Source organism: Pelecanus crispus, chromosome 20, assembly GCF_030463565.1.
Source record: "Pelecanus crispus isolate bPelCri1 chromosome 20, bPelCri1.pri, whole genome shotgun sequence".
Lineage (NCBI taxonomy): Eukaryota > Metazoa > Chordata > Aves > Pelecaniformes > Pelecanidae > Pelecanus > Pelecanus crispus.
The window spans coordinates 1,574,371-1,641,135 of NC_134662.1; the positions used below are offsets into that span (position 1 = coordinate 1,574,371).

Here is a 66,765-nt window from a genome sequence, read left to right on the forward strand (position 1 = left end):
GAATGCATAGCTCAGACACACGGACGCACGCCCCACCACGGCCCCACGGACCCCCCCGGCGCGGGGACGCGGAGGGGGACACAGAGGCACGCGTGGGGACGCGTGGGGCCGGTGCACGCCGGGGGGCGAGGAAGGCGATGCAGAGAGGTGACAACCGGTGCCCCGGCCCGCCGGCGGCAGCCCGGGTCCCGCCGGGGCTGTGGTGGAGTGGCCCCACGCCACGTCCCCGCAGGAATCGGGGTGCCACCGCCGCCGCGACCGTCTCCGGCTGAGCCCACGCACCCTCCGTGGCCCCAAGCCCCCTCCTCCTGGCACCCGCTCGTGCCAAGCCGAGCCAGCCACCGTGCAACCGCGCCACCGCGTCACCTTGTCACCGCGTCACCACGTCACCGCAGCACCGCGTCACCGCAGCACGGCGTCGCCCATCCTCGAGGCGCTTTCACGGGCACGGAGCATCGCATCGCCCCGACGGCAAGCGCGGCCGCATCTGTTGGGAACCGGCGGCAGGAGGCCTCCCCCCACCCCGCCGCGCCCCACCCCGGCCCTGGAGCCCCCCGAGAGTCTGCGTGGGGCCGGGGGGGTGGCGGGGGGGGTTGATCTTTTCTACTCACATAGAGGCAAGAACGAAAGAGTCAAGAGCCGTTTGCATATCTGACCCTCTGGCAAGCGGCCGGCAGGGCCCTGGCGCCGCAGCCCCGCGGCCGCTCTGGGAGGCATTGCTGGCACGAGTTGTGTCAGGTCTCGGCGTGGCGCCGGCCGACGGGGCAAATAATAGTGTTTTTTTTTTTCTTTTTTTTTCCTGTTTCTTTGTTTTCTGGAGCATCGCTGCTGTGGGGGGGAAGGTCCTCCTGGGATGGGTTGTTGTTTTGTTTGTTTGGTTTTTTTTTTTCCTTTTTAAAAAAGTTTGACCCTTTTCCTTCTTCTTGTCCCTCGCTCTTTCCTTCGGGTGTGGGTTTTGCTTGTCGTCGTCATCGTCGTCGTCGTGAGTCCACGCTCTCCGTCGTCACCGCAAGGCTGGGCCTGGTGCTCGGGGACGGGGATGTTCCTCTGGGGGTGCCTAAAGCAGAGGAGAAGGGAGGCGAAGGGGCGGCACGGCGGCGGTTATCCCAGGTACCAGGACTGCCGGGAGAGAAGAGAGAGGCTGGCGTTAGTGCTCTGCGCCGCGGAGCCGCTCCGTCCCCTCGGCGTCCCCCCCCCCCCCCCGAGACAGCTGTCCCCACGCTGCCACCCTGCTTGGCTGGCCTTGCTGCCCCGCACGGGCTGGCGTCCCCACTCCTGCACCGAGTTTGTCAGTCCTCTGCGGCGGGGCCACCCGTGCCCCCCTTGGTGGCCGGCCCCTCTGCACCTCCATGGCGAAAGCGACGCTCCCCAGGGAACAGCCCCGCTTGGGCACGGAGAGGGGGGCGGCAGGGCTGGGGACCCCGCAGCGTGGCCCCCTGCCACCCTCCCATTGTCTCCCCCACCCCAGCCCCAAGTTCAAGTTCGTCCCTGATTACCTCATGTCTGGTTTCTGTTGGCAACGAGACAACTCGGGGCCGCCGCTTCCCTTAACCCTTCCTGGCCCCACCACACATGACCTGAGAGCAGCAGGTCTCAGCTACCCCAACCAGGAACGCGGGACACCGCTTCGTCTCCCCGTGCCTCAGTTTCCCCACGCAGAGCATCCTCGAGCCCTGGGGAGGCTCCTGGAGCGTGACCGGACACACATGCACGGGGGGCGTGCAGGGACCCCAGCACCCTGCTCCCCCGCGGCTCTCCTGGTGCTGCCCCACGTCTCCTCTTCGGGGACCCAAAGGCCTCGGGGTGCCCACCCCACGGCGCCCTGCCCGCCTCTGGGATTGGGAAACCGAGGCAGGGTGGGGGGCTGTGGTCAGAGTCCGGCCCCCATTGTTTGCCCCTTGCTACGGCACAGCACCCTTGGGCGTCCCAGCTCACTGTCCCCAAGCGTTTGCACCCTGGCGCAGCACAGCACCCTGGGGTGCCCTACGGCACAGCTCGTGGTCCCTGAGTGCCTGCACCCTGGCACAGCACAGCACCTCCGGGTGCCCCACGGCACGGCTCGACACCCGCGTCCTCGCCCCCAGCAGGTGCAGCACCCCGGGGTGCCCCCGGGACGGCGCCATCCACACACCCGTCCCGCTGCCCTGGCACTGGCCTCGCGCGCCGGGCAGGGCTGCCGCCTCCCGAAGCCGCCCCTGCTGGGACTGCTGAGGCCGGCCAGCTCGTATCACAAGTGAGGCAAGGTGCTGGCACCCCTGCCCTGGCCCCGCGGCACTGCCCACGGTGCTGGCGCCAGCTCACGAACTACCGGTTAAAAAATACCCAGGACTAATGAAAAGCCCCCGGAAAGGCGCACGCCACATCCCGCTGCAGCTGGAGCGGCCGGCGGGCGCAGTCGGCAAGAGCAGGGTGCCCGTGCCCACCTGGAGAGGGGGCACACGGACTCGGTGCCCCTCATTTGGGGATGCTTTGGGCTCCTGGGCAGCCCGGCTGTGTCGTGGTGCCAAGTGGGGCACAGCCGGAGCCTGGCGAGAGGAGGGCAAGGTGCCAGGCGTGGGCACGGCAGCGACCTCCCTCTGCCCTGGGGGACCCTTCGCGGCACCAAGCCACCAGCAGCGCCCGAGGCCCCGGCACCGGGTGGCGATGCCCACGGTGGGGATGCCGTGGCGGCAATGCCTGCAGCAGCGATGCCAAGGCAGCAATGCCCGCAGCGGCAATACCCACAGTGGCAAGGCCAGGGCAGCGATGCCACGGTGCCGATGCCTGCGGTGGCTATGCCCGTGGCAGTGATGCCCATGGCAGCGGTGCCGCAGCGGCAATGCCCATTGCGGCAATACCACGGCAGCAATGCCATGGTGGGGACGCCCACGTCAGCAACGCCACGGCAGCGACACCCACGACGGCGATGCCTGCGACGGCCATGCCCACGGCAGCGATGCCCACGGCGATGCCACGGCGGCGGTGCCCGGGGCGAGGGCAGGAGGGTCCCCCCAGCAGCATCCCCGCTCTCACCTGTGCCTGATAGATACTCCCAGGATCCCTTGGTCCTAATCCCACGAAGGAACGGTTCGCAGGGGGCGTGCCTGGTGCAGAGTAGGCTGGGGAACAAACGAGAGCTCGTTAACGGGGCTGCCGGTGGCACCGCCATCGTCCCCCCCGGGGCCAAGCCCGGCCCGCTCCCTGGTGCTGCCGGGATGGGTGTCCCGGGCACCCGGAGCTGGCGGCCGGGTGACGTCCTTGGCTGCGCCCCGGCAGCAAGGCGAGCGGAGGCCGGGGATGCTGCGCCCGGGGCCGTGCCACCCGTGCCTGTGCCGTGCTGGAGGGGCGGCTCTGGGGCGACGGCAGGCTGGGGGGCGAGACGCCCCCGGGGTGCGGGCGCAGACGGGTGCTCCCCTGCCGTGCCGGCGCTGCGGCCTCCCGAGCAGAGCTGCTGGGGGGCAAGCGCGACGGGAGCCACCAGCTCCGCTCGGCCACGTCCCCCCCAGCTTTCACCTCCACCCCCAGCTGGGGGTCCAGCAGTGGGACCCCCGGCCCCGCTGAGCTCCTGGGCTCAGCCCCGTCGGAGGCAGGGTGCTGCCGGGGGGGCACGGGGGGCTCAGAGCCAGCTGGCCTCTGCGCCCCTTGCCCTCGGGGACAACCAGTGTCCCCACGCGCATCCTTCCCCGAGCCCCGGGGGGGACTGGCACTGCCCGGTCCCTCCCCATGGCCGTGGCCCCGTCACTGGCCGGGCCACGCCATCCCGAGCTCTTCCCTCCAGATCGGCCAGGCTTTGATTCCTTCATGCCACATGACCTTGACACCCGCCGGCTGGCTTGCGGTACCCAGCAGCGGCCAGTCCCCCGGGGACGGTGCCCCCGGGCAGGGCTCAACCCTGAGGGGACGCGGCAGCCTCGCGGGGTACCGGGAGGTGTCCCACGCAGCGGGACAGGGACAGGAGCAACCCCCTCGCAGAGCGCGGCGATGGCACAGCGTCCCACCGCTGCGGCACGCGCCCCGATGCTAGCCAGGGGTGACACCAGCGTCTCCCCTCTGCGGCCCTGGGCCCAGTGCCCCAAAATCCTCCTGGCCGAGGCGCTAAAGCCCCCTGAGGTGGAGCAGAGGGGGATGAGCATGTCAACCACCGCTGCTACCGACGGCCCCCCAGGCGCCTCCCGCCAAGGGCTCCGGGCGGCTTGTACGCAGTCCTTGCACCCACGTTGCTTCACAGCCCCTGATCAGATCGGGGTCCCCAGCGCTGGGGACCCCCATGGCAGTGAGAGGACGGCAGCCCCGTGCAGCGCAGCCAGGCATGCTGCCCCCAGCCCCAGCGCCACCAGCCATGCTGGCTGGTCCCCGCGTCACCGGCAGCACCGCCGCCGCCAGCTCGTGGGGAAACTGAGGCACGGAGAGACGACAGTCTGCTCCGCAAGCCCTGCCCGTGCCAGGGGGGTTTGGGCAGGACACTGGCTTGGGGGAGCCCCATCGTGGCTCCGCTCCCGCTCCCCCGGCCATCTCAGAGGGACACGGGGCTCGGGCCGGTCCCTGGGACCGGCACGGGACCCCCCGGCTTGGGGGACGCAACAGCCGCCTGCCCAAACCCTGCCCGCTCCGACCTGCCTGAGACCCAGCAAACTCATTGCGTGCCGGCTGCCGCCCTCTCCCCGGCTGCGGGGAGGCCACCTCCACCAACATCCCCCCAGCAGCACCGAGACGGGGGGGACCTTGGGGGGGCTGCGAGAGGAGGGGGCCGGCCGGGCCGGGGAGAGGGGTGGGCGCCGCGGGGTGCTTACTGGGTGATGTCGGTGAGGTCGTCCCTCCCTCGGTAGTTGTCGTGGTGGATTTGGTGTCAGGAGAGACGGCCAAGCGGGGCATGCCGGGGGGAGGTGGCGGCGCCAGCATCTGCGTGGGCAGGTAGTGGCTGGGCACTTTCACTTGACCACTTCCATTTAACTGGGGACACAACACAGACAGAAAAACAAACAGCACAAGCCATTAGGAAGCACGCGCAGCACCGGCAAAGCTGGCCCGGTGAGCCCCCGGTGCCGCCCGGCATGGGTGCGGAGCATCCCTCACCGCTGACACGAGTTTGTTGGGTCTCAGAGCAGCCCTGAACGGTCGGCGCTGGCAAGAGCGAAATCACGGCGGTGCAGGGGGTTCGGGGTGGGCTGGGGGGGGGGGGCCGTGCCCCATGGCGGCGCATGCCAGAGCCGGGGCGCCGTGCCCCCCTCTCTGCGGCGGCGGGAGGCCTTTGAAGCTGCTTATCTGCGGGGAGGGGGCACCCCGCAGCGCTGGCTCGGCACCAGCCTTCAAAGGCTCCTGCACCAGCTCCCCACGCCCGACCCGGCGGGGGGCTGCTCCAAATCTGGCCTCCACCAGCCCGGCACTGAGCCGCTGCACCGGGGAAGAGGGGCTGTACCCCTCACCCTGGCATCAGGCCTTGCCGGCAGCAGGCGGGTGCTGAGCAGGTCTCAGAAGGGGCTCCCCTGAGACCCTCTGCATCTGGGGGGCAGAGTGGGGGTGCAGGGCACAGGAGCAGCAACGTGGCCACCCCCGGCCCCTGGCTTTGGGCACGAAGGGAGCCTGGCTGGGTGGGTGCATGGGGTGCTGGGTGCACCGGGTGATGGCTGTGCAGGGTGTTGCGTGCACTGGGTGCACTGTGTGCTGTGTGTGCAGGGTGCTGGGAGCACGGGTTGCGAGGTGGGGGTGCATGGGGTGCGGGGTGCATGGGGTGTTGGGTGCACGGGGTGCTGGGTGTGCAGGGTGCTGCGTGTGCAGGGTGCTGGGCACATGGAGCAATGGGTGCACTGTGTGCCGTGTGTGCAGGGTGCTGGGTGCACAGGGTGTTGGGTGCGTAGGGTGCGCAGGGTGCTGGGTGCGTGGGGTGCTGGGGCGAGGAAAGGCACGCAGCAGCATGATGTGGCCCTGCTACCCGCGCGGGGACGCTGGGGGACACGGCGCAGTGACGGGTCACCAGCCGGCCGCGTGGGCGGACGGGGCACGCAGAGCCCATCGCTCTCCCAGGCACGCTGGCTCTTCGGCGGCGGTCACAGATCCCCTGCCGGACACCCCGCTCCCACCAGACACCCCCAGCCCTGGCCGACGGCTCAGCCCCAGCACCCATCGCCCCGTCTCCCCTACACGGCGGCACCCCGTGCTGAGCCAGGGGACGGCACCTCCATCGCCAGAGAAATGAGGTGCCAACACCGACCAGGCGCAGCGGCGCTCCCGAACCGACGCAAGGCACCAGCCGGAGCCGCTCAGCCCCAGCTGCAGCGGTAGGAAGGCCCCACAGGGCTGGGCGCCGGTGCCCGGGTGCCACCGGAGCACCCCGACCCCCCGCATGCGGCGGCAGTGGTGGCGGTGACGGCGGTGGCGGCAGACGATCCAGGGGACGCTCCTCCGGCAGCCCGGCCGGCAGCAGTCCCCGGCGCCACACGGTGAGGTCGGTGATGGGATGCAGGGATGGGGCCGGATCCTTACCGGTCCGGGCTGCTGGTTGGACGGGTCACAGGCCAGCGAGACAAGATCTTTCAGCGGGTCCTGCGGGTTGAGATGAGGCGGATACCGAATGGCCGTGTGGGGGAAGTAGGTGGAGGCCGTCTGGGGGAGGATGGAGGTGGTGGGGAAATGCAGCGCAGACGACGGGTGCGGGCTTCGAGCGATACCTGCGGGCGAGAGCAGAAGGGGGGGACCCACCGGCGTCACTGCGAGCTAGCCGCTGCCCTGGCCCCCTGCCCGCTCGCCCGCTCGTTCCGTGCCTCGGTTTCCCTGCCAGGACACTCACCGCTGTGCACCGCGATGACGGGACGGTGGTGCTGCGTGAAGCTGCTCAGCCGGGGCGAGGAGTCCTGGGGCGACGGGCTGTTGAAGGGGGACTTGTCCATCTCCGTCTTCTTCACGGTGGGGGAGATGCCTGGGGAAAGCGGCGCGCACCGTCACACCCCTGCACCCACCACGGGACCCCAAAGGCCCGGCGCTGCTGCCAGCCCGGCACAGGGTTGGGGTGCTCGTTCCTGGGGCGACGGGGGGACAGGCTGGGCACGGGAAGGGTGCGTGGGCGTGAGTGTGCGCGCGTGCGTGCACACGTCTGTGCGTCTGCAGGAGGATGTGCACGCGTGCGGGCATCTCTAGGGGTGTACCACAGGTGTGCACACGCACAGACGTGCGTGCACCAGCATATGTGTGCACATGAGCGTGCACGCACCTGCGCACGTGCATGGACGTGCATGTGTCCACGTGCATGTGTGTGTACCAGCACAACTGTGTGCGCCTGTGTGAGCGTGTGTACATGCACACGTGTGTGCAAGCGTGTGTTCACGCACGGGCATCGGCCAGAGCGTGCGCGTGTGCCTGCGCACAACTGTGCACGCGAGCACGCGCGTGTGTGCGCGTGCCCACCCCGGGTGCAGAAGTGGCCGCCCCCGCGGCTGCCCCTGTGACCCTGCAGCCCCCACCGGGCACCCACCTCCCCGGCACCCCGGGGCTGGGGGCCGCATCCTGCCAGCACAGGGAGCTCCCGGGGAGGCAGAAGGGGGCCGGGCCGGGGCGGTGACCCCGCAGGGACCGTCAGCCCCGGCCCCCAGGACCCCCACGCAGCGCTGGACGCCCAGCTCCCCGAGGGCCACCCCAGGGCGCAGGGCCAAGCGGGAGGGGGTGGTGGGCACGTTAATCCCCTGCCACCATGGCTTTAGCTCTGGCCATTGGGCCCGGTAATGGGTTTAGCCCCTTCTCAGCGCGGGTTAGGAGGATTTCACAGAACATCCCGTACGGGATTGCCATAACCCCCCCGCCGCCACGGCTGAGCCCCCCCCCGGGTCCCCCTCGCCCCCTCCGCGGATCAGGGCACCAGCAGGGGACAGGGATGCCCCTGCACCGCTCCCTCCGGCCACGCACGCCCGCGTGCAACACTTCAGGGAGGGGGTTACGTCTCCCCGGGACCCTCCTGCCTCCCACCCGCCCCCCGCGGCACCAGCCCCATGGGGCTGGCGGTGGGGCAGGATGGGGCACGGCCTCCGGCACATATGGGGCAGCGTCCTGGGCCAGGACTTGCTTTCCCCAAGCCTCCTTCCAACAGGATCGGTGCCTCCAGCCCCCCAGCCGGGCACCCCAGGCCGTGGCAGGGCTGGGGGGCCGGGCCGGATCCTGCCCTGCCATTGGGGGCGCGGGGAGGCAGGATAAGAGCCAAGCGAAGGCACCCCGGGGCGTGGGAGCTGCCATGCCAGCCCCGCAGCATCGCTTTAATTAGCCCAGCCCCCCCCTTTTCTTAATGAACAGCTAATTGGGGCTGTCTAGACAGGAAAGGGAAAAAAACCGCCAAGCAAGAAAGCAAGCTGTCCGTAGCGCCAGTGGCCGCCGTGGGGCTGGGAGAGGCTGGCGTGGGGCTGGGGCACTGGGCTGGCCCTATAGAGAGCACCTGTAGAGAGAGCCCGTGCCTAAACGGGTCCTGTAGCAACAGGGTGGCACCTATGGAGAGCCTGTGCCTACATCGGGGGGGCCTCCAGCAGCACCACGGCACCTATAGAGAGCCTGTGTTTAAAGGGGGCTGCTATAGCAACACCACGGCAACCACAGAGAGCCTGTGCCCAAGCAGGGGGGTCCTATAGCAACACCGTGGCACCTATAGAGAGCCGGTGCCTTGATCAGGCTCCATAGCAACACCACAGCCCTGCAGAGAAGCAAGTGCCTTGCCGGGGGGCCCTATAGCAACCCCAACAGCACCTATAGCCAGCTTGTGCTTTGGCCTGAGGGCCCTATAGCAACCCCACGGCACCTGTAGCCAGCTCGTGCTTTGGCCTGAGGGCCCTATAGCAACCCCACGGCACCTATAGCCAGCTCGTGCTTTGGCCTGAGGGCCCTATAGCAACCCCACGGCACCTATAGCCAGCTCGTGCTTTGGCCTGAGGGCCCTATAGCAACCCCACGGCACCTATAGCCAGCTCGTGCTTTGGCCTGAGGGCCCTATAGCAACCCCACGGCACGCACGGAGTGCCTGGGCTTTCACGGGGAGCTCCAACAGCGGTGCCTGTGGAGAACCGGTGCGCTGGCCGGGGGCCCTATAGCAGCAGGAAGGCACCCATAGGGAGGCCCCTATAGGGAGGCACCTACCCCCTTCCATGTCTTCTGTCCAGTTGCGGCTGCTGCTGGTGGGGGAGTTGGAGGAGGTGTAGTACTCGCCCCCCCGGGCTGGTGTCGATGTCGTCCTCCATGGACCCCGACTTGTGCCGTTTGCTCCTGGGGGGCAGGGAACGGATCAGTGCCAGCCCGGGGCAGGATCCGGCCTGCCCCCCGCCTGCCCCACGGCGAGATGGCCAGCAGCCCGTGGCCATGCTCGGGCTGGCCCCGGCATCGCCCCAGCATCGCCCCGGCATCGCCCCAGCATCGCCCCAGCAGCACCTACCCGCTGGAGGAGGTGCTGGGCAGCGTCCTCCTCATGCCGGTGCTGGAGGGGTTCAGGTCGTAGGCCAGGTGGCCCTGCAGCTCCCCCAGGGAGAAGTTTGGCCCCGTGCCCGTCACCACCGGTGCTGCGGGGAGAGAGGGGGATCAGGGGGGGCCTGGCGTTGCCCCCCGCCCGGCCGGGAGGGGAGCCCCAGCCCGCAGCTGGGACGGGGGAGCTGTCGGGGCACTGCTGTGCCCGGGCAGCCGGGGGAGCGGTGGCACCATGGTGGCACTCACTTCGGGACACCTGGATGAGCTCGGTGACGCTGAACACCCCCGAGGTGACGAAGCTTTCCTGGAAGTCTGTCGAATCTGTGCGCAAGAGAGGAGGGATTGCTGCCGGGGGTGGGCAGGACCACCCCTCCTGCCCCGCACTGTCTTGTGGCAATGCTCGAGGGCACCCCAACGTCCTCAAATCCCCCGCCACACCCCCCCAGCCGGCTTTGCTCCACTTCCCTCCCCCAGCGAGGGACCACCCTGACTGCTCCCCTCTGCCAAGGACACCCCAGGGCTGCTCTGTGCCTCAGTTTCCCTGCGGCTGAGAGCACCGGCAGGGCTGGGGGCTGCACCTCCACCATGGGACCCCCATGGCAGCTGCTGTCCCCAAGGACCACAGCCCCGGCGGGGCTCTGCTGGCCGAGGCTGAGGCCATGCCCAGCTCATTACAGGTGCCAGGCAGTGGCTGGCTGGGACTGGGGGGCACTGGAGCAGCTGGCAGTAGCCGCTGGCACGGAGGGCACGACCGCCTGTCGAGGGGCTGCCTCTGCCACCCTGGGGACGGGCTCAGGTGTCCCCTGACCCCCTGCCTGAGCCCTGCCTGCCCCACTCACCCAGCGTGATGGGTTTGCTGTCCTCCTGGTCCGAGCCAATGCCTGTCCGGGGGCTGCTGCTCTGCTCTGCATCTGTAAGAGGAAAAAGCCACCGGGGTGAGCCACCCCTCGCCGGTACAAGCCGGGGATGCCTGCCAGCCAAGTGCCCCGGCAGCTGCCCTCGCCGCTCTGCGGGGGGCGGAAACTGAGGCACGGTCTGGCCCGCGGCTCCCGCAGCACAGCAGGACCGTGACGGAGCCTGCACAAACCCAGCCACCGCGCATCCCTCCCTGCATCCCCCCCGCCGGCGACAGGAACGGGGACACCCCCATGCTGGCATGCAGGATACGGGCACGGCTCCCCGCAGGAGGGAAATCCATGGCGCTCGAGCCGCCCCGAGGCAGGGTGACAGCCGCCTGGCCCCGCTCCTGCCTCGCTGCCTCCTCTCCTCCCTCCAGCTGCTGCCATGACCCATCCCTGCCCCATCACCGTGGCCGGGCATCGCCCTCGCCGCCCCGTGGCACCTCGTCCTGCCTCCCCCAAGCTCCCCGGAGGGCAGCAGGGCCCCGGGGCAGCACCCGCTCCGACCCCCGAAGCCCCCGCCATCCCCGCTCCATCTTAGCTAAAAATAACCCAGCTCAGACACTGAGCTCAGCGGCACCCGCACACCCCGGCGCAGGCCACGCGCCCCTCACCTGCCTGCTCCCAAAGCCCTTCCAAAACCTTTGCCACACATTTCCCTCCCTTCCTCGTCCTTCCTCCCGCTCCTCCATCCTCCTCCTCCCACCCCTTGGCTGTCGGCATTTCTCTTTTGCAGCTTTGGCTGATGCCGGGAAAGGGCCGCGACAATCCAAACACCACCATCAAAACAGAGCGGCCGCCGCTGCCAGCCCGCCTGCCGCGGCTTGGGGTTTTTTCCCTTTCTTTCCTTTTTTTCTCCCCCTTTTTCTCCCCCCCCCGCCCCGTGCTCCCCCCAGTCCCCCGTGCACGTGCGGCTCCTGGGGCGGTTGTTTTTGGCTGGCCAGGCCGAGCCATGAGGGCAGCGGGACCGCGCTGCCCCCCGCCCCGACACCCCCGGGCGCCGCCCGAGCCACCCCCCGGGCCGCTTGACGTCGATGCCGAACGCAGCCATTTTGTCTCCCTCCCCAGTTGCCAGCGTTCCTCCCCACCCTTTACCCGCACCGGCCTGGCAGCCCTTCCACGCCGGCGGCCCCGTGGCATCCCGCCCCAACGCCGCATCCCGCCGCCAGCCAGCCCCGTGCCTGCGCGCTTGCCCGCCTGCTTGCCCGCACACTTGGCTTCCTCCAGGCAGCCATTTTAAGGAGCAGAAATTCCCCCGGCGACGGGCGCAGGGTTTCCCCCCCACCCCGCCCCTTCTCTCCATTTTTCTTTTTTTTCCCTTTTTTCCCCCCATTTGGAAAGCCGCCGTGTGCCCAAGCACGCGGGAGCGGGTGGCGGGAGCGAGCGGGACGCAAGCGAGCCGGGGAAGGGGGCAAGCGGCAGCAGGGACCCCCCGTGCACCCGCGGGCACCGCGCGGCCGGACACGGCCCCTCCTCGCCTCTTAAAACAACAAATCTCGCAGCGGCTCTGGAAGTGGTTAGCGGTGGAGCCCGGCCAAGGCACCAGGCAGCGTCTCGCGGTTGCAGCCCCGAGGCCGGCCCGGCTCCCCGCGCCCCCCCCGCCGCTGCCTTGGGGCTCCCGGCCCCCCGCTCGCCCCTGGGACGGCACCCGGCCGCCCGCTCCCAGGGGTGCTCGGCTGCTCGGAAGCCCCCCGGGCTCTGCCCTCACCCGGCGGCCCCCGAGGTGCCCCGCACGGCCCTCGGCTCGGCCCACGGGACCTCCCGCAATTGCTCGCCCCGAGATACCCTGCACCGACCCTGCTCCCCCCGAGATGCCCCGCACGGACCTCAGCTCACCCCAGGATACCCCACATGGCCCCAGGATACCCCAAATGGCCCCTGCTCGCCCCGAGATGCCCCACACGGACCCCACACGGACCTCAGCTCACCCCAGGATACCCCACATGGCCCCAGGATACCCCAAATGGCCCCTGCTCGCCCCGAGATGCCCCACACGGACCCCACACGGACCTCAGCTCACCCCAGGATACCCCACATGGCCCCAGGATACCCCAAATGGCCCCTGCTCGCCCCGAGATGCCCCACACGGACCCCACACGGACCTCAGCTCACCCCAGGATACCCCACATGGCCCCAGGATACCCCAAATGGCCCCTGCTCGCCCCGAGATGCCCCACACGGACCCCACACGGACCTCAGCTCACCCCAGGATACCCCACATGGCCCCAGGATACCCCACATGGCCCCTGCTCGCCCCAAGATGCCCCACACGAATCCCACACGGACCTCGGCTCACCCCCAGATGCTCCATGCGGACTTTCGCTCGCCCAGGACTCCTGGCACAGCTCCCCACAAAGCCGCTCCAGCCTGGCCCCTGTTCCCCCCAGGGCACCCGGCAGGGCCACTCGCTCACCCTGTGCACCCCCCGCCCCCCTGGGTGCCCCCCGTGTCCCTGTGCCTCCCCCCCCCCGGGCCAGCATCACCCTGATCCAGCACCGCCGACGCCACCCCACGCACCCCTGTTCCCGGGGGGCACACCGGGGGCCTCCCCCCAACCCGAGCACCCCAGTCCCAGCCACGGCACCCCAAGGAGCATCGGAAACGTTCCCGAGCTCCAAGGTTTGGCAGCAGGACTGTCCCCTCCCGGCACCCTCGTGTCCCCGCTGATGGAGGCATGTGGGTGCAAGGATGGGGGCCGTGGGCTCGGTACCCCCCCAGCTGCTGGCGATCATTGCGGCTGGGCCGGGCGAGCTCGTCAGCAGATTTCTGGCCGCCTCCTCCGGCGCGGCGCGGCCGGGCCAAACTCTGCTCTCACCGCCATGTGACGGCTGCCTGCGGCTGGCCGGCGCGCGCTAAAATGGCGAAGGGATCGCTGGGCTCTCGCTGCGGCCTCGCTCCCCCCAAGGGACGTTTTGGGGGGGACCAAATCCAGCACCCAACAAGTGGCTCGGCAGCACCGAGAAGGCGAAAGAAGCCTGGGGAGCCCCCCACGCCCCCCGGCCTCGCTGATGGGGGAGATCCCGCACCCTCCGCACCCCCTGGGGCCGGGATGGGGGATGGAGGCGGGGGGGTCCCTGCTGCCACATTGCGGGGAGCCCAGGGGGGAGGGGTTCAGTGCCAGGGTCCCCCCCAGTGTGGAGGGGGAGAGCGCTCAGTGCCCAAACAGGTTGATCCAATCGCTTTTAAAAATAGCAAAGTGTGTGCCCGGGGGGAGCAAGGGCTGCCCGGGCTCCCGGCCGCGCTGGCAGCCTGGACTGATGCCACCCATTGAATTATGGATCCCCGGCACCCCGGCCCCGCTGGCTGGCAGAGTGCCGCCGGCCCCACGGCGACTCCCTGCCCACCACCTCGGCGCGTGGGAACGACCCCGGGGGAGCAGGGCCAGCCCGGGGGGGGGGGTGTCCCTGCAGGCCAGGTGCCCCCCCGGGGCTGGCACAGCTGCGGGAGAGCCCTGGCTCTGTGCCTGAGCACTGATGGTAACAGGGCACGGCGTTACCGGCAGCGGCGCGGGGCGCAGGCGCAGAGGCTGGAGGATGCTTGGGGCCGGTGGAGCTGCTGGCGCTGGTATGGGCGGCCCACGCCCCCCCGGCGAGGGCAGCAGCTTCCGTCCTCCCCCCCCAGCTCTGCTAGTGACAGGGCAGGAGATGGGAGAGGGCTCAGCGCCGCTACCTGCAGGCTCTGCCCCGTGCCTCAGTTTCCCCTGGGGCCGGCTTGGGGCTATGTCCCCTAGGGAATTGTCCCCATGCCTCTCCCTCAGTGGCGGCGCAGCCCCGGCACTTACCCACGAGCAACCCATGGCTCCCCCAGTGCCTCTGGCCGGCCCTCCCCCCCAGCGTGCATCATTAGGGCCCAGAGTGAACAGCCTGGTCAGGATGGGGGACACCTGGAGACCTGAGGGAGCCTGAGCGCTGTGGGGCAGCGGCCCCACTGCAAGGGCTAGGGGTGGGCGAGGCTGGGGGGGTGGTGATTTGGGGGCCCCTCCCTGCCAGACCCCCCACACCCCCACCCCACAGTGGCCCCACTGGTCTGAGCGGCGCTGCCCGTCCCGCTGCCGGGCGGGCTGGGGTGGCCCTTACGTAAAACCCGGAACAGACCCGCTTGTGTAACCTCCTTTATATAATACCCCGAGAAACGCCGTGTGTGCCGGGTAAATCCCGGCTCAGCCGGGCCGGCTGGTGCGCCGGGGGCACTGGACCCCTCCGCCATGCCCTTTATAACGCCCTGCTCCCCCTCCACCCCCCCCCGCCATGCCCAGAGGCCTGCGGTGTCACGAGGGGGTGAGATGAGTTCGCCGGGTCTCAGCCTGCCCTCTGCCAGCCCGCAACTGCTGCGGGGGCAGCAGCTTCTCCTCCCCCAGCCGAGCAAAAACCCCAGGGAGGTCCTGGCTGGAGGCATCCCCCGAGGTGGGGGGGGGACGGACGCGCCCCGCTGCCACGTTCGCCGGCTGCAGCCAGCTGGCCCGGGCGGGAGGCTGGGGAGGCGCGAGCACGTTGGCCGGCGCCTGCGAGCGAGCGGGTTTGTCCTCGGCCGACCCCGGCCGGCACGGGGAGATGGCAGCGGCTGGGGGGAACCCCCCCAGGCAGGCGGCGCGGCCGCCCCCTCGCTCGGCCCTGCCAGGCCTGGGCCGCATCCAGGGCTGCCGGCACCCGCAGAGGCGAGCGGGGACAGATGGCAGCGGACAAAGGGACGGAAGAGAGTGGGATGGACAAAGGGACGGCTGAGCCCCCCGCCCCCCCTGGACCCCTCCTGCGGGATGCTGGCACCCAGCCCCCACGCCCCGGGCTGGGGGGCACCTGGGGGTGCAGCTGCTGGGAGGGGATGGAAGAGAGGAGAGAGGGACAGGAGAGAGAAAGGAGAGAAAGGGAGGGAGGGAGGAAGAAAAACCAAAACGGAAGGAAGAAATGAAAGTGCAGAGAAAGGGAAAGGGAGTGGAGAGAAAGGGAAAGGGAGAGAAGAGAAAAAGAAAGAGAAAAAGAAAGAGAAAGAAAAAGAAAAAGAAAAAGAAAGATAAAAAGAAAGAAAAAGAAAAAGAAAAAGAAAAAGAAAAAGAAAAAGAAAAAGAAAAAGAAAAAGAAAAAGAAAAAGAAAAAGAAAAAGAAAAAGAAAAAGAAAAAGAAAGAGAAAAAGAAAGAGAAAAAGAAAGAGAAAAAGAAAAAAGGAAAAGAGAAAGAACAAAATAAAATAAAAGTAAGGAAAGAGGGAGAGAGCTCACAGGGAAGAGGGAGGGAGGGAAGGGAAAACGGAATGCAGAGGAAGACAGGAGGGCGGAAGGGCAGGAGGAAGGAGACGGGAGACGGGGGGACCCCCCAGCTCTGCAGGTGCAGCCAGAGGGTCCCAGGCCCGGCCCCCGTCTGCCCTGCTGGACCCACTAACCCTGCCCGCCCTGCCCAGGGGCCCGGCCCTGGGCACCTCACTGCCCCACCGACCCCAGCCCCACGGCACGGCACAGCACAGCCCCACGGCACGGCACAGCCCCACGGCACGGCGTGGTCCTACAGCATTACACGGCCCCACGGCACAGAGCCAGCCGCGGCTGTGGCACAGCCAGCCCCCCCGCAATGTCCCACGGGCCCGCCCCACGGCCCCCTCGCCCCCCGCCTCACCCCCACGCTGACCGCAGACATCGCTCCCACTGCACCGGGGGAATCTCCCGCCCCGGGGCCCAGGCCTGAGGCCGCACAGGCTGGGGCCGGCAGGCTCAGGCTCCCCCCAGGGCTGGCCGAGACCCCAGCGCGGGGGCCGGCACAGCGGGGGACCCCAGGCCCCAGCTGTCAGTGCCAGCCTGGCTCGGGGGTGCAGCGGCACAGCGGGGGGGTGGCGGCGTCTGTTCCCCCCTTCCGTGCCCGCGGCCGCCGGCGGGAGGGAGCGCCGTGGGCATCTGCCGCCCCAGCTGTCCCTCGCCAGCGCGGCACGGAGCCGGGCGCCCGGCCAGGATGGCAACTGCGACCCCGGGGAGGGCACGGCGCTTGCCAGCACGGGGGGACGGCGGGTGGCGAAGGCGGGGGGCGGCAGGTGCTTGCGAGACGGAGCTCGCTCATCTTTTATTCATCGGGCACCGAACGGCACGGGGAACCGCTCTGGCCCCTTGCACCCCCAGCCCGGCACCACGGGCCACGGCCCCCCGTGCCAGGTCCCTGGCAGGCACCGCTCACCCCAGCCGAGGCCGCGGGGCTGAGCATGGGGCAACTCACTTCACTGGTGACGTGGGGCCGGGGCTGCCCCCTGCCAGCTGGGCGCTGCGGGGAAGCCGGCTGGCTCCGGCACGCCGCCGGCTCGGCGCACTGCGGGAGAGCCGGGGAAGCCCTGACCTCCCCAAGGTCGCCAGCACATCGATCCAGAGAGCTCCAGCGTGCCGAAACCGTCCCGGCTGCTGCCGCCGCTGGGCTCGCGGAGGGGCTGGGCACGGCGACAGCGGGTGCCCCAGGCGGTGACGCCGCAGGGGACAGGGATGGCTGGGGTCACCGCACGCTGGTGAGCCCCTTGCCACCCCGCGTCTGCGGCGCGCAGCTCCTGGGGACAGGAACGCAGCCCCCGTCGATCCTCCGATGTCTCATACCCTTGTGCCCCTTTGTGCCCCTTCCCGGGGGGTCTCTCCTCCCGGACCCGCGGGGGCTCTGCCTATCTCGCTCCCCTCAACCCTGGCCTCCCCGGCTGTTTGCCTGGGAGTGGGGAGATACCTGGAGCGGGAGGAGGGTTTGCACGTGTTTATCTGCGTGCTGGGGGGGTTCTCCGGCCCGCCTTCCCACCGGCGCCCAGCTCTGCGAACGGCAGAGCCCAAATATTGTGCACCCCATCAATCTCCGCACGACCCTGCTGATAAATATTTGCGTGGGGGCTGGCGGAGCGGCGCTGCCCGGGGAAATGCCTGCTCCGCCATCTGGAAGGACCACGCAGACATTTGGCACGGCCGGGCTGGCACGGCCGGCAGGCGCGCTCGGGACGAGAGCCCTGGCACGGGCTCCCCGGCAGATTGGTGCCATCTGCCTTGCGCTGCAGCCAGCGGCGAGGCTGGTGAGGGGAGATAAGGGGCTGCCAGGCGGTGGGAGACGCAGATGCTGGCACGGCGTGGAGGTCCCTGCCTCCCCCGGGGTGCTGTCCGCCGCCGGCGGCACGGCCGGCTGCACGCAGCAGCATGCCAGGGGTGCCAGGAGCAGGATGCCACCCTGGGGCCCGCCGCCTGCTTGCCCTGGGCACCCATCTGCTCCCGACCCGCACGGCCCTGGGAACGACACAGCCGGGCTCAGCTGCCAGGCACTGCCAGGGGAAGCTCACCGCGGGGCAGAGCCTTGGCCCCCGCCCCGCTGAGCCCGTCATCTGCGGGGTCCCCGCCAGCCCCACGGCACCGCAAAGGGTGCGAGGGTGCAGCACTGACCCTGTCCCACCCCCCTGGCTCCTGGAGCCTGGCCGGGATGGGGATGGGGTCCAGGGATGGGACGTGCTGGGATGGGGACACAGGGATGGGGGTGCCGGGATGGGGGGTCCAGGGATGCGGGATCCAGGGCTGGTGCATAGGGATGGGGATGCAGGGATGGGGGGTGCTGGGATGGGGGTCCAGGGACGCGGGATGCAGGGCTGGTGCATAGGGATGGGGACACAGGGATGGAGGTGCTGGGATGGGGGTCCAGGGACGCAGGATGCAGGGCTGGTGCATAGGGATGGGGATACAGGGATGGGTGGTGCAGGGATGGGTGGTGCTGGGATGCAGGATGCAGGGCTGGTGCATAGGGATGGGGATGCAGGGATGGGGGGTGCCGGGATGGGGGTCCAGGGACGCGGGATGCAGGGCTGGTGCATAGGGATGGGGATGCAGGGCTGGTGCATAGGGATGGGGATGCAGGGACGGGGGGTGCCGGGATGGGGGTCCAGGGATGCGGGATCCAGGGCTGGGTGCATAGGGATGGGGATGGAGGGATGCGGGATGCAGGGCTGGGTGCATAGGGATGGGGATGCAGGGATGGGGGGCGCCAGGATGGGGGTCCAGGGATGCGGGATGCAGGGCTGGGTGCATAGGGATGGGGATGCAGGGATGGAGGCACAAGGGTGAGGGCGCAGGGAGGGGGGGCCCACAGAGGTGGGGAGCACTGAGGTGAGGGTGCAGGGAGGGGGGCACTGGCCCCCCCAGACTGGCTGCTGCCGTCGGGAGCTGCTGGGAGGAATCTCTCTGTAATGCTTCGAAGGTCCTGGCACCATCGACTGGGGAGATTGATTACCATTTTACTGCAATGCTTTTGACTTTCACCAGCGACCTCCGAGCTCCCCCCCCCCAGCTGCCCCCCCGCTGCACACCCAGCTCTGGGCTGCAGCGCCATCCCCTCCCCCACTGCGGTGTGCACAGCCTAGCCCTGCACCCAGCCCCGCTCACATCCAGCACCCAGCCCCACACCCAGCCCCGCTCACATCCAGCACCCATCCTGCACCCAGCCCTGCTCTCAGTCCCCCAACCAACCCTGCACCCATCCTGCACCCAGTCCTGCTCCCAGCACTGCACCCAGCCCTGCTCCCAGTCCACCAACCAACCCTGCACCCAGTCCTGCTCCCAGCAGTGCACCCATCCTGCACCCATCCAGCAGCCCCCCTGCCCACAGAGGTACCGGGGGCCACCAGTGCAGGGCAGGGTGCGCTGGCGGCCAGTGCGGTGCTGCTGAGCAGGTCCAGGTGTCCAGCGCTCCCCTGCACCCCACAGCAGCCCCCCCAGAGCCAGCGGGGCTGGGACGGGGCCTCCCCCCAGCCCACCATCGCTCGTGCCTCAGTTTCCCCATGTGCACCCGGGGGCACGGAAAGCTGGGCGGCTCTTCCAGGCGGAGGGATGGGGTCAAGAAAGAGCCGAGAGGCAGAGTTGGCCCTTGGCATCGGTCCGGAGGGGGGGACACTGGGAGCCCAACCCAGGTCGGCTGCCCCCGACCCTGGGTGGGGAGAGCAGGGCTGGGGGCTCCTCCACCACCTCCCCTCCCCGGCGTTGCCAGAGCAGCGGCTGGGAAATTGTGCTGACACCAGCAAAACGGGCCGGGCGTAGGCGGGCAAGCCGAGAGCCCACGTGTTCTGGCCTGATAATGGGGGACCGCGGGGGCTGCGGGGAGCCAGAGCTGCCCGGCTGGGGGGCCCCGTGCGGGCGAGATCCCCCCCAGCCTCTTCCCGCTCCCCCCCCCCGGCCCCTTCGGGGCTGGGGGTGCTGCGGGGGGGCTGGCTGCAGGGCGAGAGGGGCAAAGGGGGAAAGCGTGCGGGAGCGAGCGTGCGGGAGCGAGCGAGGCCACGGGGATGCCCAGCGCACCCCGAGCGGTGCCGCGGCCTGGCCAGCGCAGGGTCCCACGGGCGTGGTGGCTGCCCCCGTGTCCCTCCTCGCCTCAGTTTCCCCGCCGATGCCGCAGGCCGGATAACCCCTCGCTAGCCGCAGCCCCACAGACAGCGCCCGCTGCGGGCTGGGGCTGGGCAACGCCGAGCATCCGCCCCACCGCAGCACCCCGCAGCACCCCGGGGGTCCCACTCCCGGCGCGGCTGGTGCTGCTGGCCCGTCTTGGTCCCCCTTAACCGGGGCACAGAGCGACCTTAACAGGGAAAGTGAGAGGCTGCCAGGCCTTATCGGAGAGTATTTACAGCCGCTGTGTTCCCAATTAGACAGTCAGGTGACTGCGGCTGCTGGGGACCCAGACGCTGGGGTCAAGGTCGCTGGTTGGGGGGGGGGGGGGGTGGCAGAGGGGCAGCCACCTCCCCAGGGACACCCGCCGGCTGCGGCGCGGCCAGGGAACCTGCCAGCACGGGCACCCCAGTGCGGCACGCCAAGCGATGCGGGAGACCCCATCGCAGCTGCTGCAGGGGTCCTGGTCCCTGCTGTCAGCACGGCCACCGTAGGGCTCCCAGTCCAGCATGGGGGGGCTCCCAGTCCAGCCCAGTACAGGGTACCCCCCAGCCCAGCGTGACACTATACCTCCAGCCAAGCCAGCGCAGGGTGCCCCCAGTCCAGCCCAGTATGCGGCACACGCAGCCCAGCCAGCACGGGGTGCCCCCAGCACGGCACAGAGCACCCCAGTTAAGCCCAGTACCCCATCCCAGTTCAGCCCAGCACGAGTCTCAGCCCAGCACACGACACCGCCCTGCCCTGCCCAGCAGCCACTGCCCCATCCTGCACAGGGCACCCACGCGCCCACCCCGGCCAGCACCGGGGGCCCCCCCATCGCCAGCACAGCACCCACTGTTCCCAGTGCACTGCTGGGACACGGCGGCACCAGGCCCTGTCGGGCCTCATCCTGCCTCTGAGCAGGAGAGCCACGCGCATGGGCACGGGTGCGCGGCGCTGGCACCACGCGTGCGCACATGCCAGGAGATGCGGCTGTGCAGGCAGGTCCCGGCTGCGCACGTGCGCACCCCCGCTGCTGACCGCCCGTGCCCCCCACCCGCCCAGGGTCCCACCTGGGCGCTGAGGCAGGATCTGGCCCTGGCTGTTCACTGCAAGAGGCTGTGCCCTGCTTTTCCCCAAAGCCACGAGGGCTCGGTGGTCCCCCCCCACCGCCCTGCCCGGGACATGCAGCTCCCTGGGGAGCTGGGGGTCGCATGCCCGCTGTGCCTCAGTTTCCCCAGTGAGACGCAGCGTATCCCACCGCTGGCTGGGCAGGGGCAGAACCACCTGCGCCTGCCCGTGCCCACCATGATCCACGGTGCTGGCACCCCCTTTGCTGGGTCTGCTGGCACCGCAGTGCCCTCCGCGGTGTCGCTGCTCGTCCCCGGGCCCTGGCCAGTGCCGGGCAAGGAGGCACCAGCCCCACGCTCCCCCCCGCCGCGGTGTCGATGGGGATGGGCTCACAGGGCCGGGGGGCACATCTGGGGGGCATCACCCAGCGCTGTGGGTGTGTGCAGGGGGTTGCTGCCAGGAGGCGACCGATGTCCTGGTCCCTGCACGCCCGGGCAACCTGGCCTGGTCGGGGGGGCTGCGAGCCCCTCGACCGCCCCTTGGGGCTGCACGTCGCAGACCCCCCTGGCTCTGCATCACCCCTGTGAAACTGAGCCCTGCCCTCGCCCGCGGGGATCACGCAGCATCTCCTCAGGCTCCTCACCCACCTGGGGGTGCTGGGGGATGTTGGGGTCCGCGGGGGACCCCAGCTGCTGGGTGGGTGTCTGTGCCAGCACGGCACCAGCCGGGGACAGCAAACCTGTCCAGTTAAAGTACGATCTGACCCGAGCTACTACTACGAGCTTCCCCTTCCCGACATGCGGGGAGGTGGTGCGAGTCGGCAGCAAGGACGATGGCTTAGGGACCCAATCCTCTGAGCCTGGAAACCACCGTCTGCCCTGCCCACCATGCCTCAGTTTCCCCCTTTCGATCGTCAAGGCTTTGAGAGCGGGTCTGACCCTCCCTGCTGTAGTGAAACCAGCCCAGTGCTCCCAGCGGGTCTGTGGGACCCCCCGGGCAGGGAAAGGGCAGGGGAGCAGCATCCCCTCGGCGCACAGCAGAGCTGCTGCGGTTTGCCCCCACTGGTGTTATCGCTGCCCCCTCCCCAGCCGGCCTTGGCCGCTCCTGTCCCTGCCTCGGTCACCTGCCCGGCGAGGGGCTGGCACTGCAGCCCACGGCAAACTGGTGCAGCTGGACCATGGCAAACTGGCACGGCTGGAATGCTCCCAGCTCCAGCCCTCAGGGGATGTGCCAGGAACAGGCTATCCCTCCCCTGCCCACGCCACCCACCGGCTCCTCACCGGGCTGCCTGTGCCAAGACCCTCCTCTGGGTATGCCCAGAGCCCGGAGCACCCCAGGGACCGCTCGCCTCCTCCCCTCCCTGGCACACAGCTCCCGGGGCAGCCAGGACCCGTCCAGCTGGAGGAGAGGTGCAGCGTGGGCAGGGTGGGGGGCACCCCCTCGGGCAGCAGTTTGGAGGGAGGGGAGCACTGGGCTCCGCTTTGCAAGGTCTGTGACGGGAAACGTGTCCCCGAGCCGGAGCTGGGGATGGGACGGACATTGGGGGGGACAGGAAAGCTGGAACAACCCCGCCCAGGGAGCCGGCTCCGGTGGGGCCGCATCCTGGCTCTGCCCCACGGCGGACAAGCACCCACCTCTCTCGCGGACGAAGTAAGCCAGGTAGAGGTCGAGCTCCTTGACGGAGACGCTGATGTGGTGGGGCTGGACGCAGAGGATGGGGTTGGTGCACTGGCCCGACTTGACCAGGCGCTCGCCGTCGGTGCTCTCCAGCGGGATCCCTTTGAAGAGGATGACCATGACCAGGTCCAGCCGCCACACCTTGTCTGCCTGCCGCAGGCAGTCGATGCGGCGCATCTTCCCCTTCTGGTCGGGGTTGGAGAGGACGCAGCACGAGGGTTTCTTGCCCGTGATGGAGAGCACGAAGTCCTCGCGGCACTCAGGCCGGATGTCCTTGCGCAGCTTGGCCAGGAGGCGCGAGGCCCATTTCTGCTTCACCTCCGGCTTCTCGCTCAGCAGCTCGTCCTTCACTGCCCTCTCCTCATCCTTCGTCATCCTCTTCTCGTGCTTCTTGAAGTACTTGCGCTTGCGGGCCTGCAGGTTGAACCAGGTGTAGGCGAAGGCCCGGACGTGGGGGAGCAGCGCCTCGATGAAGGGGTGGAATTCATCCTGCGGGAGCAGAGGGAGAGGTGGTCACTCCCGGCCGAGCCCCCCCACACCCATCCCGGGACGGCTGGGGAGCCCGCAGGGACCCACTGGGGACATCCCCACCGGGGACATCCCCGCCAGGCTGCATCCCAGCGCAACCAGCAGGAAGAGCTGTGGCCGAGGCGCGTGCTTGCCGGGGACGGGGAACCCCTCCCCATGCAGCAGGATCCCCCCCCCAACCCAGCAGCCCCCCATAAATCCCACTGACTGCGACGCTCCCAGGCCAATAACCTGCCGGGCGTGGCTGTGGCATACCGGAGCCGGCAGCGCCGCGGAGGGGCAGGTGCTTGCGCAAGGCAGCACCCGGACCCTCTCCCCTTCCCACCCACGCGTGCCGGGATCTCCTCCCGACAGGCGCAGAAATCCCGCCTGACATCGCGCCCGCTGGAGCCGCCGACGCCAGGCGCTGCCAGACTGCAGCACCCAAGGGACGGGTCCCCCACATCCCCAGCATCCCGGGCGCTCCTGCACGGGCTGCGGGTGCCTTGGACCTCTCCGCTCCCTCTGGGCCAGTGGGAAACTCCCCCAGTTTGCCCCAGTTGCGGCCAGCCTGGTGGCTGGCGCCCGGCCCGGTGCACAAGGCGTGCTCTGACTGCCTTTTTCCATTTGGCGAGTGCTGCTGGATGGGTCCGGCCCCAAAAGAAAACAAGGAAAATGCATCCCCCTCCCTGGCCCCTCCTTCCCACAGACCATTTTTTTTTTTTTTTCCCCTCAGTTCGGAAAATCAGTGCTTCCTGGCTGGGGGGCCCACAACCCCCCCGGGGGATGGAGAGGTGTCAGGAAGCCCTCCCGGCGGGGATCGGCATGGCTTGGAAAACGGCAAAGAGAGGGCCAAGCATCCCTGTGCATGGCCAGGGCAGCAGCAAGCTGGTCCACGAGGGCAGGATTTGGCCCTCGGGATCCCTCATGACGGGCGATGATGTGGAGGAGGAAGGAGCGCAGCTTGGCGCTCGAGTCCTGGAGGCTGCCAGGGCCGGGCAGGGGGTGGCTGGTGGCAGCCACCGCCGTCGTGCCCGGGTTTGGGTTACTCTCCCAGCGGGGAGGGACCCAGGAGGCAGCTGCGGGCAGGAGTCGGGGAAGGATGGAGCCCCGGCAGTGGGATGGGCAAGCGGCTCCGGAGACGGCGGCAGGGCCTGCTCATCCCGGGGCAGCGATGCCATTCCCCAGCAGAAGCAGCCCCATCCCAAAGTGACCATGCTTGGAGGGAACAGTGTCACCTCAAGCAGGCTCCCGGCAGGGACCGGCCCCATGCAGACCCCGCTAACTCCTGCTCTGCCCCGAGGCCAGCACAGACCCCATTAACCCCAAACCGGCCCCTGCACAGCTCCTACAAAACCCCAGACCCGCTCCCCCGGCACAAGCCCTGCCAACAGCCAGCGCAGGTCCCGCGGCGCAGCCCCGGTGTCCCCTGCACAGACCCTGCCGTGAGCTGGCACAGACACCCCGGCACAGACCCTACCGACCCCTGAACCTGGCACTGACGCCAGTAACTGCCAGCACCAAGCACCAGCACAGCCCCACTAATCCCCAAAAGCCTCCCCAGGCGCAGACCCCGTTATTCACCAGCACAGACCCATCACCCCAGCGCGGACCCCGCCGGGGCCCCTGCTCCGGACCCAGCTTCACCAGAGCCGTGACCCCATGGGTGCCCCCCAAACCCCGCAAAGGACAGGGGACCCACCCTTGCTGGGGAACCCATTCCACCCGTGGGGACCCAACCCTGCCGGGGGACCCATCCTGACCCTGGGGACCCATCCCAGTCATCCCGCCGGGGAAACACGTCCCTGCCTCGTGGACCCGTCCCCACCGGCTGCTCCTGGGGCGGCTGCAGCCCCACGCGGCCGCAGGGTCTGGTTCCCTCCCCAGCAGCAGCCGCTAATTCAGTGCAGCTGGGCAAGGGCTGGGCATGTGTCTTAAATCAGGGAAGAAGGTCAAAGAAAAGTAAGACAGGAGCCGAAAAAAGCAGCAGCAAGTTCCAAAAACAATACTTGGCCGGGGCGGTGGGCGGCTGATCTTCCTTGGTGGCCGGTTATTCAGACGAGCCCTACAAATTGCTGCCATCCCCCGGCCCCGCCACCCTCCCCAGGCAGCCGGTGGCAGGGCTGACCGCAGTGCTGGGGCGGGGGGCACCGCGCCATTGTCCCCGTCCCTGCCCTCCCGCCGGGCACTGCCACCCCGGGCACCGCTGCAGGGATGGCGGGCAAGAGCAGGGCCGTCCCTGTTGGGGGAGGCAGCACCCTTGGGCGCTGCTCACCCTCACTGCGAGGGCCAGGGGACGCTCGGTGCCCTGCCACAGGCCGGCAAGCGCGAGCCCCGCTTTCTGTGGGGCTCTGAGCAGATGCCAGCTTTGCCCTCCCTCACCGCGGTGCCGAGGATGTTCAGAGCCCGCTCAGACCCATATCTGGGACCCCCCAAAAACCCGCTGCGTGCAAAAGCCCCTGTGGTCCTTGGTGTCCCCGAAGCCGTCGTTGCCCCACCCCACCCCCCCCCCCCAAGATTACGGCGGGACGGGAGCTGCGCCGAAAGCCGATCAGCCGCTCGCCAACTTTCCCTCCCGCCCAGCTTATCCCGCGCCGAGATGCCGTTTCGAGTTAAGCTGCTTTAGCGGGGCCACGCGAGGGTGGCCGGGGGGGCACCGGGACAGCTGGTTGCACGGGTGGGACGGCTGCAGCTGGGTGCCGAGGGCACAAACTAGAGGATTTGGGGAGCGTCCCTGTGCCCTGCATCCCCGCCACGACGCCGGCACCGTGCAGCCAGCGAGCCGCTCCGCTGGGCACGCCGCCCCGGCTGACACCGGCTAGCTTCGCACCCAGCGCCGCTTCAGAACGCAAAGGCAGGGACACGCTTTCCGTCTGTCCCATCCCCGATCCCCGCCGGCCCGGCCAGCAGCACGGAGCGCCGGCAAGGGGCTGGTTAAGTGTTTCTCCTGCTGTTTTTCCTTTGCAAGGCTGGGAAGCAGAGACGTGCTGCAATACCCCAGACGAGGCTGCTCCCGGGGCATTTCCGGATGGGAATCTGGCAGCAGAGCCTGCGCTTGGGCCCCATCCAGCCCGGGCTTGTAAAGCCCCGCGACCCGGGGAGGAGCACGCCTGCGTCGGGGTGCTGCTGGCCCTGGCACAGGGCCCCCCTCGCGCCCCTCTCCCAGGGACTGGTGGAGCGCTGACTTTCCACGCCAGACGCTGCGAGGGGAAACTGAGGCACGGGTCAAGCCTGGCCGTCCTGGTGTCCGTCCTGCGTGGAGCGGGGGAGGGGAAGGAGCGATGCTCTGCGCGGAGCCAGGCACGCCGTGCCAGGATTAACTCTGCAGCGGCAGGGAGCTGGGGGGGGGGGCACAGCCGCGGCGCTGCCTCGCCCCGTGCTCCAGCCTGTCCTCACCGCCTCGCCTGGTGCTGGGGCTCCGCACCTGGCTGTGGCGGGCGCTGTCCACCCTGGGGACAGTGGGGGATGCTCTGTGCCACTCAGGGACACGGCGCCAGGCACGGGCACCATGGCCGGGCACTGCGGCACGGGCTGGCCGGGCCTCCAAGCATCCTCCGCTCCAGCGCCTTGTCCAAACAGGTTGGGCTTGGTGAAACAGCCTGAATTTTCCAATGAAAAAACGTTTCCTCAGGAAATTCCCAAGCAGTTTTCACAGAGGGAGGACAGGGGCAGAGGAGGAGGAGGAGGAGGGGGACGGGAGCGGTCAGTCACCTCAGCAGCAGGTTTTGCTCCGCACCAGCACGGCCCCGGCCCCAGGGAGGAGCGGGATGCCATCCCCACCGCAGGCAGAGTGACGCGGGGCGACCTCACCGCATCCCAGCCCTACGGGGACCACACAGGGTTTATTTTATGAAAGGATGCTCAGCCCCCCCGCCAGCCAGCCACACACCTCCAAACTGCTGCCGGCTCCCATGGCCGCCGCTCCTGCCAGGTCCCACTCCCCGCGGCCGCACGAGCCCAGGCAGGGGCTGGCAAGTTCGGCGCTGGGTGCCGTGCCCCCAAGGGAAGCCTTGGTGTGGTGGCGGCGGGGGGGGGCGGGGGCGATGCAGCCGGAGAGATTCTGGCAATCCTGAAAATCCCGAAATCCTGGTACCCAAAAGGGGCACGGCGGGGACTTGCTCCTCGCCCCAACCTCAGCTTCCCCTCGCCGCAGCCTGCGGGTGCCCTGGGCACGGACGAAACGCTCTCGCGTGGCCCCGGCAAAGCCTCCAGTAGCCGCTTCTTAACTGTTCGCTGAAGCGGCTCTTGGTAATAAGTTAACCTGGTAATGAGACCTGTTGCCGAGACAGATGCAAATGATTGGGAAGTGCTCATTAGAGGGGATGGAAGGAGGCACTTAGGCCCTGAAAAGCACCCAGCCCTTCCCGGGGCCGGCCCTGCACCGTATTAGAGCCCATTTTACAATAATTGCTCCAGAGGAGGAAATCTATTTGGATTCATCATGAAGTATTTATTAACAAGAGCTTATTCATAATTTTTGCTGCTCGCCAGCATGGCGCGGCCAGGGTTCCCGGCCTGCTCGGCAAGTCCTAACGAGGTTTCCCCGGCGCTGGTGAGCGGCACTGCCGTGCTGGGAGGGGGGAAACTGAGGCACGCCGGGCGCAGGGCAGCGGGAGGGAGCAGGGCAGCAGCTGGAGTTCCCCGGAAAGCAGATGGGGACGGCACGAGCTGTGCCGGCCTCACCCGCGCACACCCGGCCCCACAGCGGAGCTGCCCATGGGGCAGAAAAGGCTGTCGCAGTCACGCTCCCCCCCCAGCTCCCGGCAGCGGCAGCTGAGCCGAGGTGGGGACGACCCAGCCCTGTGCTTGCAAAACCCCTCTTGCAGCCCGCGCCGGGGCACGGAGCCCCGGTGCCTGGGGCAGCCCGGCCAGCTGGCACCGCTGGTGCAGGCGGAGGTGAAGGCAGGGCACGGTGCAACCTCCCCGCCGCTCCTCTTCCCAGACCCCGGGGCTTTTTTTCCCCCAGAGCCGCCAGCATCCTCCAGCCAACATCCCTGCATGGCTCAGGGCTGCGTATGGGCTGGACTGTACCCACAGCGTGCTCCGGATGCGGCCACCCTGTTGGGAGAGTCAGCCAGGATGGGTGCAAGGCCAGAAAGGGGCTCCCATGCTTCATTTACTGCCGCGACGCTCAGCCCCACTCAGAATCAGACCCGGAGGTGGCAGATGGGCTAATAAAGCACCCGGTGCCCACCCCTCACCCGGGACCACCGCAACCCCGGACCCCTCGCCGCGCTGCCCTGGGCTCCCCGCGCCTGGTGCTGCCCAAAAGCACCCGGCTGGGTCCTTTGAGCCATCCCGGAGCAGGCAGGTCCCTGCCCCCCCGCCGGCGCCGCGAGTGCCCCGTGCCAGGCCGGTGCCCGCCTGCCTGCGCCTACGTGCCGGGGCGGGAGGCGATGCCGGCGCTCGCCCTCGCAGGTGGTGCGGCTGCAAGCGGGGGTGCGGGGAGCACGCTGAGGCCGCCGCCGCGGGTCACGGGAGGCCGCGGCAGGCAGCAAACCTGCCAGTTGCTTTGGAAAACAGCAGGAAGAAAAGCAGCTCTCTTTGCAGCCCCGGGCTCAGGTGCCAGCGCTGCCTGGGCCCGCGCCAGCCGGCACAGCCCTCCCCGGGGAGGCAGCGCTGCTGGCAGACAGCGGCCGGGGGTGGCCCAGGTGGGCTGAAGCCGGTGGGGGCTTCTCCGGCGGCATGCTACGTGCCCCAACCCTGTGCCCATCACCCTGCCTCCGGTCAACTAGCGTTGCTGGTCCCCAGCTTTGCTAAATACAGCCCAAACTGGGGAGCGGCGCGCCCAGGGTGTGGGGAAGGGGTAAGGATGCCCCGGGGATGGCACCCAGCAGCGGCACAGCCAGCAGCGGCGGGTGGAGGAGCTGGGAGGGCACTGGGGAGGGAGCCCCGGTGGTGGGAGCGCCCAGGGCCGCTCACGGCCTTCCTGCAGACTCACTCGGTTCCCCCAGCTGCCTCAGTTTCCCCAGGCGCCGCCTCTGCCCGTCCCCCTCGGGCTGCGGGAGCCGACAACTCAGCTGCTTCCCCGGGGTGACCCCACCTGTCCCGAGGGTGTGACGCTGCCTTTCTAAAGACGGGGAAACTGAGGCACGGCACCCGCCAGGCCAGCCCGGAGGAGAGGCAGGACGCGACGGCAGCTGCTGGGGTCCGGGGAGAGCCCTGCGAGCAGCACAGGGGGAGCACGGAGGGGACCCGGCCCGTGGCCAAGGAAACGTCCCCCCGCCCCGGGAAGCATCCCGTGGCCGGCAGCGCTGGGGCCACGTGGCTTCCCAGCCGAAACCCCCCTGGGGATCCAAGGAAGGGAAATGTTTTATGGAACTGGAAAAAAAAAACGCTTTGCCAACAGGCCCCAGCGCTGCCAGCTTCTCCGCCCAGCCCTGCGTCAGCACGGGGCCCTGGGGGTGGCCCACTCCCCCCAGCCCCGCTCCCGGCACACGGCGGGGACTGCGGCTGTGGGGGGGGCAGCGCTGGAGCCGTGCCCCAGGCCCAGCGCTTCGCCCACCCCAGACCCCAGGGCCCCAGCCCGGCAGCTGCTGGGATGTGACGCAGGGACAGCGGCAGCTTGCAGCCCCAGGAGCGCGGAGAGAAACTGAGGCAGGAGACGCCGCGGGGCCGGCAGCGCCGCGTTCGCCCCGGGGGGGGCAGGCAGCAGGCAGCCCCAGCTCAGTGTCCCCCCCAGCACCGAGGAAGCCGGGACCAGGCAGAGCCCCCCAAGCTCCCCTGGGCCGAGCCCAGGGCTCTGAGCCCGGCTTTAGCCCCTGACGCAGGAGGTTTTATTTCCCTCCCAACATATTTTTAGCCCTGCCTGCTCCGTCCTGGCCTTTCCGAGGGGGATTAATTCCCACCCCCCACCATCAGGCACCATTAAAGATGTGGGGGTGCAGAGAGTGGTCCCCAACTCCCTCCCAGGGGTGCATGCCGGGCGGGGGGAAGGCACCGGGGTGTCTCTGCACCCCACGACGGGGAGCACTGCGATGGGCTTGCAGCGCTCGCCCCGCTGCAAATCCAATCCCTGGCGGGCTGGAGCAAGTCACCAGTTAAAAATAGCCCCGGCCTTTCGCTGAGGAGCCGGCGACCTTGCGGGAGGATCGGCCGCCCCCGGGGCCCCGGCGGTGAAGAGTTCACGGCCCCTCCTGCAGCCCCGTCGCCTCCGCCGCGCCACGGACGTGCCAGCGGTTCAGCCTCCGCTCCGGCACCTCACGGGCTCCCCAGGGGTTGCGGACGCCCCGCCAGGACCCTCTACCTAGGGATGGGGAAACTGAGGCGCAGGGCGGCGACAGGCTCTCCCGGAGAGCAAAGGGAGACGCGGGCGACCCCAGAGGGTCAGTGCTGCCTCGAGCGAGGCCGGATCCTGCGCCCTGATCGCTGAGGGACGGGACTGCTTTAACGGGGAGGGGGGTTCATCCGCTTTCGGCAGTTCAGCTGAGCCTTCCTGGGGAGATTCAAAGGCTGAGCCCAGCCGGGCCCTATTTAGGGAGGGTTTTGGATGCCTCCCAAGCAGCAGGAGCGGGGGCCGGCCCGGACAAAGGGACTCTGTTCAGGACGTTGGGCTCCAGCGGTGCCCGGCGTGGAGGCTGGTGGCCGTGGCCGGTCCCCTTGTCCCCCGCGTGACGAGTCAGCACCTGGGGCTGGGGCGGGGGGTGAGCACCCCTCTCCCGCGCCGGGTGCTGTTCCCCACCTGGGGGTAAACTGAGGCACTGGGCAGAACCGTCCTTGCCTCCCGGGCTGCCACTGAAACTGCTAAGTGACACTGCCGTACCGCGGAGACGGCCGTGCCAACCTGCCTCGTGACGTGGAGTCCACCAGCCACCCGCCCTGGGCTACTTGCCCGGGCTGGCCCTGGGCCATCCCGTGGGGGAGTCCAAGGTCCCTTAGCGGGGCCGGGCGTTCCAGCAGCCAATACCCCAGCCACCGGCTCCATGGCGGAGCAGAAGGAAAAACCCCCCGTCAGGCCAGATCCTGCCAGCTTGATGCCGTGACGGGGCGCAGGGCGGTGCCAGCGGGGTGCAGTGCTGCCAGCACCCCAGGTCCTGGGACCAGGGAACCTCCCACGTCATCTGAGCCCCCCCCACCGCCCGCCCCAGGCCCTGGGGGGCTTCGGAAAGCCCCAAGGCTTGGGGGCTGCAGCGCTGTTACCAGCCCGCGCACGCTTGCACGCTCCCCGCCGCACGTAGAGCCCCAAGTGCCCACGTGCACACCCATGGGTGCTGGGCACAGAAACGCCAGGGATGGGGACCGGCTGAACGGGCAGGGTCCTCACCGCGGTGCTGCCGGGCGAGCTCTGGCTAGCCGGCTCCTGCCTCCATACCCACACAGGACACAGCGAGGCCACGGCTCGGCCCTGGCGCTGCTGCCGGCGACTCCCCTCGCCGACCAATTCACCACCACAAGGCCAGGAGGCTGGCGAGTGCGTCCTGGTTCCCTCCGGCGGTACCTCAGGATGCGATGCAGTCATCGCTAATGCATCTGGACTCATTTACGGGGATGAGAAAATGTTTCCAGGTTTCCCACAAAGTCCCATTAAGATCCCAGTCCCACTCTATTTTTAGTGCCTTCATCAACAACGCCTTCCCGAGCCACCCCGGCGCTCCAGGGCCCCGCGGGGCTGGCGGGGGCACCCCGGGCACGCGCCCGCCTTTGCGGGGAGCGGAGCTGCGCCGGCTGGAGGGGGCGAACCCCGGCCCTGCGCTCCCCGACCCAGCAGCTTTGCCCCCGTGGATGGGGTGGGGATGCCCCAGCCCAGCTTTCGCTTGAGAGCAGCTGAGGAAGGCAACTCGGGAAACAACAGCGAAAGCTGCCCCCGGTCCCCGCGTTGACCACGGAGCCCCAGGCTGTGGGGCCCCGCTCACGGCTGAGGATGGAGAGGGGGCAGTGGCGCCGGGAGATGCTCGGTGGGGCCGGGCACGCCGGTGGCCGCGCGTCCCTGCAGGCACAGGGTGATGCGCTGCAGCACCGGTTTGTCACCTGGCGATGGCCGGCGGCTGGTGGGCCACCCCCCCGCCAGCAACCCCCGGCGCCCTGGCAGTGCCCCCTCCCCGAGGCAGCGGGTGCCCACGGGGCTCGCGCTGGAGCTGCCGAGGGCACGCACGGATCCTGCCCTTGGCCCTGCACCCTCCCGGGCTATCTATAGCCATGACCTCAGCGGGAGCCGGGGCAGACGCCCGGCCGCGCATCCTCCCTTCTTGGCAGGGCTGCTGCCACAGCCCCCACCCGGTAAAGAGCCGCCAAGCCAAGGCTTTTATCCCATCCACTCGCTAATCCGACGGGATTTGGTGTCAGGGGCTGCCCACGGGTGGCTCGCAAAGGCTGTTTCCAGGGGGGGGCTCAGCCAAGGGATGGAGAACGCCAGCCGGCAAGGGCAGGCGGCGGTGCTGGGTGTCAGCGCCTTGGGTGACAGTGTCCCACCCTGGGGGCTGGACGAGAGGGGATGTGGGCGACCCAGCTCTGAGGAGGTCGAGCAGGGGCCGTCCCCGTGCAGGCAGGGGTGACCTGAGGACACCCCGCAGCTGCGCCCCGCAGGCGTCGGGGTCGCAGCCTCCCGCAGAGCCGGGGGGGGCGTAGGGAGGGACCCGCTCGCTCTCCGCCGGCTCACCCGGGGGAAGTGGGGAAGGGGTGGCCCAGAGGAGGGGAATTTCCCCGGCTTTTTTCTCCAACAAACTCCTCGGCTTGTGCAATTAGAGAAATTTGTTTAACAAACTCCCGGGGGAGCGGAGCGGGAAGGTGGGGTGGCACGCGGCCAGGGGCGCTGCTCGCACAGGCCCGCTCCCTCCCCACCCGCGCCTTTGATCAGCGGCGCACTTCGCCGGGGAGAGGAGCGGTTCCCTGCAGCCAGACGGCGGCCGGAGCCGTGCTGTGCCGCGGGAAGCGCCTCGGCCCCTGCGGATGTGCTGCCCGCGGCAGCCCCCCGCCCCAGCCGCGCGCCCCCTCGACCGGCGCTTCGCAGCCCCCTCCGCTCGCTCACCCCCATCCCACCGCCTCTCACGCTTGCCGGGACGGCACCGCCCCGGCACCCCGCCGTACCGTCGTGCACGGCCCCCAACCTCCTGGGCCACACGTGCGCACCTCTGCGCGCGTCCTGGTGCGCCCGTGCGCGCGGCGTCAGCTGGCGGGCAGGCGCAGGCTCTGGGCGCGCGCTCGCGCACGCTCGCGCTCGCTCTCTTTCTCATGCGATGCCATTTCCATCAAAAACCCTTTACTCTGCACTTTTTGCCAGCGCCACTTCATTGGTATTCACACCGCGCCGCTCGCCTGTCCTGGCGCGCAGGTTACTAAAGGAGATTTTGTGGCGCAGCGCATCGGGGGTCACATTACATCCCGCGCCGTCTCGCTTTCCCGAATCGCCGGCAGGAGCCAGGGGACGCCGGGAGCGGGGTGCGGGATCCGGCACATCGCAGCTCCCGCCAACCAACCGTGGGACGAAGCAGCCCCGTCGCCCGTCGTAGCGGGGCGAGGCGGGCTGGCGGGCAGCGGGGAGCTTTGCAGCAAACAGCGTGACGGGTGGCTCCCTGGGGAGGGCCGCAGGTCACCGGCACTCTCCGTTCTCCCTGGCAGCCCACCGTGCCTGGCGCAAGGTGGGAGCGGTTGGCAAAGCAGGGCTGGAGCAGAGCGCGGGGTGCGCGCTTAGCGCTGCCATCGCCCTCGCCGCCGCCATCGCCCTCGCCGCCAGTGCCCGCACGAGTCCTGGGTGGCACCCACCGTGTCCCCGGCGGGACCGTGCCCCGGGATGGCGTCCTCGGGTGAGGAGGGAGCAGCGGCGGCCTCTCATTTCGGGGCTGGTTCCCAAAAGGGGAAACGTCTGTGTGGAAAATCAACATTTCTCTCTCTGAGTTTTTTTTTTTTTTTTCCTTTGAAAGCAAAAATATTTCTTGGTTTTTCATGATCAGAAACATGTTGGGGGTTTTTTTTGGACAACAGCCGGTCAAATACCGTTTCCCCGCGAAGGGAATGCAGGGGCCCTTTGCAAGGAGAGCAAAAGCCTTCTTAAAAAACAAGATAAAACCCCCAGTTTTTTAAAAAATCCACCCAGCCAGGGACTCGTACAAACTCCCGGGGAAGAGAGGTCAGCAGGATGGCCGGATCCCGGCATTCCTGTGCCAGGCAGCGCTGCCCAAGGGTGCTGCAGCCCCTCCTGGAGCGGCGGAGGTGGCAGGGAGGGCGATGCCCACGGCAGGCAGTCCAAAGCCTGGACCTGGGGATTTTGCCCAAAATGCTGATTAGAGCTGGCTGCTGGCCGGGGAAGGGAGGATTAATGCGCTTTTAAAGCAGCAGCAAGTTAACCGAGAAATCAATCCTTGGCAGGGGCTGGCCCGCAGGTCCCCCAGCGCGTGAGCGCTGCCGCACCTGGGCTGCGGGATCCTTTCCCAGCTCCTCTCCAGGACTTGGGAAGCGCCGGGCCTTGGCGGCCAGCGCAGGGCGTTGGGTCCCGGCCAAGCTGGCACAGCGCGGAGCGGCCGCGGGGGATGCCTGCCCAGGGCCGACGTGATGGATGGCGAGCCCAGCTGCCCGCCCGGGTGCGAGCCAGGCCCCGGGATGCCCGTGGGGACCCTGCGCATCCCCACCCTGCAGCTGACACATCCTGGGGATCTGCGTCCCCTCCCCGAGGGTGACACCGTCTCAGGGTGCCCAGCTAGCCAGGGCACGGAGGGACGCTGAGCTCAGGCTCTTGCCTGTGCCCATTTGGTGCATCGAAAGCCTCCAAAGGTGCTTTGGTACCCAAGACCCGCGAGGGTTTGGTGCTGGGTGCTTCTGGTCCCCTGCGAGGCTGTGCCCCTCGAACGCCCAGCCCCAGCTGCCATGCCTAGCCATGCCACTGGGGTGTCACCGGTGATGCCACGCGGCGCCGGCCTGGCCCGGCCCGGCAGGGCCGAGCACCCCTTGCCGCCCTGACCGCTCCCCATCGCCTTTGCCGCCCTGCCCTGACCTGCCTGGCACGCACCGGGGTGCCGCAGGAGAAATCCCCGCCCCGCGGGTCCCCAAGGAGCAGATCACACCCCTGCCACCCCGAGGCCCTGCCTGCACCCCCCGGCTCGGGTGCAGGGACTGGGAGGGATGGGAGCCCCCCCGGCCCCCTCCCGCGAGCGCTCAGCCCCCTCGGCAGCGCTCAGCGCCGGCACCGCCATCCTTGCGCAGGAAGAGCCACAGCACGGCTGGGGGCGGCAGGCAGCGAGCCAGCCGCGCAGGGAGATATTTTGGCTCCCCCCCAGCCCTCCTTCCTCCCCTCCAGCAAGGGACCCCGGGGATGCTCCCCATCGCCGCCACCGTCCCCATCCCTGCCAACCAGGGCTCGGCGCGGCCCCAGGACAGGTGCAGCCACGCCGGGAGTGACGGCGGGCACGATGGGCACCCCTTGGGCTGCGGGGAAGCGTCTGGGGGCCAGGCACAGGGAAGGGCTGGTGTAGGCAGCGCTGGGCAAGGACAGCTGGCAAGCAGGCAGCACAAGCCATCCTCATCCCCAGGGCCATCCTCAACCAGCCCCAGCCTTGCAGGGCTCTGCATCCATCACCCCCAAAGGCAGGGGACACTGTTCCGCCTCTCCCTCTGGGTGCCAAACCCACCTCTGCGCCCTCCCCGCCGCGCACACCTCGAGGCCGGGACGGCTCTCGCCGCCATCGGGGCAGTTTTCCCCCGGGGCTCCCGAGCTTTCCACGCTGGGGCTGCCCAGGGCTCCCCGCGAGTCCCTTTCACGCGCTTCGCTGCGCCTTGCCAAGGGAGCGTGGCCGGTGCGGCCGGCCCTCGGCACGGCTCCTCTGCCCACCGAGCCTCGCCACGCCGGCACTGCCCCGTCCACGCCCCGCCGCACGCTGCAGCCACCCCTGCAAGAGGGGAAAAGCCACCGGGTCAAAGCAGGCTCAGGCTACGGCTCCCAGCATCTGTCCCCAGCCCGCCTGGGCCCGGGGGAATAAAAAAGCACCAAAGTGAGCTCTTCCTTGCTCGCTTCCAGATAAACGGGCAGCGAGCTGGGCCCCAGCGGCTGGGCTTTGTTCAGCGAGCTGCAAAAGCGCGCGCGCGCTCGCAGTGCTGGGCACGCGGTGGGTTCACTCCCTGCCCCGGTACGGAGGGAAACGCAGGCAGGGAGGGAACCGTGGGCAGGGAGGGAAGCACAGGCAGGGGCAGAGCTGCCCGGGAAGGTGAATTATTGGCGGGCGCCTCGGCGCGCTGGAGGAGGGCAGCTGATTTATTGTGCGAGGCCCCAGACAAGTTCAAGGTGATGCGGTGGAGAGCGGCGCAGCGCGAGCACCGGCCACCCGGCCGCTCGGCTCTCACCCGGCGGCGTCTCTCGTGCAGCAGGCCTTACCCTGCCCACCACCCCGCGCGCCCATCCCAGCGCTCCGATCCAGCTCCATAAACCGCACTTAAAACGGGATCTGTTTCTCCCGGGCGAGGATTTAAGATCAGACCAGGCAGAAGCAGCGGGGTCCTCGGCAGCGCTGCCGGTGCGAGCAGCGGGGCAGGGCTAGCCGGGGCAGGCGGGCACGGCGCGGTGGGCGCCTCGCGGGGAAAGCAAGGATCTCCCGAAGGTTGCATTTAAAGAACGGCCTCATTGTTTTTCCCAAACAATACTCAGCAGATGGGAGAATTGAAAGTGTGTTGCAACCTTCCCTCTCTCCCCCCGCCATGCCCGGCTTGCTGCTCCCATCCTTTGGCAGCCGATCTGAGCTCCTGGCTAGAACCCAGTTCGCCGGAGCTACTGGTGGAGGGGGCGAGCACCGGTGCTCCCCTCTCTCGCTGAAAAGCCGCAGCGCTTTCGGGAAGGAGGTTTGCCAAAGGATGCCCTGGCGAGGTGTGCCCAGCACCCAGCTCCCCGCTACGGCCACAGGCCGAGGCAGTGGTGGCAGCCGGGCGACGAGCAGAGCTGACCAGCGGCAGCTGGGGAGAGGCGAGTTCCCCTTCGGCGCCCAGGAGACGCGGCTGTGACCGGGCCACGTGGCTGCGACGCCGCTTACAGCCCAGCTCCGTCCCCCGGGCACCGCGGCATGCCCGTTTCCCTGGGCGCTGACGGCGTTTGCCGGTACAGAGCTTTGTGCCGGGCCAGCTTGGCCGGGCTGCTCCCCGACGCCCCCGGGACCGGGTGCCGCCGGCTACAGCGCACGCAGGGGTTCGTGCCTGGCAGTGTGGGCACATCCCCTCTGCACCGAAACCAGTCTCCAAGGATGCATCCGAGCAAAGCGGTGGGAGCCAGGCGTCCCGCCGGGGCCCAGCTGGACACCCTCTCCCAGACCCCAGTGGACCCGTGGGGCCCGGGAGAGGGGAGGGGGTCTCTGGCCGGACCCCAGCGGAACGCCCAGCTCCCACCGCTCCGGCCGCCTTTGGGGCCAGCTCCCATCTCACCTCACTCCCAGGCTACAGGTACCAGGGTTGGGGCTCAGGGAGTGCCAGAGATGAGCCAGAGGTTTGCAGGAGCATCACTGGTCATAAAATTTGCACATCTCCCGCCCCAGGAGCATCCCAAATTCTGCCCTCCTGCCCCACTGCAGATCCAGGAGCTGGGGATAACTGTTAGAGCTCCGGAAACGCTGCCGGCTCCTCAGCAGCGGCTCCCGAGGGACACACGTGCGGGGCCAGCGGCGGGTGCTTAGTGACGGGGTTATTTCGGAGTCCTGGCAGCCAGAGCCCCCCCCCCGCTTCCCTGTGGGCAGGGTGAGGCCTTGTGCGTGGCAGCAGTGCCGGTGCCGCTTCCCCGCTAATCCGGGCAGCTCCCTCTCGACTTCCCGGTCTGTCCCTGAGTGGGGACCGGGGTGAGCCAGGGGAGCGGGAGGAAGTCCCCAAAGCAGGGACAGAGAGCCGGGAGGGCACAAAGTCACCCTCCCTGCCTGACGGGAGACTCGGCCGAGGCCCCGGCTGGGAGCGTGTCGCGGACGATGCCTTTGCCAGGGCTATTTCGGTGCCGCTGGGCTGCCAAGCCCCGGCTTGGACTAGCTCCGGCCGGGAAGGGCGGCTGCCCGAGCGGTAGCCGGGGTCTGAGTGGCCGTGCCGGGCTCGAGGGGCCGGCAGCGGCGGTAGCGGTGGGGAGATGCGCGAAGGCAGAGGCAGGGCGGCTCCCGCGCACGTTCCAATGTATCCACATCACCATCCACGGCTCCCGAGCCCGGGCGAGCCTCCCCGCCGCGCGGGTGGGATGGGAACAGCTCGGCTGGCGGCGGGGGGAGCGGTGGGGGGGCCGGATCCCGGAGGTGCAGACGATGTCTGATCCCATCCAAGCCGGGCTGGATTGGAGCTGAGGCTACGCCAGGGCAAGGGGGGCGAAACCGGAGCCTTCCCCGCGCAAAGGCGGCGGGGTGGAGGCTGGGATCCGCGGAGGAAAAACCAGCTCCCCCCCGTCGGCTGGGCGAAGCGCTGGGAACAGCACGGGTTTGTGAGCAGAACGGCTCCTGCCAGCCCCGGCCCAGCCGGCCAGCGACCGCACGGCTTCCCACATCAGACCAGCGCTGTTAGCTGGCAACAACAGGCTCTGCCAAGCCAGTGCCGGCTGGAGACTGGGATGGTAGGGACGTGGTGGGACCCCTGGGAAGGACGGAGTCGCGGTGGGAGAGGAGGGGAAGAAAAGAGAGGAAAAAAGAGGGGGAAAAGAGGGAAAGAGGGAAAGAAAGAGGGAAAAAGGAAAAAAGAGGGAAAAATTGAGGGGGAAAAAAGAGGGGGAAAAAGAAGGAAAAAAGAGGGAAAAAAAGAGGGGAAAAGGGAAAAAAAAGAGGGAAAAAAAGAGGGGAAAAAAGAGGGGAAAAAAGAGGGGAAAAAAGAGGGGAAAAAAGAGGGGAAAAAAGAGGGGAAAAAAGAGGGGAAAAAAGAGGGGAAAAAAGAGGGGAAAAAAGAGGGGAAAAAAGAGGGGAAAAAAAGAGGGGGAAAAAAGAGGGAAAGAGAAAAGAGGGGGAAAAAGAGGGAAAGAGAAAAGAGGGGAAAAAAAAGAGGGAAAGAAAAAAGAGGGGGAAAAAAAGAGGGAAAGAGAAAAGAGGGGGGAAAAAAAAGAGGGAAAGAAAAAAGAGGGGGAAAAAAAGAGGGAAAGAGAAAAGAGGGAAAGAGAGAAACAAAAAGCAGTAAGAGAGTAGAAAAGACAAAAAGACAGACTGAGGTGTGACCCTTGCCAAGCCAACCACGCAGCGGCGAGCACCATCCCCGGGGTCACTTGAGCAGCCCCAGCGCTGCCCACCCTTGCCCGTGCCCAGGTCGGTGCCCGTGCCCGTGCCAGTGCCGTCGCCAGCCTCACCACGCCGCACCGCACCCAGGGAGAGCCAGAGACGAGGCCGGGCCCCGCGGTGCCCTCTGGCACGACGCAGGTGCCGCGGGGCTGCCGAGGGGACCCCCGCGAGCCCCCCGGCGCAGCTGAGTCCAAGCCTCCGAGGTGGGGCCGGATCCCGCCGCGGCTCCGGCCCAAGGGATGAGGTCTGGCAGGAGAATCCCCGGCGCAGGCACGGGGTCCGGCGGCGGCACCCTCCCCCACCGGAGCGGAGCCCTCGTGGGGTACGGCACGAGGCCAGATTTGGAGCGGGCAGCGGCCGCCAGCAGGGAAGAGGTTACGAGCCCGGGGCAGGGGGGGGGAAGCTGCCTGCTCAATAATTAAATAAATATCAGCGATCAATAAGGACAGAGCAAAGGCAGAGCCACAGCGGTCGTGGTACAGGCGAGGGGGGGTCCCTGACGTCTCACCCCGCTGTGGCCGTACCGGCCGTGGGGGAGAGACGTCGGGGACGCCCCCCTTGCCCGCACCGTGGGCCCTGGCACGGCCACCCTGCCGCGCGCCACCAGGCCACGTCGGCGTGGCCTGGAGTGACACCAGCGTCCCCACGCACACGGCACGGGGCCGCCCCTCAAACGCCCCCACGCGTGGACAGGGGCCGGCATCGCCCCTCACCCCAGAGACCGAGGGGGTGCCCCCCACATCCTGCCGTGCGCGACCCCCACCGCCCTCTCGCCCGCCAGCGCGGCATGGCGCGGCCGGTTGCAAATTGTCTGAAACTTGGAGGATTTGGGGGAAAAAAGCCTGTGCCCCCCCCCCACCCCCTTGCACCCCACCATGTGCAGCTGGGCTGGCAGCGGTGGGGGGGGGGGGAGGAAAAAGTTTCACACTACGCAAGAGGTGGCGCGGCCGAGAGCGAACCCGCAGAGCGCCAAGCCCCCCCCCAGCCTCCCCGAACCCAACCGGGGACCCCCCGCATCCCACCGCGTCCCCCCGCAGCCCCAAAGCCGGCGGCTTCCCCACACCACCCACCTCCGGGCACAGCGAAAAAAAAAAACAGAACCCAAACCACAACACAACCTCCCCCCCCCCGCCCCAAGTGAAAGCAGAGGCAGAAAAAACCCCAAAAGCACCAGAAACACCCCAAAAAAAACCCTAAAAAAGGCGCGGGGGGTGGGGGGAGCAAGAGGGAAACGCGGCTTCTCCGAGCAGCCCCGCACCGGCCCCAACCCGCCCTTTCCCTGTTATGATTATTTTTATCGGGGAGGGGGGGGGAGATTGTTTTTTCTTTTTTGCTTTTTTTTTTTTTTGCTTTTTTTTCTCTCTGGTTTTTTTTTTTTTTTTTTTTTTTTTTTTTGCATTGCAACTGTAAAAGTCTGTTGCGGCCAAGGGGGGAAAATTGGGGGGACGCGGGGGGGCCGGTTACCTGGGTCAGGCAGAGAGGAGACGAATACATCCCGAGCCGTGCTGGGAAAGTGGCTAATTGCAGGGCTGAGACTCGAGGCGTAAAAGTTACTGAGTCATTTCGGAGGCTGGAGCAGTCCGGGCGTTTTTTCTCTCTCTCTCCTCCGGAGCGGCTCTGCGGGGCCCGGGGGGGGGCGGCCGGGCAGGGGGGGGCGGCCCCGCGGGAGGGGGGGCCGAGGAGGAAATAAAAAGGGTCCAACTTCCACCCCCCAAAAAAAAAAAAAAAAAAAAATTAAAAATAAAAAGCAAAATTTCCCCCCCCCTGGCAAATAAAGCGCTTTTTTGTTGGTGGTGGTTGTTTGGGGGATTGGCGGGGGGGCGTTTTAAAGAGGCAAAAGGCTCATCTTCGCCCGGGGGGGCCGGGGGTCCGCACCCGGCCTGCAGGCAGGGGCGGCGGGGAAGTTAGAGGGGAAGCGGCTCCATCCGAGACACGGGCAGCGGAGAGAGGGAGGAAAGAAAGAATGAGAAAATGAAAAAAAAAAAAAAAAAAAAAGGAAAAAAAAAAAAAAAGGAGCGAGGAATGAAGTGACGTTATGAAAAAAGCCCATCCCAAAATATTACATCCCATTTAAAGATGTAGGAACCCCCTTTGGCTCGCAGGGCCGAGGCGCTGCAGGGCAGGGGCGAGGGGGGGGCACACGGGCCGCCCCCCCCCGCGGGTCCGGGTCCCCCCGAGCCCCGGGGCCGTGCCCGGGCCGGGCAGCGCGGCCGCGCCGGGCCAGCTCGCCCATTTTTTGTTGGTTTGGGTCTTTTAAAAAAATTTTTTTTTTTTTTTTTTTTTAAATAAACGGAACCAATACGGCGAGGAGAGAGAAAAAAACCTGCAGATTCATGGGCAACTTCTGGGCAGGGGGATGCCCCCGCACCCCGCCGCATCCCCGCTCCTCCGCGGCCGGGCGCTGCCCCCCCCCCCCCCGTTATTTCACCACCGGCCGCGGCTCGACGCTCGTCCCCGGTGCCGCGGGGGGGGAAGCGCCGCGGGCAGCCCCCCCCCCCCCCCCGAGCGCACAAAGAGAGAAAGAAAGAGAAAAAGCGGAGCCCTGCGCCCAGCAAACTCCAAACCGCAAGTTCTCACTCCAGAAACACCACCGCCACCAAGCAATTCTGCAGGCTTTAATAAAAGCTAATTAGAGAGCGAGCGAGGGCGAGAGCCACGTACAGAAAAACAAAGGGAATCCCCGGCTCCTAATTGTGAAAGTGAGTGTCAGCCCTGCAGGATGGCGGGCGCAGCCTCCCGGCGCTGCCGATCTATTTCGGCCCGCTCTCACCTCCCCTCAGACACGCACAGACGGCTGGGTTTGGTGTTTTTTGGGTTTTTTTTTTTTTTTAATTGCTCCCCGCAGTGACCGAACCGCGGGCAGGGGCCGCTCCCGGCTGCGGGGCCGCTCCCGGCTCCAGCCCCGCTCCGCTCCCGCTCCGGTCCCCCCGCTCCGCCGGGCAGGGGCCCCGCCAGCCCCGCTCCCCGCCCCGCTCCTTGGCGCTCGCAACTTCTGCCGGCCCCCGCAGGACGACCTGCGCCCGGGGCTTTGGGGGTCCATCCCCCCCCCGGTTCCCCCGCATTCAAAGCACCCCCGGAGGCAGCCCCGCTCCCGCGGGATGCGGCGGCTCCGCGGCGGCACCGCCCGGCTCCGCGCGAACTTGGCCGCCCGGGCCCGGCCCCGCAGCTCCCGGGGGGGGGGGGGGGGGGGGCGGCTCCCCCCGGGGCCTGGCGGCGGGAGCAGCCCGGCGCGGCGGGGACGGGCGGTGCTTTTATTCTTGCATGGAGGACGGTGATTTTTTGGGGGGTTTGTGTCGTCCCCCCCCCCCGGTGCGGGCCGGGCGGCCCCGCGCTGCGCGGCGCCGGACTCGAGCGCGACCCTCCCGGGCGTCACTTCCAAGTTCAAGTCGGTGCGGCTGGCAGCCTCTCCGCCCCTTTTTTCGCGGCCATTTTCAGCTCCATCCAGCCCTCCGCGGGCTGCGGAGGCTCCCCCCGCGCCGCGACCTCCCCGCCGGGCGGCTCCCGCCCCCGCCCCCCCGCAGCCCGCGGGGAGGGGTGGGCAAGGGGAGGAGAGACGGCGGCCCCCGGCCCCCGGCCCCCCCCGCCCCCGGCACCCTATTAAACTCCGCTGCCCCGCCGCCCCCTCCCCTCCCCGCAGCCAACTTTTGCTCGTGGGTGCACACGCAAACACACGCACACGGGGGGGGGGGGGGAGGAGGAGGAGGGGGGGGGGAGAGGAGGAAAGTAGAAGAGAAAATGAAAGTGTCATGGGACCTACCATAGCCAAGTGCAATTAACGGGCTTCCAAGTTGCTGCGAAAAGCAAAGCAAGGAGGGTGGGCTTTTTTGGTATTTGGTTGTAAAACGTGTGTTTTCCACCGAGCCGAAGGAGGAGGAAAAAGCCGTGGCCCCCCCTCTAAAAGAATTAAAAAAAAAAATATCGCCCCCCCCCGAGGAGCAGCCAAAGCCCCCCAAGGCCACCGGCAGCGAAGTGTCCTCGGCGGGCGGTCACCCTCTGCCCGGCTCCGCGGCGCTGCCGGGGGCCATGCTCCGGCCTCAGCGCCTGGGGGGCCGGGCCGGGCCGGGCCGCGCTCCGCGGGGCCGGGGCAGGGGCAGGGGCATGGGCCGGGCCGGGCCGGCGGCCGCCGGGGCGAGTTCCGGGGCGGCGGCGGCGGCGGCGGGGGGGGGCGGGCGGCGGCGGGGGGGGGGGGCGGCGGGAGCGCGGTGCCCGCGCCCAGCCCGGCCTCATGCGCCGCGGGGGGGGGGGCTGGGGGGAGGAGGGGGGGGCGGTGGTTATTTTTGGAAGGCAAAAAAAAAAAAAAAAAAAATCTATTTTTTAAAAATTAAAAAAAAAAAAAAAAAGGGGGAGAGGGCCGGCGGAGGGCCGGGCTGCGCCTATGGCAAAGCGGAGCGGGCATGGCCCCCCGCCCCCCCCCAGCGACGCCCGGCTCCGGCCGGGCACGGCTCCTCCTCGCAGCCCGCAGCGCCCCGGCCCCATCGCCGCCTCCGCCGCCTCTGCCTCCTCCCCTCGCCCGGGGCACCGGCGGCGCTGCGGCGGGGACGCTCCCGGGGCGGGGGCGGGGAGGGGGGGGGGGAGGAGGAGGAGGAGGAGGAGGAGGAGGAGGAGGAGGAGGAGGAAGGCTCCGGCCCCGCTCGCCCGGCAGCGCGACGGCGGCCCCCGGATGGTGCTGGTAGGTGGCGGGGGCTGCGGCGCGGCCCCCCCGGGGCCGGCGGGCTGCGGAGGGAGGTGCGGGGCCGCCCCCCCGGCCCTGCCCGGCGCGGGGGGAGGGGGGAGCGGGGGGGGGAGGGGGGGGGCGCGGCCCCGGTGCGGAGCTACCGCAGAGCGGGGAGGAGCCGCGGGCAGCGCCGGGCCCGGCCGCCCGCCCCCTGCACCGGGCGGCTCGGCGGGCAGCCCCGGCCCCCGCCCCCGGGCATCCCCCGGCCACCCCCGCCCGCTCCGCGGAGACCCGCGGCTCCCCCCCCCCGGCCCACGGACACCCCCATGCCCTCCCCACGGACACCCCCATCCCCTCCCGATGGACACCCCCCCTCCCCGGCCCACGGACACCCCCCCTCCCCTCCCCACGGACACCCCCATCCCCGGCCCACGGACAGCCCCCTCCCGATGGACACCCCCCTCCCCTCCCCACGGACACCCCCATCCCCACGGACACCCCCCTCCCCGGCCCACTGCCCCCCCCGTTCCACGGGCATTCCCCGTCACCCCCGGCCCACGGACACCCCCACCCCTGCCCCACGGTCACCCCCACCCGCGTCCCCTCGTCCCCCGCAGGCTCCGGCCCCCCAGAGCAGCCCCCATCCCTGCCCCCCCCATTCCCCTCGTGCCCCCCCAGCACCCTCGTCCCCCCGCCGGACCCCCCCGCCCGCCCCCCCCGGGCTCTCTTAAAGCCACAGGCCACCCTGTAGCCGGTGCAGCGGCTCCAGCACCGGGGCGGGGGGGGGGGGGGTTGTTCGCCCCCCTGCCCCGGTCCCGCTCAGAAAGTTGGCAGCGACCCGGGAGGCGGGTTTGGTCCGGGAGAGGAGAAGGGTGCTTTGGGGAGAGCGCTTCCCTTCGCGTCTATCGACCCCTTTTGTGTCTGGACCTGTATTTTTAACCCTTGTTATCGAGTAATCCTTTAATCTTTTAATCCTTTCAAATAACCATATTTTTCTACAGGAAGGCAACAAAAATTAGATTTTTTTTTTTCTTTCAGTTTATTAAGGGGCAAAGCGTGCGCTGTACGTCTGTATTTTTAGGCACGCTCCGTAGTTTTGAACAAACAGGAACATAATCTCCGTCTGTCTTGTGCTCAAATGATTTCAGTGTGATAAATAATATGCTAAATAATTTATTATATATTTTTGAAATAAAATTAAAGCAAGCTACACTGACATTCCCCTAGTTTTTATTTCATCATTTTCTTCCTCTTTTTTTGGGGGGGGGGGATGACTCAGTGAGCGCTGATCATTTTTACAAGGGATCAGCTCAATTTTAACAGGGATTTTGTATACACCAGAGGTTTATTTTATCCATCCCCGTATCCCCTTTGACTGCTAAACCCACCGTGCGCATACCAAGATACTGGATGTTACACGGCATAATTTGTGCATTCACAGGGTATATTTTACTGCCGTTCAAGTTGTTTGTCAGACACCGAAGTACGGCGATCGGCCTTATGGAAATGAGATCTAATTCTGTTCCGGCTTTCTATCAAAAAAAAAAAAAAATTCTTTATATTTACAAGCTCTAGAACTTTTGTGTTTTTTTTATTTTAATCACCATCTGCTCCCCCCCAAAAAAGCTACTTCCCTGTTTTAAAGCTGAAAAAAAGGCTCCTGGCTGAAATGAGCAGTTCACTCGCCTCGTCCCAGCTCCATAAGCCTTGAGGAATGTAAACTCGGCGGTAACTTTGCTCGCAGAATAGAGTTTTCATTTTCTGCCCGACACCGGGCGAGATACGGCGCAAAAATAAACCCGGGGAAGAATTTGCCAATTTTTAACCGCTTCCAAGGCTGCCGTCGGTGCCCGCCTGGCAGCTCCCCTCCCTCCTGCCAGCGCTTTATTTCGCTGCGGCGATTCCTCGGCTCCCCCGGCTCCTCGCGTTTTGGGGAGGACGCGGATGTTCGCCTCCGATCCCGGTGCCGAGGGAGGTTGCCCGGCGGTGCCAGGCTGCTGAGCCCGGCGACGGGCGGGCAAGGAGGAAAAAGGGAGATGATGGGGGGGCAGAAAAAGCAGGGCTGGGTTTTTATTTTCACTTCTGCAAGGGCCTGGGACGCAGGACGGTGGGGAAAGGGCTTCTGCCTTATTTATTTTTGTAATGCTGTTAAAGTATTTCCTGGATGATTCAAAGCTGGGGTTGAAGGGCTGCCAGCCTCGTCTCCGAGACACCCCCATGGGCTTCCAGCGGCCCGCGGGCACACGCCGTGTCCCACCGCGTTAATCCCATTTCTCCTATCTCGGCGAGGGGCCCGGGGACTGCTCCTGCACGAACTGTAATAGCAACGACCGAGGGTTGAAATAATTTTGGCACAGCGAGTGGCACCTGTAGGTCCGTGCCGCCGCGGGGCCGCGGGCAGAAGGACGGGCATCCTGGCTGGCCCGGCAGCCCCGCCGCGGGGGGGTTTGCTGGGCGCCGGGGTGCAGCCAGGCTGCGCTGGCCGCAGGGCGGGGGGCAGCCACTGGACCCCACTGCCGACCCTGCTCGGCCCAGCCGGCCCCAGTTCCCTGAGGCCACCCCAGCCTCAGCCCCAATTCCTAGCCCCAATCCCAGGCAGAAAAACGCGAAAAATACAATAATCCTTTTTTTTTTTTTTTTTTTTTTTTGTTTCCAGGCTGCCTGTAAACAGCATTCCAAGGGTGGGGTGGGGGAATCCAAACCCAATTTAATTTTCCTGTGGAGGTCATCCCTGCTGCCTCAAATAAAAAAAAGGGGGGGGGATTTGGGGTCCAGTTCTGTTTCTCCTAATGGGTTTTCCCAAGGGTTGAAGCTGAGTTGCTCCTATTTTGCACAGAGACGGAGAGGCTGGATCAGGCCCTTTGTTTCATTCCTCAGGTTTATATCCCAGCCCATTGTAGGCTCCGGACCACCCGTCGCTAAAATCGGCGCTGGGAACAAGTGGAAATTTGCCCCCCCCCATCCCCAGTGAAATTTGCTGCTGCACGAAGCTGGTGAAATCCCGCGCCGGTGGGCTCGGGCTGTTCCCCGTCGCTCCGTGCCCCCCACCCAGCCAGGCGCTTGCGGGCAAGAGCCCCTGCCCCGTACCAACCCAAAACCGCGCTGGCCGGCCACCGCCCGAGCCCCCGGCGTGGCCCCGGCGGCTGAGGCAGCCACGCTTGCCCCCTCCTCAAAGCTGGATTTTATTTCTAAAGAGCATTTCATGGTTGATTTGTGCTGCTAAGACGCCTCGATGCCAACTTTTGGGCTCAGCCAAGGGGGTGCAGATACCCGTGGAGCAGCGCAGGGCTGGGTAACCCCCCCATCGTCACCAGAAAATATCCCTCAGCCTCATTAGCCTTTTTCTTGGGCTCATTTCTAGCATTTTTGCAGGGCTTTTTCAAAGGTTCCATTCTGTTGGGTGCAGTGCTTGGACTGCCGACACCACCGAGCCACGTCCCTCGCTGGAAGGAGGGAGAGAAAGGGAAATAACCCACATTGGGACAGTTTTGTTGCTGCTTTTCTTTGCTTTTAAAGTAACTTTTAAGGAGAATATTCTGGTTTTGACCAGAATTTATTTACTTTATTCCTGCATATGGCTCTTGGCCTGGGTCCCAAACAGGCAGAGGTCTGGCCGGGCTCAATTCAAAGCCAAAACGTGCAATGAAAAAAGATTTTTTTTTTTTTTTTTCCTTTTCTCTTTCTTTATAAAGCAGGTTTTGAACTGGTGAAATTGTTGCTGACAAGGCGGGGGATTTCAGTTTAAAAAACTGCTAGCAGATTTCAGTGAATTATTCTGCAGGAATTTCAAGGTTTTTTAGGATTTTTGCTGTGGCTCTTTTAGTTTGTTTGGCTGCAGGTTAGATGTAAAAAAAAATATATATATATATATAAATCCCCAATTTTTTTTCCCCCCTCTGTATTTTTTCCATCAGCTCAAACATCACCTCCTGGATTTGCTGGAAACCAACCCTCGAAGAGCCGCGGCTGGTGAGAAACCCCCTTTGCAACCCTTTCCCCGGCTCCCGCTCTGCGTCTGCACCGGGAAGACCCGACCCCTCACCGGGGCCAATCTCCCTCCAACTGACCCTAAAACTTCTTTCTTTACATCAAAAGGGAGGGCTTTTTGCCTTTTCCCCCGTGCGCGCTGGCCTCGCTGCTGCCGAACGGCTTCAAATCCAGCCGCGGTGCCGCTGCCCTCCCGACCCAGGGGCTCGGGCAGGGCAAAGCCCCATCAGGGTTTTTGCAGCCTCGTGTGGATGGAGGCGCCAGGAACTCTTGCAAACGCCGAAATTTCACATCGTTAAAAAAACCCAACCAACTACCAAACTCCAAATGCAACCAGGAAACGTTTCCTCACTTGATCCCCCCCCCCCCCCCCGCCCCCACAAAAAGAAATAAATCAAGTGCAGCCACTCTCCTAGGGCTGGTTTGTCATGTCGGTATTGGGGAATTTGGGGAAATTTCTGGAGTGGGAGGAATGGGGAGAAATACGGCCCCGTCTCTTTGTTCGGTGTGAGTGCATCCAGATTTGCTTTTTTTCCCCTCCCTGCAGACGGACCTGGCAGACGGGGGCTCCTGCCATCGTCCCCACGCCGCTCGGCAGAGCCGCCAAACTGCCGCGGACGCCCCTCGGCCCCGGCAGCCGGGGAAAGCTCAGCTTTGGGAGCGGGAGCATCTCGGTGCCATGACCCCAATGGCTTCCTCGGCGTGGTGGTGCGGCTCTGCACCGGCGCGCCGCAGGCAGGTGCCGCCGCCGGGCTGCACCCAGCAGTGCCCCGATGCGGGGGGCCCCCGAAGCACCCGTGTGCCAACGGGAGCAGCACCCAAGGGTGGGGGGGAGGACAAAAATCCCCCCAGATAATAGCTTTGCTGGGGGGGAGGGTGGAGGAGCCGGGAAGCCTCGCGCTGGCTTTGGGGAGCAGAAAGTGAAAGTGGCTGGCGGCGGGTGCGGTTAAGCGCGTCGGGGCTCGGCGCCCCAGTACCCGGCTGGCACCCCTGTCCCCCCGGGGGTTCGGTCCCCGGGAGCCTGGGGAGGACAAAAGCAGCCGGCGGTGGCATTTTGGAGCCTGAGCGGGAGGGGGAGGAATCATGGGGGAATTTTAATCAGTTGCCAAAGCAAACAGAAGCACGGGGAGGTAATGAGCTACCTGCTCCCGCCGCCGGCTCCAGCGCCTCCGCCTCGCCGCCCGCTGCAGCGGGGAGGCCGTGCCCAGCCCCGAGCCCCCGTTCTCTCGGTGCACGTAGTATCGGGGACCGAGGCTCCAGAGCAATACCGGGGGCCAAATGCCCCAGCAGCAGCGATGGAAAATCGCCATCGCCCGGTTGCTCCAGTTGGACGCCGGGGCCAGGCACGGGGGTTCGCTCTCCCGGCGCAGCCCTCACGCCTGCCGCGCCGCAGCGGGGAGCCCAGCGCTGGCCCCTCCGGCAGCACTTTGGACGAGGCGTTTGCCGCAGTAGGAAATGGTTTCTCCGAGGGTTTTGTTTGCCAGAGGAGAAAACTGGGCTGGAATTTGCAATAAGAAAGTTTGAAGGGAACGGCAAAGGATTATATTAGTTTTCCAGAACGAGCTTCCAGTTGTGCCGGCGCACAGAGACGCGTCCCGAAGCAAAGCGAACTGGAGGCATGTGCAAAAGTAATATCGGGCGAAGGGTCCCTTCTCCGGGAAAAGTTTAGCAACTCACATAATCAATTGCCAGCCTACGTCTATAGCTAAACCAATTACTGCAGACAAATTGGCATGAATATTCGCCTCGCAAAGCTCTCCGGCCGCACAAAGGGCTCGCTTTCCCCCTTCCCCCTGCCACGATTTTACGAGAGAGGAAAATTACTCGGATGCTGAGCGTACTGTAAGTAATAAGGGCTTTGAAAATAGGCTCCTAATTAAAAATGATACCACTGCTCGTTTGTTTTTAAGCACACATTAAACTTTTTTTTTCTTCCCTGCTGCATTCAAATGTTGGGGTTGCTGGCTTGTTTTTTTTTTGTGAAAACTGGCTTTCCGTGCCGTGATTCTGGTTTGATTCGACTCCCCCCGCCCCCCTCCGGGGTCTGCTTCGAATTAGCGAAAGCCAAATCCAAGAAGCTGGAAAGGGATATTATAGAATTTTCCATGTCCTTATTATTTTTTTTATTAGCGGGACCGGGCAGCTCGGCCGAGCGGGGAGGAAAAAATGGCTTTTGTGGTTGCGGCAGTTGTGTGAGCTGCTGGCGCTGGGGCCGTGCTTGCCGGGCGCGGAGGCGGCAGCACCCGGCTGCAGCTGCGCTCCCCGGCCCCAGGGCTCGGCGGGGGGCACGTTGCCCAGAGCATTCGGCACGGGGCGTCGAGCTGCAGCAGCAGAGGGGAGAGCACCGGCCTGGCTGGCTGCGGTGTTTGGCTGCGGTCATCCCCTCTGCAGCACCCCGGGGTGCTGAGCAGGGGGCTGGGGTGGTGACAGGGAATACCCAGCGCTGGCCTAGTGCCTGCACCACGGTGTCCTGACCTAGTGCCTGCACCACAGTGTCCCGGCCTAGCTCCCGCACCGCGGTGTCCTGACCTAGGGCCCGCACCGCGGTGTCCCGGCCTAGCGCCTGCACCGCGGTGTCCCGGCGTAGCGCCCGCACCGCGGTGTCCCGGCCTAGCTCCCGCACCGCGTGTCCCAGCGTAGCGCCCGCACCGCGGTGTCCCGACCTAGGGCCCACACCGCGGTGTCCCGGCCTAGCGCCCGCACCGTGCTGTCCCGACCTAGCGCCCGCACCATGGTGTCCCAGCATAGCGCCCGCACCGCAGTGTCCCAACCTAGCACCTGCACCATGGTGTCCCGGCCTGCAGGCCGGCCGGCATCCCGGGCACCAAGCAGCCCAGGCCCATGGAGTGGGCACCGAGGGTGCTGTGCTGCCTGCCAGAGGCTCCCCGGGGGATGCGGTGGCAGCGGGGGGACACGTGGGTGCTGCCTGCCTGGGCCGGCTGCCGTGACAGCCCCCTGAGGTGCAGGCGTTGCCCCCAAGGAAACGCCATCGTGCTGCGTTTCGGCAGCACCCCCAAGGCGGTGGGTGCCGTTCGGCCATGTGGCGTTGGCGAGCGGTGCCGGGGGCCAGGCACCTCTCTGCAGGGTGGAGGGGGGCAGGTGGGTGGGGGCTTTGGATAGCCCTGGGAAGGGGGTGCAGGGAGGGACGACATTTCACAGTCCTGGTCTAAGACTTGGCTCGTAAACCCCAAATTATTGCAGGAAGAGGGGTTGGGGGTGGCGCGTTCACCGGCTGCAGAGGGATGAGCCCTTCCCCTTTGACACCTTGCCCAGGCGAAGGCACCTGTGCCTCAGTTTCCCCAATCTGTGCCATGCCAGAAAGGAGGAATTTGGCGGCCAGTTCCCTCCCTGTTTCGCACACAGGGGGCTTGGAGCAGGGCCTGGAGAGTTAACACCAGCGACGCCAGCCCTCGGCTGCCGGCACATGCTCTGCCCGGCCCTGAAACCCAGCCAGCTCCCAGCTCCGGCAACAACAGCCACTATTGTGCGCCGGCAGCCCTGCGCGAGCACCCAGCTGCCGCCGCAGGGTGGGAGGGTGCAGCCGGCGGGTGACAAGTGGACTTTGTATCCCTGCTTTGGGCTGCTGGTTGTTGCTTTTTTTCTTTTTTTATAGGAAGCACAGAAAACAGGGCGTTCAGCTCCCGGCGTTTCTCCCAGCCCACTTTGCAGCAAGCGAGGGGGAAAAATATTTTTTTAAGGCAATTGCTTGGCTTTTTTTGGCTTTTTTTTTTGCTTTTTTTTCTTTTTTTTTTCTTTTTTTGCCCTTTCCCCCCTTTTCCCCCTTTATTTCCTCTCTTTTTTTCCTTTTTTTCCTTTTTCCTTTCCCTTCTTTTGTTTCTTGGTCTATTCCTATGGTGGCCGCAGATGCGTCTCTTTGGAGGGGCTGTGTTTACCCAAGTGGCACCGTGTTTGTCACCGGGGCTGGCTTGCTCCGGTGTGTAAATATGTGGCGGGAGCCACGTGACCACGCCAGCAAACATCCTCCTGCCAGCTGTCAGTGCTGGGGCCATTGCTTCTCCCTCCCCGGCAGCTCCCGGCTCCTTCCTGCGGGAGCGGGGCCGAAGCCTCCCGGCTGCTGCTGCCTGAGCGCTGCCTTGGGGTTGAGCCCAAACCTCCAGCTGTTTTGGGGTGAAGAAGGGGCTCTGCGGTCCCTGCCCTGGGCTGCCTGCTGCGGCCGGAGGCAGAATCTGTCCTGCTGTCCCGTTCAGGTGGAGCTGCAGGAGAATCGCCACCTCCCCCAGTGTTACGAGTGGGGAAACTGAGGCATGGCTCCGTGCTGGCTTTTAGCCCTCGACAGCAGCGGGAGCAGATCAGACCTGTGGGGGAGGATTTTCCAGCTGGATCCTGAACCTTTTTAAACCAACATTTTTGTGCCTTTTGGGGTGCGGGCTGTCGCTGCGGCAGAGACATGGGGTCTTGCACCCTGCTCCCAGCTCAGCGCTTTGCCCATGGGACGTGGGGTGCTGCATGGGGAAGCACCATTACGGGAGCATCACTGAGGCCAAGCACCGGCGGGGCAGTGGGGAAGGCGCTCAGCCCCAGCATACAGGCCAGGAAACTGCATCGTGGAACCGAGATGAGACCCGCAGCCGCTCACCAAAATGCCTGCCCTGGCGCTCCCCACCTGCCCGGGCATCCTGGCTGTACGCCCGGAGCGGGAAGGAGGGGGAAGGCAGCGTCACGGGCTGGGAAGCTGAGCCAAATCTCAGCCCAGTGATAATGTTTAACGTTGATTTTTGTATTCCTCTTCCTCCGGCCTGGCAGGACTTTGGTGCATGCAGAGCCAATGGCTCCTGCAGCCACTGCCTCCTCGCCACGGGGCCGTCCTGCATCCACGTGTCCCATCCATCCCAACCCCGCTCCGAGGCCCAGACCTGCCTGGGGGGCTTGGAAGCAGAAAGAGCCTCCAAATGGTGTTTTGGAGGGATGGAGACACTCTGAATGCAGGGTTTCTTTAGCCAGGAGCAGGCCCCTGCGGGTGCTTTGCTGCAGCCAGGCGCCATGTGAAGCTGCATGCCACATCCCAGCCCTCTGCACGGGCTCATCCCCTGCTATGGCTGCAGAAGAGCCCCGGATGCACCGGATCCGTCTGCTACCTCCCCTCGGCCCCCGGCTGCCACTTCCTGTGTGAAGGGCACAAATGCAGAGGGAAATCAAACTGCAAAAAGCGGGGCCGGGGCAGCGATTCCCCACCCCGATAACCTGTCGGCACAAAAGGAAGCTAACGGAGGAGTCCCCAGGCACCCCCATGCTGCACCCGTGTCCGGCCCTGAGATGGGAGCCGGGTTTCGGGGAGCACGGTGCAATGCCTGGGTCCCAAATTGTCCCATAAATGTGGGGTTCGGGTCACGTTCCCAAAGCCCTGGGGACAACCCTGCCGACCCCAGCTTCCTGCACGGAGCATCCCTGGCCACAGGGCTGGGTCTCTCCAGCCCGGTGCACCCCGGACCTGCCAACGCGCCGGTGCAGGGCTGTGCTGGCTGCGGGCAGCTCTCACCCTGCTCCTGCCCCATCTTTCCACCGGTGGTGGGAAGCGCTGCGGCGGCACTGGCTTGGTGCTGCTGGGGAGCCCTGCACCACCTGCCCCGTAGCACCATAAACCCAGCTCCGGCCTCGGAACTGGGAAGTCTGTCTCAAAACCAGTCCAACTAGAATAACTGGGAAGGCAACTGTGGTTTCTTTTCAGGAAAAAAAGAGATCTCGAAAAAGAACTGAAACTGTTTTCATTTGGACAAAAATATTCCTAGACATTTTTCCACGTTTTGCCAGCGTGCAAGAGCATTTGCTTTTCATTTTTCAATGGAAACCCAGAGAAATGTAATTGAAAATGATGTTTTCCCTGAGAAAAAAAAAAAAAAAAAAGGCAATTACTGCTGAAAATCCATTTTGGTAAAAAACAAAGCGACTTGGTGAAAGAAAACCCTTCCAAAACTGGGCCCGGCCTGTGCTGACATGGTTCCCCCCAAGCTTTCGTCCTGCCCGAGCCAGGCCAGGGCGCGCGGTGCCGCACGTCGCAGGCTGGCCGGCGGGCGCTGCGGGTGCTTGCTCCCTCGGGACGGCAGCGGCCGGCGTGACGCACAGCCCCGGCCCCTCGCCCTCCGCCGGGAGCCGGGGACCGGCCTGGCAGCGGGTGGGGGGCACAGCGAGGCGTCCCCGCCGCGTCCCCGCCGCGTCCCCCGCGGCCTGCCTGCATTTTGGAGAGGGGTGTGAAGCAAACATGAGACGGCCTCAAACACTCGGTCCCATGGTGCTTTTTGGAATAGTGATAATTGAATTCAGACTTTTTTCCTTTCAAAATGCCCTGGAAAAATCCAATCACTTTGCAAATCAAAATAAGCATTTCCAATTAATCCTCTAACTCGAACCACATGGCTTTTAGGGAACGCGGTTGCACTCTGCTGAGACGCTATTTTTAAACCGGTGACGGCTCCGGCAATGTTCTGAGCGTGCTGCAGGCAGGCACGGCGCGGCCGAGGCAGCTGGGCGCTGCCAGGCACAGGCGCTGCCGGAGCGGGGCTGGGGGGCACGTCGTGCCCGTCCCCACGGGTGTGAAGACGCCGCCCCGCTGCCGGCGCAAGGGCAGGCGACGGCTCTTGCCGCTGGGCCCGGTGGCGGCAGGGACGCGGACGGCGCCTTCCTGCGTTCAGCTTTCCACCTCCGACGTGGCGGCGGTGACCCCCCGCTGCTCCCCACGGCCAAGGGGTGCCAGCGCCAGCACCCCCCAAACACCTCCCCTTGGGGCTGAGGCTGCGCACGCTCGCGGGCAGGGGCGGCCGGCCGGGCGCGTGGGCCGTGGGGCTGGGTGCTGGGGCTGGGCCAGGGACAAGGGTGGGCAGGGGCGGCGTGAGAGCAGCGCCGGTGTCACGGGGGGGAGGACAAGAACATTAAACCCTCCCCCCGAAACACCCTCCTGGGTTTACCGCAGAGATCCTGCCAGCGGCTGAAAATCCCCGGCCCCGCTTGCGAGGCTGACAGCGCCTGGCACGGCTCCCAGTCGTGCCAGTGGGAGGAACTGGTGGCACTGCTGGGCCACCCCCCCCCCACACCTCCCTTCTCCCTGGGGACAGGAGCCCCGAGGTGCCTGTGGTGGGTGAGGGCCCCCGGCTAAGCCACGGGGCCAGCTCCTGCCTCGGGGTCCCTGTCCGTCCCGCCGCCCCCGGCGGTGGCATTTCCAGGGCCCCTCCGCGGCGGTGCCAAGGCGGTGCTGAGCGGTGCCAGCTGCCACCCGCAGAGCCCGGGGGGTTATTTTTAGCCCTGGCTGGGGATTTGGGTGCTAAGCAGCTGACACCTCGCAAGCTGATTTGAGTGCTAAGCTGAAAAGCTGGGGATGCGGCCAAGGCAGGCGCGGATCCGGCCCCGTCCCCCACCTGCCCCCGGCGTCGGGAGAAGGCACCCGAGGCCTCGTGGGGAGGGGGTGCTGGGTGCGCGTGAGATGCTGCGGGGTGGCATCCCCCCGTCCTGCGCCCGTGTCTGCACCCCCCCCGCACCCAGGGGTGCCGAGGAGCGGTGCCGCCGGGGGGGAGTGGGGGTGCTGGCCCCCCTCCAGGCCGCGGGGGCTGGTGCTGGGAGAAGCTGCCGTCGGCAGGGCGAGGCGGGAGCAGGAGCCGTGCACCCCAGCCAAAGTCAACTCAGCCATCGCCGTTCCCAGGCTCCGTGCGCTGACGGGCGCCCCGGTGCCCGGGGCCTGTGCAAGTGGGGTGCTACCCACCCACCCCTGATCCTCCTCTTCCTCACACGTGTGCTCCTGCACCGGTTTTTCCTCCTGGACTGTTTTGGGAGTGGCCAGGAGCCCACAGCATCCCCTTTCCCCCGGGGCTGGAGCCGTGGCGGGGCAGAGGCTGGGTTCGGCACCATTTTGGGCACTAAGCAGCACCTGGAGCTGGGGGACATGGGGATGCTTGGGGCCCATTCACCCCACCGCAGGGGCTGGCGCACTCACATCAGCAGCGGAGGGAGAAATGGGGGTGCTGAGCTTCTCTGGGAGCTGCGGCAAAGGAGGAGCGATGGAGACAGACACTGGGGCACTGAGAGTGCCCGGCCTCAGCCCAAGGTGCCCCAAACTTCGTGCTGTGCCCCCCCAGCCAGCTCCTCCCGAGCAGCATCCTGGCCTTGCCGCCTTCACCTCCTGCCCCTGCCTTGTCCCCCCATCTCGGCCATCCCCTGTCCCCCATGCTGTCCCCACTGGGGTCCCCGATGGCCAGGCTGCTGGTCGGGAAGGAGCCATTGCCCTTGGGGACGCCCGGCGCGGGGGCGAGCTGGGGCTGGCGCATCAGGCACGGCGGGCGAGCGGCAGAGGGGACGACCTCGGCCCATTCCTCCGTCACTCCCCGCTGGCTACAGGGTGGTGCCCGGCGCTCGCAAACGCCCAGCGGCCGCCCTGCCATGCCAGCTGGCTGCCAGCCCTGCCTGGCACCGGCTCCCCGCCCGCTCCTGCCTGCACACGCCGCCGGCAGGGCCCTCGCCCAAGCCCCAGCGTGCTCAGCACCCGCCTCGCACCCTGCGCCAAAGAGCCGAGCCTGACCCTTCTCCCTGCCGCAGCTTTGCCAACGATGGCACAGACACCAAGTCTGGCCCCGTGCGGAAACGGTTTGCTCTTACGCTGATGACTGCTTTACTGCCCGCAGCCGGGCTCGTGGCACCCGGCACCCCGTCGCGCCGGGAGCAGGCAGCGCGGAGCCAGCCGGGCCGGTGGGTGTTTGGCAGACGGGCGCGGAGGCGGCTTTCGGCACTGTACCTGTGCCAAGCAGGCGGCTCCGAAACGCTGTTTGTGCTGGCGGTGCATGGCTGGACCCCACGGGTGCCTGCGGCTCCCAGGGGAGCTGACGGGAGTGATGGTGGGGTACCAGCCCCAGCACCGCCCTGGCCCTCGGGGAGAAGGGCCGTTCCCCAGGGCTGCCGGGGCAGAGTTAAGGGGATTTTGCAGGGAGGAAGGAGGCCGACGCGCTCGGCTCCCGGCCCTGCAGCGTAGGCTTTCCAAGCCGCTCGCCGTTCATTTCTGAGCTTATTAAGAGCTGGGCTTTGTCAATAAGGCACCATGTAAAGCACATTGTTGTCTCTTAGCAACCTTAACTGGTTTAAGGAGAATTTTGTTTGGTTTTTTTCGGAATATAGAAGAAACGCACCAGGAAATGGCTGCGCCAGCCGGGTTCATCCGGGAGCACCAGCTCTCCCGCGCGAGTCGTCAGCACAGCACAATGGCTTGGCCCCAGCTCCCCGGCGCCCGGCCCCAGCTCCCGGCGAGCCGGCCTCGCTCCCACTTTGTAAACGGGAGCGCGGGGAGCACTGGGAGCACTGGGAGGCTGCTGGGGGGGGACGCAGATCTGGGGATGGGGGATGCCGGTGATGGGGAGGTCACCGGCCTGCGCCGGGCTGGCCGGGCTGGGCTGGCCCCATCTGGGAAGGGCGCAGGGAGGTGGGGAGGGTGTGGAGGGACCATGTCCCCGGCGCGAGGACAGGAGGGAGCCTTGGCCGTGCCCCACCACTCCCGGCTCGGAGCCCTCCCCGTGTCTCCAGCCCTGTCCCCCGCACAGGAGCTGTTTGGGGTGCCATGGCCAAGGGCACCGGGCAGGCGGCAGCAGAGCGGATGGGACCCCACAGGTCCCCCATTCCTGCCTGAGCGGGACAAGGATGGATGGGGCCAGGGCTCCCACCACACCCGTGCCTGGGCTCTACTGGGGTAACTGGGCCCCAGCGTCGCCCTCCCCGTGATGCTGGAGCCGGTTAATGGCAAACGGCGCCGGGGAGCATTAACCGAAGCGGGCAGGGGGGCGGGGGTATAAACAAACGCAGAAGGTGAATCTGCAACCGCAGGAAGTCAGTTATTAATTCGAGTGAGACATTTTGCCCCTTGATTTCCTGTAATCGTGCCTTTATGTAACGGCGGGGGGCAGGGCGAGCGATGCCGTGAGGAGGGGGCAGCCGGTGGGAGGGGGCTGCGGGGTCCGGCATCCCCCACCCTGTGCCCCTTCAGCCGCTCCCCGAGCCCCCCCACGCCAGCCCGGAGGAGAAAGGTGTCAGGGTGGAAGCCTGCGGGCTCAGCGTGCCACCGCCATGCCACGGGGACCCTGAGAGCGTCCTGTGCCTTCCCCACGGGATCGGCCCCCCGCCCCGCCCCGATTCCCAGCCTGGGCCCCAGCGGGCTGCTGTCCCCCGGGGACGTGTCCCGCGCCTCGCGTCCTCATGTCACCTCCTGGGTCAGGGGACAGGAGCTGGCTGAGCCGCCCGCCCCCCGCGTGGTGCCGGCAAGCAAACGTGGGCGTGTTTGTGCACGGATGCGCTTGCACACGTGGGTGTTACGTGCACATGTGGGCATGTGCACATGCCTGTGCGTGTGAACTCACACATGTGCACACATGTCGGTGTTCACGCACGTTTGCATGTGTGTGCACACACATGCGTTGCCATGTCCCCCCCAGCACACCTCACGGGGCACCGCCATGCACGTGCTGAGGAACACGGGTGAACACGCAGGCCCGTGGCAGGGGGACACATGGAATGCCCGGCCCACGGCGGCCCTTCGTCCTGGCTGGCGGGCAGCCGTGACCGTGGCGGGCTGGGAGAGGGCCGGGGGATGCACCACTCCCCTGCCTTCAATTGGCTGAGCCGTAAATAAATAAAAGGGAATTAAATAAATAGAGGCGAGTTGGTTTATATAATCGCTGGTACAGTTTGTCCTGAACCTCTGCACGGATTAGAGAGCTGGCACCGGCCGTGGGTCATTAGCAGCTGGGCTGAGCCCCCCCAGCACGGCCACGCCGGCCCCCCGGCCAGCGGCCCCCAGCCTTGCCCCCTATTTACCTACCCGGGTACTTTTTAACAGGCAACCTTGGGAAGGGCTGTGCACGTGTGTGCATGAGTGTGTAAGTGCCGACATGGATGTGCGCACGCATGTGCCTCCCTGCAAACCTGCACGAGTACGTATGGGCACAGGAGGGCATATGGCTGTGTGCGGGCGCCTGCCTGTGCCCGGGCGTGCCCGAGCATGTCAGTGCATGTGCGCATGGGGCTGTGCACGTGTATGCGTGCATTTGTGTGTGCCCGTGTCCGCGCACGCTTGTTCGTGTGCATATGTGCAGGGGTATGCATATGTGCAGGGGTGTGCATATATGCACAAGCATACGTATGCGTGTGCATGTTTGCAAGCGTGTGCGTGCCTCCATGTGTGCACACGTGTTCTTGTGGGTGTGCAAGCCGGGGGGGTGCGTGTGCATGTGGGCGTGTGCATGCATAGGAGTGTGCACGTGTGTGTGCATGCGTATGTATTTGCACACGTGCTTGCGTGGGTGGGAGCATGCCAGCACATGCACGTGCCTCTGCGTGTGGTGCGCATGTGCGTGTGCACACGTGTGTGCGTGCCTCTGCACAAGCACGTGCGTGTGTTGGGGCGGGAGGGGCCACCCCCCCACGCCGCGGCACCCAAGGGAGGAGGTGACCGTGTGCCGGGACACGCTGGGTGCCAGCAGACCAGCGGTCCCCACGTCCCCCCGCAGCCCCGCCCTCAGGCCCACCGTCGCCCCCAAACCTTGGCCTCCCCCGCCCCACGGCCCCCCCCAGCCTCCGCAACCCCCCCGGGGGGGGCACAGCGGAGCAGCCCACGGCGGGGCCGGGCACCGGGGTGTCCCGGGGCTCAGCCCGGTGGCCCCGCCGGCGGCCCCGGGGTGCCCCGCAGCCCCGTGGGACGCAGCTCCGCTGCCGCCCGGGGCCGCGCCCGAGCGTGGCCGTGGCCGTGGCCGTGTGCGCTCTTCTGCTGCCATCTAGCGCTGGCCCACGGGCGAGCCCCGGCCCGCGGGGACCGCAGGGAGCCCCTCGCCCGCCGCCTCCGGCCACCGCGGCCCCGGCCCTGGGTGCATGGGGCGGCCACGGGGGTAACCCCGGGCACCCTGGGCCTCTCTTTGCGGAGGTGCTGCCGGGCTCTGGGCGCCCAGGCGGTGGGGGGGCCCTTGGCTCTGGGGGGGCGGGACCCGGAGCAGCAGCATCCTGGCAACCGGGTGACAAAAAGCCCTTTCTTGTACAAACCCTGGGGAACCACGCCAGGGAAGGGTTTGATGACATCGGATACTGCGATGCCGTCTGGACACCCCTCCTGCCCGCCAGCCGCCCCCGTCTCCCCGGGCACGGGCTGTGATGCTTTACCCACCGGTTTTACCCACCAGTGACCGTCCCGGCGCACTTTGTCGCTGGAAGGGATGGTGCCACAGCGGGGCCAGCGCCGCCGGGGACCGGTGCAGCAGGCGGCTGCACCAGCCCTGGGCAGTGCCGGGCATCTCGCCACCACTGTAGCGGTGAAGGACCCGTCTGCAAACCACCGCCACAGCAGTCCCCGGCGGAGCCTTTTTATGCACAACGCTGGCAAGCAGGTTTCCTCCCTTTCTCTCGAGGCAGCCGAGCTTCCCCGAGATGGATGGCCTCACCCTGCGCTCAATACCTGCTGACTCAGGGACTTGTGTGCTAGCATTGACTGATCGGCCCGCTGCATCCCTGCTGGGGCTCGGCAGTAAATCGGCCGTGCTGAAGCCAGCCGAGCCCGTGAAACACTGGTGTGCGGATGCTCGCTCCGGCCCCGCAAAGAGGGGGGGTGATCGATGGGGTGTCAGCAGAGATTCGGGCTCCTTGGTGCTTTGCTCGGGGACGTCTCGGCAGGAGACACTGCAGAGGTATTTTTAGCCACGTAATTCATAGCTACCTCCAGCCTGATTAATTTTTTTCTCCACTGGTCAATCCATCACGCGCCCTTCACTGGCTGATGGATGCGTGCTGGGAGCTGGGTGTGCTGGGAGGGGCTGATGCAAAGCCTGGGTGCCGGGTGTGTCCCTCTGCGTCAGCGCCAACCTTTGCTCTTGTTTTATACGGGGTAACGCAAAATGCAACAAGCTGGGGCGCAGCGTGGCAGGGAGACAACCTGCCTGTCCCGGGGGGCTCGCAACTGGCTGGTGCCACCCAGCCAGGCGGGATGGGCGCAGCAGTGAGCGGCAGAATTGGTGCTTGGGAGCGTGTCTTGACCATGGACTGGCTCCCGGGATGCTCCAACCTTTGCCAGGGCACTTTCCCAGCCAGAGATCCCCAAATGGCAGCCAAGGAGAGGCTGCGGCATCCCACATCTTTCATCCCTGGTGAAAGAATCTCCACTCAGCCCTGATTCAGCAAAACAGTGTTTTTTCCAAGTGCTGCTGCTCCTAGGATGAGGACAGACAGCCCCAGGGGCTACCGGGCATCTCCCAGGGGTGCAGGTGCAGAAGGTGGATTCCCAAAAAATTTTGGGGGTTAAAAGCAGGCGGCTGATGTGCTTGTTGCCTTGGTGGGAAACACGGGCTGAGGGAGCTGAAGGGACCAGTCTTATTCGGGATTTAGGGTCCCATTTGTGTTTGCTCACCTCCCTGTGCACCCACCGTCCCCCCAACCCTCCCAAATGCTGCGAGCGCCGTGGCGAGTGGCACCACCTGCCCATCCGAGAGCCGGCACCCGCGTCTGCACCGTGGGGCTCCCAGCAGCGGGGCCACCCCCCCACCCCCCCAGAGCCCCTGGGCTCCCGCCAGCTCCTCTTCCGGCCGCCGAGCATCGCCTGCCACCCCCATGTCCTGGCGCGACCCGGCTCCCCCACGCCAGTGGCCGCGGCCAGAGGCAGCGTGGGGCTGCGGGGGCTGCCTCAAAGGCCCAATTTTCTCGCTCTGAAGCCTTGGCTCTGTTTGCAGCAGCAGGCAGGGCCCCAGGGCTGCCGGCGCAGCGTGGGTGCTCCAGAGCAAAGGGGCACCGTGTTCCTGCCGCGGCACAGGGTGCTGCCGGGGGGGCCGAAAAGCCGGTGCCCTCCACCTACAGCCCTTTGATACCGGCCCAGCTTCTTGCCCTGGGAACTGTGGCCGCCCACGGCAGGGCCATGCAGGGCAGGATCTGGCCTCCGGCTCTGGCCCTGCCCTCTGTGCCCGAGCCCCGGCGGCGCTGGCACGATGCCGGGTGCCATCCCTGCACAGGGACAGGGACATCCGAGTGTCCCCGGGGTTTGTCCCTGCCTGAGTGCCCTGTGCTGCTCATGGCTGGGGCTTTCGGGCTTCCTTTGCAAGCCTGAGCTGCTGCAGCAGCAACGGCTGGTGCTTCCCGGCAGGAATCTGCTCAGTCCATCTGCTTCCCAGAAATCCCACATACCAGCCCGGGAGAGCCCCTTGCAACGGGAGACGGGTCCTTGGGAGCTGCTGCAAACGCCTGGGTGGAAACCTTGGCTGCTGCCCGGGGACCCACAGCCCCTGGCTCAACCTCTTGCTGCGAAGCTGTGGAGGGATTCCTCTCCTTCCCAAACCAGCCCAGGGCTGTGCCCAAACCAGCCTTAAATCCACCTCGAGGCGATCCCCAGCCCCTGCCTTGAGCCAGGGTGGGTGCTGGGGGATGAACAGACAGACACCCAGGTCCTGTCACCGGGCACCATCCCAAGGACAGGGGCTGGCAGAGGTTGGGTGAGGCTCACGCGCCAGCAGAGACCTTCGCGGCCAAGCAGGGAGATGCTGTTCCCTGCCGGCAGCAAGGTTTTCTCCAAAAAACATTCACGGGAGCAAAGCACCTGGGATGAGCCGGGGCGAGGACAACCCAGCACGGTCCCTGGCCTGGCTGGATCCTGGGACAAGGCCAAGATCAGCAGGAAGAAATAGAAAACCAAACCCCCGATGCAGGGAAAGCACCTGTCCAAACGAACACTGGTGAGCGGATTGCACCCCGACCCTCCTCCCCCTCAGTCCCAGCCAGGGCTGCGGCATAACCCCCGCGCCCTGGGCCCAAAGTCCCGCTTCTGCCCCGCGATTGGCCTCCCGCCTCCAAAATCAAGCGGCCAAGACCCGACGCCTGCTCGCCAACCCGGCCACCCCCACTCACCATCCACCACGTCTTCGCCCTCAGGTCGTAGCACAGCTGCCACTTCACCGAGCCCTCGGCCGCTGGCGCTGCCGCTGTGCCCGGTGCCTCCATGCCCACGCGGCTACTCCAGGAGGTACCTGGCGTGATGCCCCGCTCCCGGTGCCATCACAGGCCCTTTTTCCCCAAAAAGCACCCAGAGCAGCCCCCAAGCCTGGAGGGCACTGGGGGAAAAGCAGCTGGACGGAGGCGAGGAGTGATCCCCGTCCGGGAGCTGCCCTGAGGGAGGCGGGTCGGCCGCTCTCGGTCGGGCTCGTGGGTGGTCACTGCACCGCAGAGGCTGCGCCAGCGGCCGGCCGGGCACGCCCGCAGGACAGCACCCACCTCGAGGGGATGGAGGGACCCTGGGCGCTGGGAGGGCAAAGGGGCGCGTGGGATCTCCAAGGCTTTGGGGGTTGCTTTGGCTTTGTCTTCCCAGGGAAGGGGCTGCTGCAGGTACCACAAGCCCCCGCGCCAGGGACCCTTGAAACCAGACAGGTCCCTGCCTGGCTGACGGGGTCCCACACCACCCTCGAGCACTGCCCGCCCGCGTCCTCCCATCACACGTGCACCGAGCACAGCGTGCTCAGCCGGGGGGGCTGCTCCCCTCTGGTTCTCACATCTGTAGAAACTCAGGGGCAAAGGGGGGTCTCATCTGAGGGACCGGGCGGGCTGCGGACGGCAGGGCTGTGGGGGCCAATCTCTGCTCACAGTGCAGTGGCAGGATCCGGTCATGGGGGAAAATCAATTGCAGGTCCCGGCCGGGGAGCCCTGGCCCTGTTACCCTGGCCTGGTCCCAGCGTGACCCGGCCCCGAGGATGCTGCAGGCTCCTGAGGGCTGACAGCCTTCGGGCCCCACCGGTGCCACATGCGCTGCCGGGATCCCCGGAGGATCCCAGATGGGGTCATGCCTGCCCCCTCCCCCTGAGCCTGTTGCCTGCTCCCCACCCAGGGATGAGTTTTCCTGGATTTTGCACTCTGCCACGGGGAGCCCTGACCTCCAGCGAGCGCTCGGGGCCATCACTTGTCCATATCACCATCAATTTAGATGGATTCAGTATCCATCGTCCCGGTAATCACAGTTTGGCTGGGGGTCGCGGGCCGATCACCTCCCTGCGTGTGGTTGAACCCCTGGTTCTGGCTTCGTTATCCTCAGCTGCAGCTGGGTCCTTCCTGGGGCTGCCCACTGGGATAAACCCCAGTCCCTGCCGGGTTCCCTGCCTGCCCCCTTGCCCCCTGCCCGCCCTCCTGCCTGCTGTCTGCTGGTTTTCCAGCCCTGCCTAATTGCCCAGCCAAGGTGCCGGCAGAGCCTGGCTCCTCCCGGCTCCTCTCCACGGCTCTGCCAGGAGACGCAGCAGCGGCCCGGGGCATCCCTGGGGCCCGGTGAGCCATCGCTGAGGCAGGCGAGACCCAGGGTTCTGCTGCGAGGATGGGAGGATGGAGGAGGTTTGGGGTGTTTTGGCTTTGAAGGCCCAGGAGTCGCAGGAGAGGCTGGTTTTATGCCGAGCCAGGGATTTGATGACATTTGGGGATATTTAAACACGAAGCTTTCGGGGATGGGAGCGTCCTTGCTGGCTGGGGTCTGCCAGCGCTGGGCACTGCCTGTGCCGGGGGCTTGGGCGCCGCTGCGGCAAAGCGCCGAATGATTTGGAGATGGGGAAATGGCTGTGTAGGGAGGGAAACAGCATGAGAGGCAGGTTGCAGGAATTTAGCTCCTGGAAATAATTAATTTCAAGGCCTGGAGATTAGTTTCTGATTTTTTTTTTTCTGAATACAATTTTTTTATCCTTATTTTTGATCAAAAGCCAGGCTTTTTTTAGGAAAGAACTTAGGAGATTTTCATGAACATTTCCCCTTCTGATGAGACTTGTTTTCATCCAGACGAGGGATTGGGGCAGAAAATAAACCCAAAGGTGAGCCACGGGAGCAGCTCAGTGTTGGGTGCCAGGGCTGGAAGGGAGAGGCTTTGGGGCAAGGGTGCTGGAGGGTGGCATCGGGCAGCAGTGGGTGCAGGCCCCTCGGTGGAGGTCAGGGCAGATGGACTGTGCTGAACAAGGAAAATCTTCCTGTTTCAGAATTGCTGTTTGGCTTGAAAAGGATTAAAAAAAGCAGTGTGTGCCTGCCTGCTTGTGATAATGTGTGCATGCCTGCGTGTGCATGCCTCTGTGTGTGTGCATGCACCAACATGTGAGTGCACGAGCACGCGTGTGTGTTTGTGTGCATTTGTGTGGTGTGACACGCACGTGTGTTGGTACATGCAGATGATGCGCTGACTGTGAGTGGAGGAGATGTGTCCTGCTCTAAGCAAGGCACTCCTGCCCTGGGGCTGCAATGCTGGCAGAAGCAGGGAGGAGATGCCACAAGACAGCACCCAAAAATACATCTGGAGAGACCTTGGTGGAATCGGGAATGGCCTGGCACATCCCTGGCTGTGGGGAAGGGTCCTGGCAGGATCTGGGGGCACCCTGCAGCCCTGCCAGGATGGCGGTCACGGGGGTGGGCACCGTGGGAAATGGGATGCTGCCAGCGCTGCGGGGGTACCACGCAGCCAGTCCAGTTTAGCAGAGCTGGTCCTTCGTCATGGGCATCACCCCGGCTTTATGGGAGTTTGGAAGGGCTTTTTACGTGCCAACGGGAGGCAGAAGGGGGGTGAGCCCCCCACAGAGGGGGCAGGGAGGTAGCTGCAGTGCTGGCTGCCATGCCAGGCATTGGCACGTGCCCTGGCGTGGGCCAGCTCTGCCATCCCTGGGGCAGAGCTGCTGGGAAGCAGAGCTCCAGGGGAGCGGACGTGGTGGGGAAGGGGATGGGGCTGAGCCAGCTGCTGCTCCAGCTGGGGGGGTCCTGGGGCAGGACTGCCTCGGCATCCCCGCATTGCCCAGGGCGATCCCATCTCTTCTGCCTCATCATGGATCCGTCGGTGCAAAGCCCAGCTCTTGGTGCCTCAGTTTCCCTGGCAGGCAGGGTTCTGCCTACTTCTGCAGCCCCCCACATCACCTCCCGGGGCGTCCCCTCCATCGCCCGCTGCCCACGCCTGGGGCCACATCCCTGGAGGGGAGGGAGGGAGCTGGCAGCCATGCTGCTCGCAGCCCGGCTCCGTGGGCCTCCCCGCTGCCTGCCGTGGGTGGCCCTGCCGGTGCTGCCACCTCGGCGGGGTGTCTGTGTGCATGCGTGTGCGGGCACACGTGCGTGGCTGAGGGCGCGGGTGTGCCCACACACGTGCTGCTGTGGATGTGTGTGCACACGTAGAGGTGCGTGGGCATGCCTGCGTGTGCTCAGGCTTCACGCACACCCTGGGGTGGGTGTGCACGCGTGTGTGCTGGCACACATGGATGTCCATCCTTCGTGCCTCCTGCTGCTGCCACCGGTGACCCCAGTCCTCCGCTGGCAGAGGGCTGACCCGCTCCAGGCCCACGGCTACATCCTGGGGGGGCCAGGCCCTGCCGGGACCATGCGTCAGTGATCAGGGGCCAGTATATGAGATCAGACCAGGCCACTCGGGTCCCTGCACGTGTTCCCTTGCTGCCCCGTGCCTCAGTTCCCCTTGGCATCTTTTTGTCCCCGGTGTCCCTCACCCCTCCTTCTGCTGGCCCCTGCAAGATGCGATGATCCCATGGGAGTGGCCTGGTGCCACCCTTGCTTACGCTACAGAGGCACCGGGAGCAGTGGGATGGAAGAGTGAGTCCATCCCCTGGCTCCACGGCAAGAGGGGAGGCAGACAGGGACGGGCTCAGGATAACCCTGCCTGAGCTCATGGCCCCAGCTGATGGAACTGGGGGCTCTGCTTTAGCCCCCATGCCGGACCCCTCCCGCGAGGGTCAGCATTGGGCGCTGGAGTGCTGGTCCCTCCCTGGGACCACGGCAGCTTCTCCAGCCCCTGAGCCAGGATCAGTGTGCCCAGGTCCGAGCATCTCTTTGGGAGGTGACATTTGGCGGGGTGGGGGACCCTCTTGGAGAGGCTCGACGACAATTTGCCCCCACCGCCTCAGACCCCCCCGCCGAACAGGCACCGCGCGGCGCATTGCTGCCTCCTGCACCCAGGGGCTGCCTGCACCCGGCATGGGGCAAACGCTGCACCCCAAAATCATCCCCACTTTTGGGGCTGTGCAAGCAGCACAGGGCCCCCCCCCCCGAGATGTACAAGGACCCCCCCCACCCCCACGCGCAGCGCAGGACCCCTTTGGGGGCCCACACCTTCAGGACAGCCCCCTCGGGGCTGCGCAGACCGGGTTT

At 66.6% G+C, this 66,765-nt stretch overlaps 1 protein-coding gene across 1 annotated transcript; it reads right to left on the reverse strand.

The window, feature by feature from the left end:
• Window positions 1-1,001: 1,001 nt before the first annotated feature.
• Window positions 1,002-40,610, reverse strand: NFIC (nuclear factor I C). The gene is given in 12 exon segments (XM_075723835.1): window positions 1,002-1,119; window positions 3,013-3,098; window positions 4,770-4,929; window positions 6,460-6,644; window positions 6,764-6,892; window positions 9,085-9,157; window positions 9,159-9,210; window positions 9,377-9,500; window positions 9,652-9,726; window positions 10,245-10,316; window positions 22,341-22,872; window positions 40,488-40,610. Coding segments are annotated over 12 exon segments (1,536 nt in total). The 5' UTR covers window positions 40,518-40,610; the 3' UTR covers window positions 1,002-1,101.
• Between the last annotated feature and the right edge of the window lie 26,155 nt (window positions 40,611-66,765).